The sequence below is a fragment of the Oncorhynchus keta genome, chromosome 25, assembly GCF_023373465.1.
Source record: "Oncorhynchus keta strain PuntledgeMale-10-30-2019 chromosome 25, Oket_V2, whole genome shotgun sequence".
NCBI lineage: Eukaryota > Metazoa > Chordata > Actinopteri > Salmoniformes > Salmonidae > Oncorhynchus > Oncorhynchus keta.
Genome location: NC_068445.1, coordinates 6,074,231 through 6,135,178, shown reverse-complemented (window position 1 = coordinate 6,135,178; position 60,948 = coordinate 6,074,231). Strand labels below are relative to the sequence as shown.

Genomic DNA, 60,948 nt, shown 5'->3' with positions numbered 1-60,948 from the left:
CGACGGGGGGGGGTGGTTTCCCCCAGGGAGCCATACAAGCTAGAACCGCCACTGCAACGAAGCAATACTGCATAGCTTTTTAGGAGTTTTTATTGGTTTTAGTCACACTGAATGAGAATTACCCTCCGCTAAATGTAAAAATGAACACACTTTTTTTTTTAAATAACCAACAACTCATCACACGATCTAACTGTGGTTATGCAGCTATATCTTGTTTCCACCTTATTAGAAAACCAAATGAACATATTAACCACATTTTCCCATCACTATTGAGTCTAGGCTCAACATCTGCGTCTTAACATGCAGATGGAAGCAAACTGACTGAAAACAGAGAAAAGGGGATCTTATTGTTTCTGCTTCTGAAGAGATTCAATAAAAGACCATTTTCACAAATACGAATAGATAATCTTATAGTAAAGAAATACAATGTTTTGGGGGTTTTAAGTAACCTTTATTTTTTTCTGTTATGGTGATAATTTCCTCATACAAAACAGCCCAATACTGTACAATACAGTATGTAGAATACTTTGCAGAGTAATGTTTGTTTGTAACATTTCTTTCATGAAGGCAGCAATTATTAAACCCTTCCCCATCTGAAAGGACATGATTAATGTGTTACGCAGGAAAATGTTACTCTTCATACAAACCTATCAATGTAAACAACAACATAGTATTAATGCAAAAAAAAACCCACAAAAAAACACACCAATTAATCATTTCACTCGGATCAATTTGTCTGCTTAATAAGCAATAATTTTAGTTCTTCAAAGAAAATATCAAATATATATTTTCTATTTCTCATGTAATGAACAAAATAATTTAATTATGATATGAAATGGACACATTTATTGGGGGGGATACACTTTATACACACAACAAGTTACGAAATATTATATTGGCTAATGAGACATAGGATACTTGGAAATCATGAGCCTACATATTTAATAATGTATTGGTAAATATAATATTTAGGTAAAATATTTCTGTATAAATCAAATTCAGATTTTGTACAAAATAATTTAAGCTATATGACAGATACTCAAGGGAAACCTTCATAAAACAGTCTACATTTGAATCGTCAGGATCTATCTTCAAGATTTGCTTTAATTATTTTTCAGACAACCTTAACCTAACCTTTATTCAAGGTTCTGCAGTGGGTAGCCCCCACAGTTATAAAAAAATGCAATATTAGGCTTAATATTTATTTTAAGCAATGAAACACAATTTACATGAAATGTTCTGCAAATTAATGTCATAATTGTCAATTTAAGTTATCGGAAGACATGAAAATCTATGGCTCACAATATTTAGCATCTGAAAAATAAAGTTTAAAAAATTAAGGCAATAGGCCAACAATTGAGATGTTAGACCTCAATAGGATGTCAAATCCATGTTATTCCCAGCCTACTACATCTTTATCCACACTGGGTGGTATCCTTTCTACAGGTGTTGTGTCTACTTCCCCATGTTCCTGTGGTGCAGCAGGAGAGAGAGCCCACAGCAGTACACCATGCTCTTCACTATCATCACTGTGTAAACCAGAGAGGCCAGGTTCAGACTGCACATGAAGGGGAAGGAACCTGGGGAAAAGAAAGGAGTATATTGGCAGAGATTTTAACCAGAGAATTTATTTGAATAAGTCTTGTTTTCAGTTAGTTTTTGTTTGCCGTCATCTTCTTCAAATCAGGCTTTATTTATACAGCACATTTCAGACATGGAATGCAACACAATGTGCTTCACAGGAAAAAAATGAATATAAATAATGAAAATAAAAACAAAGATTTACTACACAACAGACACAAGAGGATAAAAAACAAAGGAATAACAAAAACTGAACGAATAAAAAAGCACACAAGAAGCTAAAAAGGTGTGTTTAAAAATCTCTTTTAAATATGCCCACAGTTTCAGCTCCCCTCAAGATTCTCTCGCAGGCTATTCCAACTGCTGGGGGTAAAATAACTAAAGGCTGCCTCTGCATGCCTTATTGTCCTAGGCTTTGGGACAGTTAAATGGCCACTGCCTACAAAGGGACCTACTGGGTACATAACTTAAAAGCATGGCTGATGTATTGAGGTGCACAATCGAGGTTTGATTTCAAAACCAATAGAATACTCTTAAAATGAATTCTAAAACTCACAGCCAGCCAGTGCAGAGACCTTAAAACCGGTGTAATGTATGCTCTCTGTCTGGTCTTGGTCAGTACCCTTGCTGCAGCATTTTGTGTGTTTTGCAGTTGACCAATGGCTTTCTTGGGTAGACCAGACAGGAGAGCATTACAGTAGTCAATAAATAATCATTTTAAAAGTCTATCAGCAGGAGAAAAAAAACATCCGCATCTTGGCAATGTTCCTCACGTGGTAAAAAGCTATTTTGGTCACATTCCTAACATCGTACCCAAACCGGCTGCAAGCGTGCGCTATGGTGCGCCATCGTGCGCACCTTGATTTTGTCCTCCCACACCAAACGCGATCACGACACGCAGGTTAAAATATCAAAACAAACTCTGAACCATTTATATTAATTTGGGGACATTTATGGCAATTTAGCTAGCTAGCTTGCATTTGCTAGCTGATTTGTCCTATTTAGCTAGCTTGCTGTTGCTAGCAAATTTGTCCTGGGATATAAACGTTGAGTTGTTATTTTACGTGAAATGCACAAGGTCCTCTACTCCGACAATTAATCCACACATAAAACTGAAACATTTCTAGTCATCTCTCCACCTTCCAGCCTTTTTCTTCTTTGGACTTTATATGGTGATTGGCATCTCATAGTTACCACGACGACTGATGGAACTCAGTTCATCTTTCAATCACCCACATGGGTATATCCAATGAGGAGATGGCACGTGGGTATCTGCTTCTGTAAACCCATGAGGAGATGGGAGAGGTAGGACTTGCACCACGGTCAGCGTCACAAATAGATTGGATTTCTATATTAGCCCTTGGCAACGCAGACGCTCGTTGGCGCGAGTGAGCAGTGTGGGTGCAATAATTCAATAATGTATATTTAAATGTATTTCGCAACACTTGCGCACACTTGAGCGGTGTGGTCATTATGTGATGTGATTCTTAATTGATTTCAGAATCTGTTTTTTACTTGGTGTTTTATCTTTATTTGCCCGTGAATTAAAATGTGTGGCCAGATTCTCTCTCTGTGCTTTGGTTCTAACAATTACCTTGGTATTGTCTTATCTGGAGGAAGTTGTGAGCCATGCAATTATTTAAATCACTAATACAATCTAATAATTTATCTGTGAAGTTAAAATCATCTGGAGACACAGACATGTCAAGTTGTGTATCATCTGTGTAGTAGTGAAAATCAATCCTGGGGTTTCTGATAATCCTGCCAAAGTGTAACATATACTGCATAAGCTGAACAGTACTGGACCCAAATTTTAACCTTGTGGAATGCCACATGTGATATGTATTTTCTCTGAGTTATCTTCTTCGGGCTAGGGGACAGTATTCGGAAGTTTGGATTACAAACGTGCCCAAAGTAAACTGCCTGTTACTCAGGCCCAGAAGCTAGGATATGCATATAATTGGTAGCATTGGATAGACAACACTCTGATGTTTCTAAAAGTGTTCTATTGTCTATGGGTATAACAGAACTGATTTGTCAGGCGAAAACCCGAGGACAATCCATCCAGGATTTGTTTTTTGAGGTCATTGGACTTTCCAATGCTTTTCTATGGGAAAGTATAATTACTAGGACCCAGATTGCAGTTCCTATGGCTTCCACTAGATGTGAACAGTCTTTAGAATTTTTTTCATGCTTGTAATTTGAAAAATGAAGAAGTAGTCCTATTCTTTTGGCGCACGTGAATGCATGCGCGCTCCTCGTTTTTTTTCTCCGGTATTGAACACAGCTTTTTCCATCTTAAATTTGATTGATTATTTACATATTAGGGTACCGGAGGTTGTATTAGTAACGTTGTTTGAATTGTTTGGACGAGGGTTACATGTAACTTTTTACATTCCTTTGTAGGCATGTTGGAACAGGTGGATTTCTGAATCAAACACGCCAAATAAAGTTACATTTTTTTAGATATAAAGAAGGACTTTATCAAACAAAACGACCATTCATTGTGTTACTGGGACCCTTTGGATTTCAAAAAGACGAAGATCTTCAAAGGTAAGTGATTTATTTTATCGCTATTTCTGACTTCGGGACGCCTCTGCTTGGTTGGAAAATGTATGCAATGCTTTTGTACACGGGGCGCTGTCCTCAGATAATCGCATGGTGTGCTTTCCCTGTAAAGCCTTTTTTAAATCTGACAAAGCGTCTGGATTAATGAGAGGTTAAGCTTTTAACTTCATTGGGATAGGAGGCAACATTTTCACTTTAGGATGAATAGCGTGCCCAGAGTGAACTGCCTCCTACTCTGTCCCAGATGCTAATATATGCATATTATTATTAGTATTGGATAGAAAACACTCTGAAGTTTCTAAAACTGTTTGAATGATGTCTGTGAGTAAAACAGAACTCATATGGCAGGCGAAAACCTGAGAAAAATCCACCAGGAAGTGGGAAATCTGAGGTTTGTAGTTTTTCAAAGCTTGGCCTACTTCGTACGGCTTCCACCAGATGTCATCCGTCTTTAGAAACTCGTTTCAGGCTTCTGCTATAAAGGAGGGGCTCATGAGACCTGTTTGTGTCAGGGGTCTGGCAGAGTGTCTCAGGCTCGTGACACGTGCTCCCGACAGAGTTAGCTCTCGTTCCAGTACATTTCTTCAGACATAGAAATTCTCCGGTTGGAACATTATTGATGTTTTATGCTAAAAACATCCTAAAGATTGATTCCATACACCGTTTGACTTGTTTCTACAACCTGTAATGGAACTTTTCGAGATTTTGTCTGGATGAAGTGCTCGCGCCTCATGAAGATGGATTACTGGGTGAACACAAGAACAACAAGTGGCTATTTGGACATAAATGGACTTTCTGGAACTTTCTGGAACAAAACAGTCATTTATTGTCGAACTGGGATTCCTGGGAGTGCCTTCTGATGAAGATCGTCAAAGGTAAGTAAATATTTATGGGGTTATTTCTAACTTCTGATATTTCTCTGGCTGATTTGGGCTCTGAGCGCCGTTCTCAGATTATGCTTTTTCCGTACGTTTTTGGAAATCTGACACAGCGGTTGCATTAACCTCTTGCTCCTACCTGACACGCAGGCGTCCCATCTAGACATCTGGAAATGCAAATGCGCTACGCTAAATGCTAATAGCACTCGTTAAAACGCAAACGTTCATTAAAATACACATGCAGGGTATTACATTAAAGCTACACTCGTTGTGAATCCAGGCAACAAGTCAGATTTTTAAAATGTTTTTCGGCGAAAGCATGAGAAGCTATTATCTGACAGCATGTAACACCCCAAAAGACCCGCAGGGGACGTAAACAAAATAATTAGCATAGTCGGCGCTACACAAAACGCACAAATAAAACATAAAACATTCATTACCTTTGACCATCTTCTTTGTTGGTACTCCTAGATGTCCCATAAACATCACTATTGGGTCTTTTTTTCGATTAAATCGGTCGATATATAGCCTAGATATCGATCTATGAAGACTGTGTGATCAACAAAAAAAATAGCGTTTTATAACGTAACGTCATTTTTTTAAATTAAAAAAGTCGACGATAAACTTTCACAAAACACTTCGAAATACTTTTGTAATGCAACTTTAGGTATTAGTAAACGTTAATAAGCGATCAAATTGATCACGAGGCGATGTATATTCTATAGCTGTACGTCTGGAAATAATGTCCGGGTAAATCTCAACCAAAATATCCGGTCGGAGACCGGAAGAACTGCGCTGCCTTGTGTCTGTTTGACCAAGAAACAAATAGTAGGCAAATGACAAGACTGTTGACATCGTGTGGAAGCTGTAGGTATTGCAACCTCGGCCCCATTTAATGTGGTTCACGTTTAACAATTGGTTGAAGTGGCGCATGGATATATTTTCCCATTTTCAGTGATCAGATTTTCCTGCACTTTTCGATGAAACGCACGTTCTGTTATGGTCACAGCCGTGATTTAACCAGTTTTATAAACGTCTGAGTGTTTTCTATCCACACATACTAATCATATGCATATACTATATTCCTGGCATGAGTAGCAGGGCGCAGAAATGTTGCGCGATTTTTAACAGAATTTTCGAAAAAGTAGGGGGTAGGAGTAACAGGTTAAATAATTTATCTTTCATCTCTCTGTATTTTCATAATTTTCCGTCAATTGGCTGAATCTCGCCGGAGAAATCATCACAGAAAGGAAAACAGCACCCCTTTGTCTCAGGATGTGTAGCCCATGTAGCTGATGCTGTCGGGAACAAAAGACTATAACATGTTGTATGCACACATGACTGTAAGTCGCTTTGGATAAAAGCGTCTGCTAAATGGCATATATTATTATTATTATTATTATAAAACTAATGGGACTGTAGAGACTGTGTTGACAAACATCTGGGGTGTGAACTGCGTTTCTATTCAAGCGTTGATTGACATGGTAATGACCCTATAGCAGGGGTGTCAAAGTCAAATGGACGGAGGGCCAAATAAAAAATTTAGCTACAAGCCGAGGGCCGGACTGTTCGAATGTTCATTGAAAAAATTTTAAATGACGCATATAGTCTAGTGAACCTAATTGAACCTACTGAAAACCTAACAAATATATTCCAATATGATCAGATAAATAAAGCAATATTTTCTTATGGCTCTGTCAGTAATCTTTAATTTTCAACAGACACAAAAGACAAATTTCCTTTATATAAAAATCCCCATAACATGAACATTAAATGAAAGAAACCGGTATTCAAGGCACCATCAGTAGCCTATATTTTCTATTTTAGCAAAAGTGGGCTAAATTTACTTCAAAGAAAAAAACAATAATAGCAATTTTCTATCATCCACTCAACTGAAATATTTTAAAAATATAATTGGATTGAAATACAATAAAATAAAGTGCAAAAATCTATTAATCAAAAACAACACTTTGTTTAAGGAGAAGTAACATGCAGTGAAAACAAATATTAAACTTTAACTTTTAAACTTGAACTGAGTAAAAACTCTAAATATGTGATTGCACAGTAATGTTCACTTGTTTGAGGTTGAGGGTGATACTTGGTGGTGTCCCATCTTTTCCACAAGTTCATCAATGTTCGGGGTAAGGCTCTGAGCTGAGGAAATCCTCAGAATTGAGTGGAGGTGTTCAGCAGTAAGTCGACTTCTGTGTGATGTTTTGTTCAAGTTCATCAAAGAAAACAGTTGTTCACACAGGTATGTGCTGCCAAACATAGACAACGTTTGAGCAGCCTGGATGCGCAGCTGGGGCATTGTGTCGGGAGGAAACGGGCGAACTCCGCAGCACCCACTGCCGCATATTTTGCCCTCAGTGCATCATTGCATTGGAGGTCAATCAACTCCATTTGGAGGTTTGGTGGTGAGCTTTCCACGTCAACAGCAAATGGGTTACCGAGCAGTTCCAACCTGCTTTTTTGTGCTTCAAAGTCAGCAAATCGGCGTCGAAAGTCAGCGGCAAGCATACCTATTTTATCAGCCAACTGTGCGCTCGGGAACGCACTGGTAGAGAGCTTCTCTTTCATGGTCTGGCAGCTGGGAAAGTGGCTCAAATTTTCTTTCCGCATCTGCGTCTCCCACAGAGTCAGTTTGGTTTTAAATGCCTTCACTGTACTGTACATATCAGAGATGACACGATCCCGACCCTGCAGCTGCAAGTTCATTGCATTCAGATGACTCGTAATGTCACACAGAAAAGCCATTTCACACAGAAACATTTCGTCTCGGAGTTGTGTTGTGTCTTTCCCTTTGCTGTCCAAGAACAGACAAATCTCCTCACGAAGCTCGAAACATCTTTGAAGCACCTTTCCCTGGCTTAGCCATCGCACCTCTGTGTGATAAGGCAAATCACCATGCTCCGTTTCTAACTCCGTCAGAAATGCCTTGAACTGGCGGTGATTCAAACCTTTGGCTCTGATAAAGTTAACTGTGCGCGTGATGATGCTCATTACATGCTCCATTTTCAAGGCTTTACCGCACAACGCTTCCTGGTGTATGATACAATGATAAGCTGTCAGCTCACCTGTCGCGTTTTCCTCTTGCATCTTTTCCCGTATCTTCGCCACCAGTCCGCTCCTGTGTCCACACATCGCAGGTGCTCCGTCGGTTGTCAAACCCACGAGTTTTTCCCAAGGCAGCTCCATCTCATTTACACATCTTGACACCTCTTCATACAAATCATGCCCCGTAGTTGTGCCATGCATAGGACGTAAAGCCAAAAACTCCTCTGTCACGCTTAGGCTGGAGTCCACTCCGCGGATGAAAATTGACAACTGGGCAATGTCAGAAATGTCGGTGCTCTCATCCACAGCCAAGGAATATGCAATGAAATCTTTTCCCTTTTTCACAAGCTGCTCTTTTAGATTGATGGACAACTGGTCTACTCTCTCGGCAATGGTGTTTCTGCTCAGACTCACATTTAAAAAGAGTTGCCTTTTTCTGAGCAAACTTTGTCACAAACTTTAATCATGCAGTTTTTGATGAAATCCCCCTCCGTAAATGGCCGGGCTGATTTAGCGATCTCTTCTGCCAAAATAAAACTGGCCTTGACAGCAGCCTGGCCTTGTGATTTGGCTTTTTTGAACAGAGCCTGTCGAGATTTGAGGCCTCGTTTTAATTCCTCTGCCTTTTGTAGCCTTTGTTCCATGTCCATATTCTTGTTTTTGTCCGCGTGTTTCGTTTCATAATGTCGTCTCAGATTATACTCTTTCAGTACCGCCACACTTTCTCCACACAGAAGACACACAGGTTTTCCAGCTACCTCCGTGAACAAATACTCCGACTCCCACCTTGTTTGAAACCCCCGGTTCTCAGTGTCCACCTTCCGTTTTGCCATTTTTGATGGGTATCTGAAAGTTAATTTTACTGTGATGCTGACAACTGCTGTGCCAATAAATATTGAAATGAAGCAGCCTACTGCTCGGTGCGTCACCGTTGCATTGTGGGAAATGTAGTATTGGTGCGTGTAAAAGATCTGCGGGCTGCCGGCTTGCTGCGGTCTGCGGGCCGGTTCTAATAATAAATCAAGATCATCCCAGGGGCCGTAAAAAACCTTCTCGCGGGCCGGATGTGGCCCGCGGGCCTTGACTCTGACATATGTGCCCTATAGTATTGGAGAAAAGTTGAAAAAACGGACACCTATGACGCTGTACGTTACACCGTGACGTGTTATGGCGTAATGTACAGCACCCATAAAGCAAATAATTATGTCTTACAGCCTCTCTCCACCATGTGTAGCACTTCTCTCACACGCACACACACACACACACACACACACACACACACACACACACACACACACACACACACACACACACACACACACACACACACACACACACACACACACACACACACACACACACACACACACACACACACAGAAATCAGTACCATTGACAGACACATGATATTTAGCCATATTGATTGGAATAAATTGTTTTTGGTGTCATTAATTTTGTTTTCAGTGTTTTAAATTAAGCATATATAGCCTGTTTTGATATTTAAATGTTTAAGTTGAAATGGTGCTGAAGTAGCAGAGGCACTGCTCCTGTTGTCTTTGTGCTGACTTGCGGAAACTCCGTGGTTCTAAATCAGTAGGCTAGTTGTTTTGTAAATTGTCAAAAACATTAACTTGCTTGACCATGCTGCAGGTCATATAACTGTTTGTTACGTGCAATATTTGATTTGTGTACCTCACCATTGTGTTACTCTCCAATGTTGTGATGAAACAAATGTAGGCCTATGTGTCGTTGAATTTATTCCACCACTGTGTGACTGTTGTCTTTTTGTTGTCATGGCCTTATTGTAGGCTATACCATGGTAGCATATGGGTTATAGAGCAAACAACGCAAATATCACAACATAGGTTGTAATATGGCTTTTTTTATTGTATTGGCTTTTCCAAGCACTGCTACTGTAGGCTATACCTATAACCCCGATCTGAATCCATATTTCCGATTGCACTCTGTCAGCTATGCGCTATGTAGAGGTCATTCGTAGGCTACTGTAGGTATTAGGCTACATGGAGTAAGGGAAGGCCCTAAAAATTGTCAAAGACTCCAGCCACCCTAGTCATAGACTGTTCTCTCTGCTACCGCAAGGCAAGCGGTACCGGAGAGCCAAGTCTAGGTCCAAGAGGTTTCTAAACAGCTTCTACCCCCAAGCCAGAAGACTATTGAACATCTAATCAAATGGCTACCCAGACTATTTGCATTGCCCCCCTTCTCTCTTTAATGCTGGTGCTACTCTCTGTTATTATCTATGCATAAGTCACTTGAGTAAATCTACCTACATGTATATAGTACCTGAATTACCTCAACTAACAGGTGCATTGACTCTGTACTGGTACCGCCTCTATATAGCCTCACTATTGTTATTTTACTGCTGCTCTTTAATTATTTGTTACTTTAATTTCTTATTTTTCTTTAGGTATTTTCAGAAAAATGCATTGTTGATTAAGGGCTTGTAAGTAAGCATTTCAATGTAACGTCTACTACACCTGTTGTTTTTGGCGCATGTGACAAATACAATCTGATTTAATTTGATAATTGTATGACAGAAAATGTGATTTGTTTAAACTAGTGAAACTAACTAGGAAGGCTACACAACATTCCTATGCAATCACCAAGTGTGAGTCCAAATATTATGTGGGCCTATTTGATTTTTTACTTTGGAAAGGTAGTGCTTAAGCATCCGCACCTCTCCGTTTTGGAATGTTCCATTCAGGGACCTATTTGGCCGGATCCAGGACCTCTCATGGCATGAAAAATAATTGTCACTTTTTGCAAAGTAAAAGTTCTAATAAAAGCGATCAAAGTTTATTTGAGTAGCCTCTTCCATTTCCCCCCTCTCACAAAAAAAACAGTTAAAAAGGTAGATTTTCAGCCTTGCCCTGATATTCTAAGAGTTGTTTCGGGTTGGGTCGGCCTGGGCTTATGGTTTCGTAACATTGTAACCCATGCGTGGCCATTGGCTGTGTGAGTAGCACGCCTGTATCTCTTACAGAACTAGAATGAGATTAACTTCCTATGATCTCCCTCTATCTGCCTGATAGACATGAGCCTGCAACTCTCATCTCTTCAGCGTTGCACTTCATCATTTATTTATAGAATCATAGCTACGCGAAGGGTTCTGGAGGAGTTGCAGCACCCCTGATAAATTGCCATTTGCCAAAGTTATAGAATAACTGCTGTCTGTTCAGAAATAAATGAAATAATTCAGAATAGCTAACTACACCATGAAAATGGTGATAATTTAGCCACAGAGGATCAATAGCTCATTTTAAAAAATTGCCTAGCTGTGGATTGTGTGTAGACCATTAACAACGCATAGTTTACAGTCAGGAATGAACGGCAAATCTGTCAGTGAACAGCATCCAGACAAATCAGGCCTTTCGCAATATTTCAAATACAATCGTGGGAAAATGAGTTGGATTCCAAATGGCTCCTGCTGAAAAGAGAAGACTCTAATCTGTTAATGTTAATTTTTAAAGTTAATTTCATGCAATTCTACACATTTATCTATTGGCCTTTGATAAAATGTTACAGTTTTAAAGCAAGTCTTTGCAGTTATAAACCTTTGTTCCATGGGGCAGAGAGAAAATGTAACAATGTTATAACACATTTCATGTAGTCCAATTCTTCTCATTTTGCCATGTGCCAGAGATAGGCCTACATTTGAGGTGTTTTAAAGCAAATTCCCAGCAATTCCACACATTTTGCCATGAACATATCTGAGTGAGAGTAACTAACAGAACTTCTTGGGCATTATCACTTAACTGTAATCTATCAATCAGCAACTTTTATTGTTGTCAGGGAAACAGTACCGAACATTCCATGCTGGAGTAGAATTAATTCTACTGTCTGATAAGGTATAGACGCTTCTGATGCGGGACTTTCTACAATTTTCTGAAAGGTTATCAGTTGTCGCTATCAACCTGTCTTAAGTAAGAAAATGGTACAACTCTCAACAGTAAATTTGGACGCTGACTAAGGGGCCCTAAGCGAACGGTATTTCACATATGCCTGGAGCCGGTGTTGTGCCGAAAATCTCCCCCACCTGCCAGAATTCTCCCCCCCTTCGCATTCTTAATTGCTGGGACTTGCTTGCTAGTTGTGATTTCTGCTCTTCAATCCGTTGTCAGTTTAGCCTACATTTCACTGATCTTAGTAGCAGAAAGCATTGTTGTCTGCAGTTTTTGGTTTGGCTTTTTGTTTCAAGTGTATGTGGTGGTTCTAGCTTATGTGGCGCCCAAGGCGAACCCCCCTTCAGCACCCTCCCCCGGGTGCGGGTGTCGCCCATACCTAAATCCGCTACTGATTTGAATTGGTCTATAAAAAAAATATCTTTGCCAAAATTCGTCATCTCTCCCATGTCTTATTCGACTAGTATTTTTGAAAGTGTAAGGATAATAATTCAGCCATAGTTAATGTGAAATGTTTATTGGTTGCCAACCTTTTTGTCCCTCCTCTATGTTTAATATAACACATACATTAATTATACATTTTGGTTGCCTATCCTGATGTGAAGTTTGTTCTATAGAAAGTATTTGACTCTGATGTGTGCCACTTAAAGCATTTGACTCTAGCCACCAAATTAATTAAATTAGAAGGGGGGATTCTGGCAGGGGGAGACTTTCGGCACAACACTGGCCCTGAAAGGTAATATGCCATTGTAAATTCGCTCTGGCTATCTATTCCAATTTCAGAGCACTCTCGTCTGAGCGCAGAATAACTGATTTAAATATCGTCGGTGTCAGTAAACCTCAGTAAAAAAAAGAGTAATTCAATTGTTGCCTGCAGCACAGTTACAGTCATTAACGCTCTGGATAACATGAAAACAGCCTAACCAGCTCAGTTCGAGCAAGTAAAATGGTCAGAGTGAGGTGTTCTCTCATTTAAGTCTGGGAGTAACTAGCAAGCTAGCTAACTTTAGCCAGTTAGCTTGGGTGCTTGACTGCGGATGTGAGGTCAGAACACTCGGATCAACCCTACTCCTCCACCAGAGCCAACTGACAATCTGACAACTCTCTGAATTTAGAACTCCCAGAGGGCAGTCTGAGCGCTCTCTGGCATTCAAGTGAATTTACATTGTTGAATATGTCCTACATGATAGTCTCCTCATATAAATATATTAGGCTACGTGAATAAATATACATGAATAATGATTTCTGAAAAGCACATTACATACTAATGTAAAACTATTTAAATAGCTGGCTTTACCCCTTGGTATGTCAACATCTTGAATGCCCCCTTCATGCTCCACAGAACAGATGTATTTGTTCCTGTCCATCTTCTCTTTGTCAATGATGATCATACTGGTCGTCTGTCCTTCCTCCCTCTGCTCCAGCTGTTCCCCCTCTGCTTTGGGCACCTCCATTGTTCTGCTGTATTCATCCTCCATCTTCCATGAGATCTTGACCAAGTCTGGAAACATGTCTCTAGCCAGACATAGCAGGGTGGTCTTCCCATTCGGCTCAGGGTTGGACGCTGGGTAGACCGTCACTTTGGGTTTTTGTACATGCTTGTTGTCTGATTTTCAAGAAAAACAATAACATTTACAGTCTGCTTGAAAGGGACATTACACAAGTTTTTAGAAGTTTTGTTTTATATCCAGCTTTACTGTCTATATTCAAGTGAACAATTAATTACATAAATAAATAAACCACATGTACCAACTCATTATTTTTTTCATCAACTTTATAGAATATCTTATTTAAATATAATGTAAATATTATTTAAAACACAAGATTCTTAGCTCAGTATACAGTTCAACTTTCTTGCCCTATATCAAATTACTGTATCACACATTTACCTGATTGTGTATATCTCTAAAAGTAAGGACATGCAAATTGTGCATTAGGATTCATTGAAAATCTGAATGATCAATTGTACAGGGTACAGGCTAATTGAATAGTTCATATTTGTGGAGCTGTACTGCAGGACGTTTTATCAGTTATTTTGGAACCTGATTAGACATATAGATGAATTATTAATTACTGTTGCTTTCTTTATCTGCTGAAAAATCTGAAGAATGGATCTCTTACCTGTCACATAAAGTCTTGTGCCAGAGCCAAATGCAAATCCATACACAGTGAATATTCCCTTGGCAAAAAGTAGTCTGCATTGTGTCTTTGCAGGGCCCTGTCCGTAAATTAAAGCGTTTTGCATTAGATTTTTCCTGCAATCTAGAGCAATAATAATTATAATTATGCTTAATCCTATGTATAAAAACAATCTATGTAAAATAAAACTGATTTATCTGAGGGAACACATGCCCCTATGCCTCCTATGGTTCTGTAGCTCAGTTGGTAGAGCATGGCGCACATGCCCCTATGCCTCCTATGGTTCTGTAGCTCAGTTGGTAGAGCATGGCGCTTGTAACGCCAGGGTAGTGTGTTCGATTCCCGGGACCACCCATACGTAGAATGTATGCACACATGACTGTAAGTCGCTTTGGATAAAAGCGTCTGCGAAATGGCATATATTATTATATATTATATTACGTAGCCTCTGCAAATGTTAGCCAATTAACAGAATTTCATGTTTTTCTCCATAATATATTTTTACATGTATAATTTACAAGGTTATCAACAAAACAATCGTCCCTTAATTCCCTTTACAGCAGTAAAAGTACACACACACACACACACAAAATGAGTTGGAACATGATGCCTACAGCACTTAGTTAAAAAACATATTTGGTAAGAGTGGTACTCCCAATTTAAAGTTTGGAGCACATCATACAAATTAGGAATACCAGAAAATATGATAACATTGGTTGAGATATAATCTATAATGGGCCTATATGAATTATAGCTTCTTCTGAAGCGCATGCTGTGCCCTAGAAGCTTAAATGTAACCCTGTAAAGATATTTGTTTATTGTGAAAAGTTTGAGAGAAATACCGGGTATTGAAATTACAACGTTATTTGTGGAAAAATAGGTTTCTACATTATGTAAATCGACCATTTTCAAACCAGCTTAGGTCTCCAGCTGTGCAATGTCACATGCTACAGCAAATTAAAAAATATATACATGTATATTATTTTAAGTTAAGAATCAAAATATAAGAATGAAAATTAATGAAGTAAATTATAATTTACTCATGGTAGGAAACGAGAATCCTGACCTGCATTTCATTCCAATAAATTGGCCCTCTGTTACTCCTCCTTGCAGATCTGAGAAACAGCTCCCGATTTCTGCCATGTCTCATTCACCTATCTCTTCAGGTACCAGTAGAAGAAGTTAGCCCTACACTGGCTGACAACTACAAATTAAGGAGACACTCTTTCCCTCCTAGTCTTTCCTGTGTAGGTCTCTGATGAAGGTTGACTGACCGAAAGCTCAGTCATTATCAAAAATCAATTTACATACACACAGGGCACATCAGGAGAACGAAGTTTAGACACTGTTTACTCATTGGCAAGAAATCTTGCAAATGTATTTAGAATTCCTTTTAGGGTAGCATTTCACCTTGGATTTGAAGAAGACACCACTCTAACCTCTGATTATGTCACATCCTGTGGTGCAGAAACCTTCTCATGAATTGAAAGCTTCGTTAAAACCACAGAGTGTTTGTACAGGCTGTTTGGATCAGTTCTCACTGTGGAGTCCTGTGTCCCAGCAGGCAGAGTAGGTGGCAGAATGGGACGCTATAACTGACTGGATCTTCAGTTAACTGGAGTCAGACTCCCTCTCAAAACAGAAATCTGCTTTCTGAGGATGAGATGTATCTGAAGTGACGGAATTGTAATCAAAATAAAAGTATAGAATCCAGGTGAAGGGTTCACCCTCTCTCTTCTGGTACTAATAGACAAGTTTACCCCAACACACACCTGGTCTCTGATATCTGGTCCTGTTGCAGCAACTGTCCTGAAGCAGCCACTGTAAAACATAAATGATCACAAAAAGAAATTCAGCCAAGTTTCTACATTCAAATATTTGTATACAGGTTGGATGAATTACTTACCCAGAGAAAGAGAGAATATTATTATACCACAGTCCATGTTCAGTGAATATGTGCTTAAGAATTGGGAAAATCAAAAGCTACATGTGCTATATAACATTGCACAATATGAATATAAATAAGAAATTATCAATGAAAATCTAATTGATTTCACAGACCTTTACTGAAGTATGATTTGTATCATATAGTCAATTATGAAATCCAGCTGGGGTGTGTCGTCTCAAACATTTCCTCTGATTATGTCACTTCCGGTGGTGCTAAAACTTAAAAATGTTTTTTTAAATTACAGCTTGATTAATTGACAGCTCAACAATCAAGGTAAAAGTTTCTCCCTCCTTCTTCCAGTTCCCGTAGACATACATAGTACACTGATCATTGTCTTGGCAGCTGAAGGAGATAGCCTCACTGTCAAGACTTCTATGAATGGTGGGTGACAGCGGAAGCTCCATCGGCCTCGGCTGACCACCGTAGACGCACCGGCCCCCCCTTCAGCAGTGAGGTAATGGGCGCCCAAAACCCCGGATAAACCTCCGGTAGTAATTGGCAAACCCTAAAAACCGCTGCATCTCCTTTACCGTGGTCAGAGTCGGCCAATTACGCACGGCGTTAACCCGGTCACACTCCATCACCACCCGAGGTTTAAATGTGATAACGCAGGAAGGAAACGGCTTGTTTGGAGAACACACATTTCTCACGTATAGGTCATGCTCCAGCAGTCGCCCAAGGACCTTGCGCACCAGGGAGAAATGCGCGGCGTGTGTGGCAGAATAAATCAAGATGTCATCAATATAGACTACCACACCCTGCCCATGCAAGTCCCTGAGAATCTCATCTACAAAGGATTGGAAGACGGCTGGAGCATTCTTCAACCCATACGGCATGACAAGGTACTCATAGTGGCCTGATGTGGTACTAACCGCTGTTTTCCACTCGTCTCCTCCCCGAATACGCAACAGATTATACGCGCTCCTGAGGTCCAGTTTTGTGAAGAAACGCGCTCCGTGGAATGATTCCACCGTTGTAGTGATGAGAGGTAGCAGATAACTAAATCCCACTGTGATCGAATTGAGACCTCGATAATCAATGCACGGACGCAGTCCTCCCTCCTTTTTCCTCACAAAAAATAAACTTGAGGGGACGGGTGACATGGAGGGCTGAATGTACCCCTGTCTCAGAGCTTCCGTGACATATGTCTCCATAGCCAACGTCTCCTCCTGTGACAATGGGTACACGTGACTCCGGGGAAGTGCAGCGTTCTCCTGGAGGTTTATCACGCAATCCCACCGTCGATGGGGTGGTAATTTGGTCGCCTTTTTCTTACAAAAAGCGATAGCCAAATCGGCATATTCTGGGGGAATGCGCAAGGTGGAAACCTGGTCTCGACTCTCCACCTTAGTAGCACCGATGGAAACTCCTATACACCTACCTGAACACTCGTCTGACCACCCCTGAAGAGCCCCCTGTCTCCAGGAAATGAGGGGAGTGTGACTAGATAGCCAGGGAACCCCCAACACCACTGGAAACCCAGGTGAATCAATAAGGTAGAAACTAATCTGTTCCCTATGATCCCCCTGCGTTACCATGTCCAGCGGAATCGTGGCCTCCCTGACCAGCCCTGATCCTAACGGTCGGCTATCTAAGGAGTGCACGGGGAAAGGTGGGTCTATCTGCACCAACGGAATACCCAACTTACGGGCGAGTCCGCGATCCATAAAACTCCCAGCTGCGCCTGAATCGACTAGCGCCTTATGCTGGAGAAAGGGGAAAAACACAGGGGGAAAAAAATAAACAAAAACATGTGACCAACAGGGAGCTCTGGGTGAGTTTTGTGCCTACTCACCTGGGGTGGCAGAGAAGTGTCCCGCCTGCCAGCTCGACTCCCAGAGGGACTCCTCCAGCACCGGTCCGAAGTGTGTCCTCTCCGGCCACAGTAGGCGCAGGAGGAGCCTCCTCCTCTGGTCCCCCTAGATGCAGCTCCATCGGAGTTGGAGCGGGAGAGCTGGAAGGTGGAATTGACAGGACCCCTTCTGAACGCCCGCGGGCAGCTAGCAGGTTGTCCAGTCGAATCGACATGTCTATAAATTCATCAAGGGAGAGTGTGGTGTCCCGACAAGCTAGCTCCCGGCGGACGTCCTCCCGGAGGCTGCATCGGTAATGTTCCATCAGGGCCCTGTCATTCCACCCTGCACCAGCAGCCAGGGTCCGGAACTCCAAGGCGAAGTCCTGCGCACTCCTCGTCTCCTGTCTGAGGTTGAACAGTTGCTCGCCCTGGACTGGGCCAACGCTTTCTGGAACAGGCCGGACTCTGCTCGGGACCACTACCCACTTTTTCATAAATTCTTAGAATGTTTGGGAATTACGCATACTAAGGCATTTGTGACAATTCTATAGCAATATTGAGTTGCAAAGTGGCTGTGCGTTTGGAAAATGAATAAACACTGCAGAAAATAAAACCTAATAAACGACGCAACAGCGCAAAAGCCACAAAATACACCTGAATGGATTTCTGCAAATATGTAAACACCACGTGAGTCCTCTTATATTTGGGATCCCTTACTGTCCTATTGATCAAATAACCAAGAAAAGGTAGGCTCCCTCTCCCTCAGTTATAAACATCAATAACAACAAGATCAACAACTAAAGCTAGCCAGAGCAAGATGAGCTAAAATCTAATGAAGGAAAATTAGATAAACCCTCAAACGTTTTCAGCTAGTTGGCTGTCAAAATCGCACTCATAAATGATGGGGAATTGTAGCCTACTCATCCTTCTGCATCTTGCCTGCCAATATATGCTTGTCCCAACCAAGCACCAAAGCTAACTGGCTAAAGTTGGCTAGTTTGCTAGCTAGCTAACGTTAGCTACTTCCAGCCACAAATGAGAGAAGAATTTACTCTGACCATTTTACTCACCGTAGTAATGCTGGTTAGGCCGTTTACATGTTACCTAGAGCGTTCATGACGAACTATTACTTTGTTTGTCTACGTTTACTGACAGCAATCATATTCAGGGGGTGTTGAGTGTTAACCAGTTATGCATTAGGGGGCGCTATTAAAATTTTGGATGAAAAACGTTCCCGTTATAAACAAGATATTTTGTCATGAAAAGATGCTCGACTATGCATATAATTGACAGCTTTGGAAAGAAATCACTCTGACGTTTCCAAAACTGCAAAGATATTGTCTGTGAGTGCCACAGAACGGATGTTACAGGCGAAACCCAGATACAAATCCAATCAGGAAGTGCCGCATTTTTTGAAAAAGCCTCATGCCAATGACTCCTTATATGGCTGTGAATGAGCTACGAATGAGCTTACATTTTCCACGCATTCCCCAAGGTGTCTACAGCATTGTGACATCTTTTTAGGCATTTCCATTGAAGAATGGCCGTAAGGGACCATATATAGCATGTTGTGTCTCCCGCAGAAAATCTTGCGTAAAATACTGAGGTAGCCATTTTTCCAATCGCTTCTTATGAGAAAACAATTGCCTCGACGGATATATTATCGAATATATATGTTAAAAACACCTTGAGGATGGATCCTAAACAACGTTTGCCGTGTTTCTGTCGATATTATGGAGCAAATTTTGAAAAAAGTTTGGCGTTACAGTTGCAGCATTTTCCGGTCGATTTCTCAGCCAAGCATGATGAAATGGGAGCTATTTCGCCTACAAAAATAATATTTTTGGAAAAAAGGAACATTTGCTATCTAACTGGGAGTCTCCTGAGTGAAAGCATCCAAAGTTATTCAAAGGTAAATTATTTAATTTGGTTGCTTTTCTTATTTTCGTGAAAATGTTGCCTGCTGCCAGCAGAGCCAAGCATAGCATTATGCCATGATAAACTTACATTACAGCGTTGGCTGTAATGCATATTTTGAACATCTGCGATGACAGTGTTGTTAACAAAAGGCTAAGCTTGTGTTTGAATATATTTTATTTCATTTCATTTGTGATTTTCATGAATAGGAAAAGTTTCTAGGGGTACTTATGTCTGCTGCGTTATGCAAATGCTTTGAGGCTATGATTACGATCCCGGATCCGGGATTGGTCGTCGCAGAAGGTTAAAGATATTGTCTGATTGCTGATTTCACCAATAAGCCAAGGAACAAGGAACATACCCCAACAAGTATTTAATGCAGCTGGTGGCCACACCAAATTCTAACTGTTACTTTTGATTTCGATCCCCACTTTGTTCAGGGATACATTATTCCATTTCTGTTAGTCACATGTTGTCACGTTTGTTGTAAGGAGGAGACCAAGGTGCAGCGTGGTATGCGTACATTCTAATTTATTAAAGAATGAACACTGAACCAACGAACAAAATAACAAAACGAAACTTGAACCTATCCTCTGATAGGGAACCAATTCAGGCCACCATAGAAATTCATATACCTAGACTTACAAAACCCATAGATATACAAAAACCCTAGACAAGACAAAACTAGCATACCCACCATCGTCACACCCTGACCTAACCAAAATAACAAAGAAAACGGTGATAACTAAGGTCAGGGCGTGACAGCAACCCCCCCCCCCCAAAGGTGTGGACTCCCGACCGCAAACCTGAACTTATAGGGAAGGGTCCGGGTGGGCATCTACCCTCGGTGGCGGCTCTGGTTCTGGATGCCGCCCCCCTTTTTACACTGATCTTTGTAGATCCAGACCGTGGATCATCGCCGGAGGCCCCGGCTGGGGACCGTCGCCGGAGGCTCCGGACTGTCGCTGGAAGCCCTGGACTGGGGTTCGTCGATGGAGTCTCCGGACTGTGGCCCGTTGCTGGAGGCTCCCGGATGTGGCCCGTCGCTGGAGGTTCCGGACTGTTGCCCGTAATTGGAGTTTCCGGACTGTGGCCCGTTGTTGGAGGTTCCGGACTGTGGCCCGTCGTTGGAGGTTCTGGACTGTGGCCCGTCGTTGGAGGTTCCGGACTGTGGCCCGTCGTTAGAGGTTCCGGACTGTGGCCACGTTGTTGGAGGTTCCGGTCTATGGCCCGTCGTTGGAGGTTCCAGACTGTGAAACGTCGCCGGACGCTCTGGACTGTGTACTGTCACCGGACGTTCTGGACTGGGTACTGTTGCTGGACGCTCTGGACTGCCGAGTCGCACTGATACCTGGTGCGTGGTGCCGGTACTGGTGGTACCGGGCTGGAGACATGCACCTCATGGCGAGTGCGGGGAGGAGGAATAGGACGTACTGGACTCTGGAGGCCTGGTGCGTGGTGCCGGCACTGGTGGCCTCAGGGCGAGTCAGGGGAGCCGGCACAGGACATACTGGACTCTGGAGGCGCACTGGAAGCCTGGTGCATGGTGCCGGCACTGGTGGTACCGGGCTGGGGACACGCACCTCAGGGAGCGTTCGGGGAGGAGGCACAGGACTTACTGGGCCGTGGAGGCGCACTGGGGATCTGGAACATAGAGCTGACTCAATGCGTCCTGGCTGGATGCCCATTCTACACCGGCAAATGCGAGGAGCTGGAATAGAGCTCACCGGACTATGAATGCAAACTGGAGACACAGTATGCAGAGCCGGCGCAGGATATCCTGGTCCAAGGAGGAGGTGTATTGGAGACCAGGAGCGCTGAGCCGGCACCATCCGTCCTGGCTGGCTGCGAACTGGAAACACTGTGAGCATCTCTGCATAACACGGTGCCTGACCAGTCACACGCTCCCCACAGTAAGCACGAGGAGTTGGCTCAGGTCTCCAACCGGACTCAGTCAATCTCCTCGTGTGCCCCCTCCCCGGAAATTATTGGGGCTGCCTCTCGGGCTTCCGTGCTATCCGTGTCCCCTCGTATCGTCAACGTTCCTCCTGAGCTGTTTACACCTGCTTCCATGGCATTCTTGTCCCCTCGGTACTTCTCCTCGTAGTATCGCCGTTCCGCTATCTCCTCCTTAGGACAGCGATACTCCCCCGGCTGCGTCCAGGGACCTTCTCCATCCAGTATCTCTTTCCATGTCCATGAAGTCTGCTCCTCCTGGCCACGCTGCTTGGTCCTTTTATGGTGGATTCTTCTGTCACGTTTGTTGTAAGGAGGAGACCAAGGTGCAGCGTGGTATGCGTACATTCTAATTAATTAAAGAATGAACACTGAACAAACGTACAAAATAACAATAATAAACGTGAAGCTAATACGAATAGTGCAGACAGGCACCTAAACATAGAATAAGAACCCACAAATACCCAAGGGAAAATGGCTACCTAAATATGGTCCCCAATCAGAGACAACGATAAACAGCTGTCTCTGATTGGGAACCAATTCAGGCCACCATAGACATACATATAACAATACTTACAAAACCCATAGATATACAAAAACCCTAGACAAGGCTAAACTAGCATACCCACCCTCGTCACACCCTGACCTAACCTAAATAATAAAGAAAACGGTTACAACTAAGGTCAGGGCGTGACACATTTCTGTGGAACAGTATATGTCTAAGTTGTTGAATCTTGTTATGTTCATACAAATATTTACACATGCTGAAAATAAACACAGTTGACAGTGAGAGGACGTTTCTTTTTTGCTGAGTTTATATGCAGTATATATATTTTTAAGGATAGATCAGCTTTAATAGTGCAGATAGATTGTGGCTTCCATCAATGTAATTGTCTGCCTAGTTTCCAATCCACCATATACATTTTTGTATATAGAGATCCTTTTATTTCTTAGAGATCTTAGAGATCCTTTTATTTCTCTGTTTGGTTAGGTCAGGGTGTGATTAGGGTGGGCATTCTAGTTCTAGTTTTTTTCTATGTTGGCCTGGTATGGTTCCCAATCAGAGGCAGCTGTCTATAGTTGTCTCTGATTGGGAATCATATTTAGGCAGCCTGTTCCCACCTGTTGTTTGTGGGAACTTGTGTTTATGCATTGTTGCGTGTGTAGTTGGAATACAGAGGCGCTTCACTCAGCCTTTCTGAACGGACTCAGCAAAGTTCTCAAGGATGAACTAGCTTCCTGGGACAACTCTGACACTCTGGATGAAATTACCGTTCTGGCCATCCGGTTAAGGGGTTCCGAGTTGTTTCCACTGTTTTGGGTTCCGCTGTGGGAGTCAATTCTTTGTTTGTTCCACTGCCTTATGCTGCATCTGCTTGTCCTGTACCCCTTCAGAGTTCTCAATTCGGCTCTGGTTCTCCTTCAGAGGAGCAGATGAAATTGGGACGCACAAGACTTTCCACTCTAGAGAAAAGGCACAGGATTAACGAGCAACGTTGTCTTTACAATGTACATGAAATGCTTCAGTCTGGTTTTAGAGCCCATCATAGCACTGATACTGCACTCGTGAAAGTGGTAAATTACCTTTTAATGTCGTCAGACCAAGGCTCTGCATCTGTCCTCGTGCTCCTAGGTTTGTCCTCTGACAAATCAACTGTACATTTTCACTACATATTTTACCTCTTGGTGATATCATTAGGAAACAATGTTAAAGTTAACTGCTATGCAGATGATACACAGCTGGACATTTCAATGAAACATGGTTAAGCCCTAGAATTGCCCTCCCTGGAAGCCTGTGTTTCAGGCAAGGAGGGCATTAATCAGATAGGCAACAAAGAGACAAAAGATAACCCTGAAGGAGCTGCAAAGCTCCACAGCGGAGATTGGAGTATCTGTCCATAGGACCACTTTAAGCCGTACACTCCACAAAGTTGGGCTTTACGGAAGAGTGGACAGAAAAAAAGCCATTTCTTAAAGAAAGAAATAAGCAAACATGTTTGGTGTTCAAATGGCATGTGGGAGACTCCCCAAACATATTGAAGAGGGTACTCTGTTTAGATGAGACAAAAATTGTGATTTTTGGCCATCAAGGAAAACGCTATGTGTGGTGCAAACCCAACACATCTCATCCCCCCCTTGCAGGGCGCCAAATAATAAATCAACAGAAATCTCATAAATCAAATTTCTCAAACATACAAGTATTAGGCACCATTTTAAAGATACAATTCTCATTAATCCAGCCACAGTATCCGATTTAAAAAATGCTTTACAGCGTAAGCTCCACAAACAATTATGTTAGGTCACCACCAAGCCACAGAAAAACCCAGCCATTTTTCCAGCCAAAGAGAGTCACAAAAATCACAAATAGAAATAAAATGAATCACTAACCTTTGATGATCTTCATCAGATGACACTCATAGGACTTCATGTTACACAATACATGTATGTTTTGTTCGATAAAGTGCATATTTATATAAAAAAATCCAATTTTACATTGGCGTGTTACTTTCACTAGTTCACATGCAGTGATTGTGCAAAGAGCCACATGAATTCACAGAAATACAAGTGTTATGCATGGAACTTTAGATACACTTCTCCTTAATGCAACCGTCCATCATTTATATCCAAATAGCTTCTTTTGTTACGCCTTTTGATAAACAAATCCAAACCCGCGTTCAGGTCCAGTCGGACGAAAAGTTCAAAAAGTTATATTACAGGTCGAAGAAACTTGTCAAACTAAGTTTAGATTCAATCTTTAGGATATTTTTTATCATAAATGTTCCAACAGGAGAAATCCATTGTCTGTAAGAGATACCTCTCATGTGAACGCGCGTGACTGAGAACGAGGCTGCTGCCAGACCCCTTAGTCAAACAGCTCTCATTCGCTCCCACTTCACAGTGGAAGCCTGAAGCAACGTTCTAAAGACAGTTGACATCGAGTGGAAGCCTTAGGAAGTGCAACATAACCCATTATACTCACAGACATCATTCAAACTGTTTTAGAAACTTCAGAGTGTTTTCTATCCAATACTAATAATAATATGCATATAATAGCATCTGGGACTGAGTAGGAGGCAGTTTACTCTGGGCACGCTATTCATCCAAAAGTGAAAATGCTGCCCCCTATCCCAAATAAGTTAAGTACCTGAAACACAATCAATATTGCTTATCCATGGGTAATGTCAGCCAGGACCAAACTATGACTGGGCGTTCGATTCTGTTTCCACCGTGCCTAAGGAAACCCCTTAGCCGTCCTATATTCACAGTATAGCCAGATAGCACACAAACCTCTGGCCAACCTCTCCACATGATGTATGAGGGACACATCAGGAAGATGCAGTTTAGACAGTATTTGCTAATTGGCAAGGCATCTCTCTGATATATTTAGGATTCCTTTTAGAATAGCATTTAACTTTGGATTTGAAGAAGACACTCCACTCTAACCTCTGATTATTTCACTTTCTGTGGTGCATTTTATCTTCATGAATTCACAGCTTGATTAAAACCACAGAGTTTTTGAACAGGCTGTGTGGATCAGTTCTCACTGTGGGTTGACGAGTCCCAGCAGGCACAGAAGTAGGTGGCAGAATGGGACACTGTAACTGACTGGATCTTCAGATTACAGTTCTTACTTTGTCTCATGGCTGAGAATTCACCTTTTTGAGGATGGTTGTAATCTGAATAGACAGTGCAGGAACCACTTTGTATGCGGAGGATCAGAATGAAAGGTTCTCCCTCCTTCTTCTGGTACCAGTAGACATAATTGCAATTCTGATCAATGTTTTGGCAGCTGAAGATGACAGGCTGTCCCTGTTTCCTAATCAATGTCATCTTATTGTCCAATTTCTGTCCTGCCACTGACACTGCAATGACAAAATGGCAACAACAACACACTTAGACAAAAATACATTAGCAGAAGTTAAAAGAAATTACGTGTCCACAATATTTGCATCAATCATAGATTTAAATTCAGACAGAGACACTACTTTCCTCCAGCCATTTCGAGTTGCTCAATGACCAGGGTGCACTGTACAATTTAAAAAAAACATGTATGTGATGGACAAACACTTACTTAAATAAAGTGAGTAAAGAATGACAACAGAGCCTAGAGACATTTCTATGATGATTCTGATGTGTCTTCTATTGAACCTGAAAATAATTGTGTTTGGTTGGAGCAGAGACGAAGATGTGAGGTGAAACACTGTCACTCAGGCATTGTGGTTTCTAACTGCTCCTCAAATCTGATGCCACTTCCTGTTGTTGTTGACAAGGGCTATGTTCCATTGATATTATCAACTCCCTCCCAAAGTGTGCACTTGTTCACTTCCTTTTACTGATTTGAAAGAAATATGGTGGACAGGCCACTAGACCTTGCTTCCACCTATCCAATGATTGTGGGAAGTAGTGAAAATAGATATTGGAACATACCAATTCACTCTATAAATTCAACTATTGTAGTATTTTTTTTACCAGATTTATGAATACTACTCAGCTAAGTGACACATTCCAGGTCCTCCAAACAAAATGTTTGACTTTTGATGTAGACCTCTATGTACAAATCCCAGATTGCTCCCTTAACCCATCAGTCTAAGCCCTGTCTAAGTCCGGGAATGGGGCGGGGTGGTGTTCTACTAAGCTATAAGTAATTATTCTAAGTATCATACCAAGTATCATTTAGCTATTTGATTTTGAATTTTAAAACCCCTTGAAGTATAAAAAAAAGTTAAATTATTTGATGAAAAATCATTTTGGGCCTTACTGCTATTACAAACGCATTGAATTACATTTTCACTACATGGAACAAAACATAGTCCCCCCAAAATATCAAAATTATTTTTTTTCTGAAGTGTCTCTCCTATATCTGAGAGATTTATGAAAGATCAGTAAAAAAATGTGTTTCATTTTATTTTATGTTGGAAGATCGGCTGTAGCGACTTTAGACGTTTGGTCTGACAAACACCGCTCTAGCTCTGTCACCTTTCACGGGAGATGTGGAAGTGCGACATCGGCTGATGCGGTGGATTGAGCCAAAAAAAACAGATATCTCTAGCTTAAACTGAAAAATATTGATGGGGATTTTTGTTTATGCTAATTTGATTTCCACCAGGGTGCGGATTTCGACTCTAGGGGTTTAAAGAGACACTTCAGGATTTTCGCAATGAAACCCTTTATCTACTTCCTCAGAGTGAGACGAACTCATAGATACATTTTTTATCTTTGCGTGCAGGTTGAAGGAAGTTGATAAATAGCGTTACCACAATTGCTAACTAGCGTTTGTGCAATGACTGGAAGTCTATGGTAACTGCTAGCGTGCTAGTAGATATCGTAGACTTCCAGTCATTGCGCTAACGCTTGTAAACATTGGCTCGTGAAACTAACTCTAACTTCCTTTATATTGGATGCAGAGACATACAAATGGTATCCATGAGTTAATCTCACGCTAAAGTAGATAAAGTGCTTGATTGACAGAATCCCAAAGTATCCCTTTAACTTCTTAAGGTATAGGGGGCAGCATTTTCACTTTTGAATAAATAGCCTGCCCAATTTCAACTTCCTGCTACTCATGCCAAGAATATAAGATATGCATATTATAAGATATGCATATTATTAGTAGATTTGGATAGAAAACACTCTGTTTCTAAAACTGTTTGAATCATGTCTGTGAGTATAACAGAACTTATGTAGTAGGCAAAACAGTTCAGAAAAAAAATGTAGGTCTTTGTCTGTTCAGTGAGTTCTCATTTGGGAAACGATATTTCTTAGGCACGTGTTTCAGTTCCGACCGCTTCCATTGGATGTCACCAGTCTTTGGAATTTTGTTGAGGATATTCCTTTGTGCAATGAAGAAGTATGACCATCTAGGAAATGGGTAACACTGTTGAGAGTTGCGCAAGACTTGAAAAGTAGCGTTAGTTTCCTCTCGTCCTCTATTGAAAACAGATAGACCCGTCTTCAATTTGATCGATTATTAACATTTAAAAATACCTAAAGTTGTATTTTCAAAAGTAGTTTGAAATGTTTTGGCAAGTTTACAGGCAACTTTTGAGATATTTTGTAGTGACGTTGCGTAATTTGGAAGCTGTTATTTTCTGGATCAAACACGCCAAGTAAACAGACATTTTGGATATATGTGGACGGAATTAATCTAACAAAAGGACCAATTGTGATGTTTATGGGACATATTGGAATGCCAACAAAAGAAGCTCGTCAAAGGTAAGGCATGTTTTATATTTTATTTCTGCGTTTTGTGTAGCGCCTGCAGGGTTGAAATATGCTACTCTCTTTGTTTACTGTTGTGCTATCATCAGAAAAGCCTTTTTAAAATCTGACATGTTGGCTGGATTCACAACGAGTGTAGCTTTAATTTAGTATCTTACATGTGTGATTTAATGAAAGTTTGATTTTTATATCATTTTATTTGAAGTTGCCGCAAGCGTCCCCTATAAGAAGCTAATATATATATATATATATATATATTTTACCTTTATTTAACCAGGCAAGTCAGTTAAGAACAAATTATTTTTTTCAATAACGGCCTAGGAACAGTGTGTTCAGGGGCAGAACGACATATTTGTACCTTGTCGGCTCGGGGGTTTGAATTTGCAACCTTCCGGTTACTAGTCCAACGCTCTAACCACTAGGCTAACCTGCCACCCCAATAAGAAATAGAGTTCCAAACCTCTGCCAATAACAGTAAATTTTCTATTTTCCCTTCCCCTCTCAGACCAGTCCCAGACAGTCCTAATTCTTGCCTGTGAAATTTCCCTTTTCTAAAACTAAATGTCGAAGCTGTTGGGGGGGAGAGTACCTGGTTACCTACAGACAAGTTCAGTGACACTTGTGGTGGTCATAGAGCAAAACGGTGGGGTCATATTAGTTTGTAGCCCAAATGGTTACATACAGTGGTTCCTCCTTTAAAAGTTGCATCATATTGCACCACACCCTGCGTGCTGCTGCAGCATTCTGTGGCACGTAATTTATTTCTCAGCCATTTCTTCTGTTACTGCAAGTTATTGCTAGTTTGACCACCAGAGGGCATCTCTGAGAAGCATTTGATAGTATTCTGTATTTAAAACTTTTTTTGTAATAACATAGTATATGGGATTCATTTTAAGAAATTTGGCATAATTCATTTGATTAATATTATGGTGTTTTCATTCAGAGAAAAACAAAATCCTAAGCGTTTCCATTAGGAAGGAATGTAAAATATGGCGCTGTACAACAGGATTGGCTACAGGATTGGAGGATTCTACATTGTTTCCCTTCATTAGACAACTTTGTTCCAATATTTCTGTAAATCAGTGATAATTATTCCCATAGTAATTTGACTGTAAATGTGCATTTGACACCGGCCATATTCAACGGGTGTTTAGTGCTCGTAAAGTAATTATTCTGTGCTCTCGTACACTCAGACGAGAGTGCTCTGAAGTCTGTGTAGATAGTAAGCTGGACACATTACATTTTTAACACCTTTTTATCTGATAAAAAACTAGTTAATTTTCATCCGCCGTGGAGCCCAGTTTCGTAATATGACCATATTTCCCTTCAGCTTGCCGTTTTGAAGTATTCGTGATAAAACGGGCCTTGTTTTAGTGCATTTTTCATCCAGCCAGCTCCTATTAGTTCTATTGAGCACCTTGGCACCAACTCACCTTCCGAACGTTCTATTCCCAACTTATTGTTCAACGTCACAATGCCTGCTTTGCTATTGTTGACAATGAGGCATGCTCACGTTGTTTTATAGTTAAAATGTAAACAACAAAAATTAGTGGAACTGCGGTCATCCCATTGTTTCAAAAGGGGGAAATATAGGCATGTCTGTCTATTTCGCCAAATATCTCGCAATGTGTATATTTTCATTTTTTTCAAGTCAGATGTAATTTTAATCATGAGAATCTCCTCTTTGTAATTATGTAAGCCTGGGCAGCGAGCTCATTTGTCATTGATCGCTAGATCATAAATAATCTGAAGTTTTTATTTTTTCCCTACTTTTTCATTACGCAGACATAAGCACAGTTGACACCATCGAGTTGCAGATGTTTACTTTCTACACAAGTTGTTTTTTTCCCGTTTCATCTGATGAACAGATTGTACTGGTAAAATAAAAAGGGATAGAATTGTTATGGAATTCTAAACATCACTCTAGTCAAAACAGGCTCTGTGAACGTTCGATTCCATTAATTTGCTATGGGCTCATGCTCGTGTTCCAGTTTAGCCAACGTTCTTAAGCAGTTTTCCGCCTTGGGTGAATTTTGACTCGTTCTATTGTCCAGCCTATAGATATACAGAGACAATTTACGAAAGCACCCGAGTGTCCATTAATGTTAAGTCGACCCTCTACTTTTTCGAACATTCTGTTAAAAATCGCGCAACATTTCAGCGCCCTGCTACTCAGGCCAGGAATATAGTATATGCATATGATTAGTATGTGTGGATAGAAAACACTCAGACGTTTATAAAACTGGTTAAATTACGGCTGTGACTATAACAGAACGTGCGTTTCATCGAAAAGTGCAGGAATATCTGATCACTGAAAATGGAAAAAAATATCCATCCGCGACTTCAAGGAATTGTTCAAAGTGAATCGAATTAAATGAGGCCGAGGTTGCAGTGCCTACAGCTTCCACACGTTGTCTAGAGTCTTGTCATTTGATTCGCAATTGATTCTTGGTCTAACCGAATCAAGGGAATCGATTCCCTCCGGTCTCCAACCGGATGTTTTGGTCGAGCTCTCTCCAAGACATTTTTTCGAAACAGACACCTATAGAATTGACATCGCCTCCTGATGAATTTTATCGCTTATTAACGTGTACTAATACCTAAAGTTGCATTACAAAAGTATTTCGAAGTGTTTTGTGAAACTTTATCGTCGACTTTTTTCATTTTAAAAAATGACGTTACGTTATGAAACAATATTTTTTTTCCGTTTATCACACGGTCTTCATAGATCGATATCTAGGCTATATATGGACCGATTTAATCGAAAAAAAGACCCAATAGTGATTATGGGACATCTAGGAGTGCCAACAAAGAAGATGGTCAAAGGTAATGACTGTTTTATATTTTATTTGTGCGGTTTGTGTAGCGACGACTATGCTAATTATTTTGTTTACGTCCCCTGCGGGTCTTTTGGGGTGTTACATGCTATCAGATAATAGCTTCTCATGCTTTCGCCGAAAAGCATTTTAAAAATCTGACTTGTTGCCTGGATTCACAACGAGTGTAGCTTTAATTCAATACCCTGCATGTGTATTTTAATGAACGTTTCGACGCGGTCCTTCCTAGCTCCATCGGGATAGGAGCAGGAGGGTCAGGAGGTAGAACTGACAGGACCCTTTCAGAACATCCGCGAGCAGCTAGCAGATGGTCCAACCGGATCGACAGGTCTATCAGTCCTTCCAGGCTAAGTGTAGTGTCCCGACAAGCCAGCTCCCTGCGGACGTCCTCTCTCAGGCTACACCTGTAATGGTCTATCAGGGCCCTGTCGTTCCACCCTGCTCCAGCGGCCAAGGTCCGGAACTCCAGCGCAAAGTCCTGCGTGCTCCTCGTCCCCTGTCTGAGATGGAACAACCTCTCACCCGCCGCTCGACCCTCTGGAGGGTGATCGAACACGGCCCTGAAACAGCGGGTGAACTCCGGGTAATTGCCCTTCGCTGAGTCGGGCCCGTTCCAGACCGCATTGGCCCACTCAAGGGCTCTACCCGTAAGGCATGTGATGAGGACACACACGCTCTCCTCGTCCGAGGGAGCCGGCCGAAAGGTGGCCAGGTAGAGTTCTACTTGAAGCAGGAATCCCTGGCACCCCGTCGCTGCTCCATCGTACTCCCCCGGAGGCGTAATGCGCAGAGCGCTGGAACCGGATCCAGATGGGGGAGATGGTAGAGTTACTGGTGGGAGGGTCGGTGGGGTAGTAGGGAGACCATTCTTCTCCCAACGATCCATCCTCTCCATCATTTGATCCATTGCTGATCCTAGGCGATGGAGGATAGACGTGTGATGAAGGACTCTCTCCTCCATCGTGGGAAGAGGAGTGGTCGCTGCTCCTGCTGACTCCATATCGTGGTGCGGGCTTCTGTTACGATTAACCTGTTGATCCTACCCCCTACTTTTTCAAACATTCTGTTAAGAATCGCGCAACATTTCAGCACCCTGCTACTCATGCCAGAAATATAGTATATGCATATGATTAGTATGTGTGGATAGAAAACACTGACGTTTCTAAAACTGGTTAAATCACGGATGTGACTATAACAGAACGTGCGTTTCATCGAAAAGCGCAGGAAAATCTGATCACTGAAAACATATCAATGCGCCACTTGTATGTATTGTTGAATGGGAACCACATTACCTGGAGCCGAGATTGCAATTCCTACAGCTTCCACACGATGTCAACAGTCCTGTCATTTGCCTACGATTTGTTTCTTGGTCAAACGAACAAGAGACAGCCCATTTCTTCCGGTCTCCGACTGGATATTTTGGTTGAGATTTATCCGGACATTATTTCAAGACGGAGAGCTATAGAATATACATCGCCTCGTGATCAATTTGATTGATTATTAACGTTTACTAATACCTAAAGTTGCATTACAAAAGTATTTCGAAGTGTTTTGTGAAAGTTTATATTCAACTTTTTTAATTAAAAAAATGACGTTGCGTTATAAAACGTTGTTTTTTTCCTTGATCACACAGTCTTCATAGATCGATATCTAGGCTATATATGGACCGATTTAATCGAAAAAAAGACCCAATAGTGATGTTTATGGGACATCTAGGAGTGCCAACAAAGAAGATCGTCAAAGGTAAGGAATGTTTTATATTTTATTTCTGCATTTTGTGTAGCGCCGACTATGCTAATTATTTAGTTTACGTCCCCTGCGGGTCTTTAGGGGTGTTGCATGCATGCTATCAGATAATAGCTTCTCAGGGTTTCGCCAAAAAGCATTTAAAAAATCTGACTTGTTGCCTGGATTCACAACGAGTATAGCTTTAATTCAGTACCCTGCATGTGTGTTTTAATGAACGTTTGAGTTTTAACGAGTGCTATTAGCATTTAGCGTAGTGCATTTGCATTTCCAGATGTCTAGATGGGACGCCTGCGTGTCGGGTCGACCTAAGAGGTTAGTGAGTAAAGAGGTGTGGAGTCAGGCGCAGAGAGCAAAAGGATGTGGGAAAACACGCTTTAATGTCCAGGAAAAATAACATGAACAAAAGTAGTAAAACAAATGAACAGAAATATTAACGGACAGCACGAAACCCGAAAATGCAAAACACAATACACTAACACAAAACAGACGAACAAGCCCGCACGAAACAGAAGCGGGCTGAACAAACTTATATAACCCCACCCTAACAACCAAACAAGAAACAGGTGATACCAATCAGACAAAACCAAAGGAACACAGAACAACGGATCGGTGATGGCTAGTAGACCGTCGACGACGACCGCCACCCGAACAAGAAGGGGAGTCACCTTTGGTAATATTCGTGACAATATATGAATTGCAAATCAATCATGTTTCTAATTTATTGCATTGCTACAATGTGTAATCATTGATATCCCAGACTGAAAAATAATGTCTCAGAGATTCATACCTGAACCGTACCTTTAGTTTCCAAGGAAGAGTGCATGATCAGTGAATATATTCAATGTACAGACTACAATGTGGGAATAACTACTGTAGATTTGTATGTAGGACTTGCATCCTTGGCACAATAAAGTTATTATATTCTACTCTATCCATAGGCTTCATTAATGCCATTCACACTTGAAGTTGATACAACAACTATGATAGCTGAGGTTAATAGATTGGAATGAATATTATTTCAGAGCCTAACGTTTTAGGGTACATACACAGATCGGCTACATACTGTAGCTAGCTACACATTCATAGGCACACAGTTATTTCCATCCTCCACTACACAATAAGCAAGTAAAAAGTTAGCTAGCTTACCTTACTTCTGCTGCGTTGCAAGACAAGTTTACACAATTGTACATTCAATTTGCAGTAAATGCTTTAGCTAGCTAGATTCTTTACATCCACTGTTTCACAAGACGACAACCTGGTTTGCTGGTTCTCAAAAACATTAAGCAACATTAAACATCCCTAAAACATTAAACAACACAAATTACAAATTCATTCTCCTAGCACTAGCTAGCTGGCTAATGTTAGCTAGTCAGATATCTTGCTATATATCGATTTTCGTAAATTAACTTTATGACAAAGAAATATGCACAAACGTTTGTCTCTACATTAACTAACATATTGCTCTCAATTGTACATGTTTTGCTTGACTCGTTACAACTCACATTTGGTTCCACCGGAATGTTTTGTCAGCCATCTTTGTTGAAGAATGCCACCAGGCAAGGGTGGTTTGCGTCAAAATTCGGCATTGGAACCACTCAATATGATAGGGACCCGAATGCATAATGAGTGCTCTAAATCCCCCTTGTGGTGGTCTGGAGCAATGAAGCCGTAATGCTGGGTACCTCTTAGTCCCGCGGTGTAAGCTCGTAACTTTTAAAGGAGGAACCACTAAGTTGGCACATCGACGGTACCGAATTCAGGGGAGTCCCGTGAGGCTTGTGGGGGTTGTAGAGCAAAACGGAGAACACTATCATGCGACATACACACAGCCTATATTGTTGTCACCATATTAGCCAATGTCCTAGTCAACATAACTACTAGAAATAACACATTAGTAAACCCACTACTATCATGCAGTACAGTCAGCAAGCAGTTACATAGGCGGGCCACGGTGGCAATAAATTAATAAAAACAAAAGCTTACTTTGACATGGAAGAGTTCCAGTGTTGGATAGCAATAGCCAGCTTGCTAACAGAAACATCTCTCTCTGAGCCAGCTATTTTGGTAGGCTAATCTATACTAAACAAAAATATAAACACAACACGTAAAGTTATGGTCCAATGTTTAATGAGCTGTATTAAAAGATCCCAGAAATTTTACATACGTACAAAAGCTTACATCTCTCATTTTGTCAACAAATTTGTTTACATCCCTGTTAGTGAGCATTTCTCTTCTGCCAAGATAATACATCCACCTGACAGATGTATCATATCAAAAAGAGATCTTGTCTGGGGGCAAATGCTCACCTTCGATGGCCACTGGCATGCTGGAGAAGTGTGCTCTTCACGGATGAATCACGATTTCAACTGTACCGGGCAGATGGTAGACTGTGTGTTTGGCGTCGTTTGGATGAGAGTTTTCTGATGTCAACGTTGTGAACAGGGTGCCCCATCGTGGCGTGAATTCAGGGTGTAAATTCTATGTTTTCTATTTCTTTGTTTTTGGCCGAGTGTGGTTCCCAATCAGAGGTAGCTGTCTGATTGGGAATCATACTTAGGCAGCCTGTTTTCCACCTGAGTTTGTGGGATCTTGTTTTCTGTTTAGTGTCTGTGCCTGACAGAACTGTGAGCTTTCATTTTCACGTTTGTTATTTTGTTTAAGTGTTTTTTCGAATATTAAAATTATGAACACTTTCCACGCTGCGCCTTGGTCTACTCATTCTACCACCAACGAGAGCCAACACTGGCAAAAATGTAATTACACTTTGTTGCAGATGTTTACTGACACCGGACATATTCAAGGGGTGCATCAGTTATTATGCTCTCTAGCACACTAAGACGAGAGTCTTTTGTTAAGAAATGTAGCTAGATAGCTAGATAGATGAACAATGAATCCCAACACATGACGTAACGTTAGTTTGTGAGCCAGTCAGCTAACATTAGCTAGTTAGCTGACAGTACACTTTAACTTGAAATTAAAATTACTTGTCAAAATTACAGTGGAGTCTTTTGTTAAAACCTGTTTGGGATAGGGGGCAGTATTTTCACATTCCGATGAAAAGCATGCCCAGAGTAAACAGCCTTCTACTCAGGCCCAGAAGCTAATATATGCATATTATTAAAAAGCTAGAATATGCATGTAATTAGTGGATTTGGATAGAAAACACTCTGAAGTTTCTAAAACTGTTTGAATGATTTCTGTGAGTATAACAGAACTCACATGGCAGGCAAAAACCTGAGAAATATCCAACCAGGAAGTGGGAAATCTGAGGTTTGTAGGTTTTCAAGTCTTTGCCTATTCAATATACAGTGTAAATGGAGTCATATTGCACTTCCTAAGTCTTTCACTAGATGTCAACAGTCTTTAGAACCTTGTTTCAGGCTTCTACTATGAAAGGGGAGCGAATAAGAGCTGTTTGACCAAGGGGTCTGGCAGAATGCTATGAGCTAAGTCACGCGCACGGCCCGTGAGAGAGAGCTGCGTTCCTTTTTAAATCAAATCACATTTATTTATATAGCCCTTCGTACATCAGCTGATATCTCAAAGTGCTGTACAGAAACCCAGCCTAAAACCCCAAACAGCAAGCAATGCAGGTGTAGAAGCACAGTGGCTAGGAAAAACTCCCTAGAAAGGCCAAAACCTAGGAAGAAACCTAGAGAGGAACCAGGCTATGTGGGGTGGCCAGTCCTCTTCTGGCTGTGCCGGGTGGAGATTATAACAGAACAGGGACAAGATGTTCAAATGTTCATAAATGACCAGCATGGTCCAATAATAATAAGGCAGAACAGTTGAAACTGGAGCAGCAGCACGGCCAGGTGGACTGGGGACAGCAAGGAGTCATCATGTCCGGTAGTCCTGAGGCATGGTCCTAGGGCTCAGGCCCTCCGAGAGAGAGAAAGAAAGAATGAGAGAATTAGAGAGAGCACACTTAAATGCACACAGGACACCGAATAGGACAGGAGAAGTACTCCAGAAATAACACACTGACCCTAGCCCGCCGACACATAAACTACTGCAGCATAAATACTGGAGGCTGAGACAGGAGGGGTCAGGAGACACTGTGGCCCCATCCGAGAACACCCCCGGACAGGGCCAAACAGGAAGGATATAACCCCACCCACTTTGCCAAAGCACAGCCCCCACACCACTAGAGGGATATCTTCAACCACCAACTTACCATCCTGAGACAAGGCCGAGTATAGCCCACAAAGATCTCCGCCACGGCACAACCAGTGACTCAACCCATTCAGGCGATGCACCCCTCCCAGGGACGGTATGAAAGATCCCTAGTAAGCCAGTGACTCAGCCCCTGTAATAGGGTTAGAGGCAGAGAATCCCAGTGGAAAGAGGGGAACCGGCCAGGCAAAGACAGCAAGGGCGGTTCGTTGCTCCAGAGCCTTTCCGTTCACCTTCCCACCCCTGGGAGTCTTCAGTAAAGACTTAAAGGTTGAGACCAAGTTTGCGTCTCTTACATGGGTAGGCAGACAGTTGGAGCTCTATAGGAGAAAGCCCTGCCTCCAGCAGTTTGCTTAGAAATTCTAGGGACAATTAGGAGGCCTGCGTCTTGTGACCGTAGCGTACGTGTAGGTATGTACGGCAGGACCAAATCAGAGAGATAGGTAGGAGCAAGCCCATGTAATGCTTTGTTAGCAGTAAAACCTTGAAATCAGCCCTTGCCTTGACAGGATGCCAGTGTAGGGAGGCTAGCACTGGAGTAATATGATCAAATGTTTTGGTTCTAGTCAGGATTCTAGCAGCCGTATTTAGCACTAACTGAACTTTATTTAGTGCTTCATCCGGGTAGCGGGAAAGTAGAGCATTGCAGTAGTCTAACCGAGAAGTGACAAAAGCATGGATGAATTTTTCTGCATAATTTTTGGACAGAATGTGTCTGATTTTTGCAATGTTACGTAGATGGAAAAAAGCTGTCCTTGAAATGGTCTTGATATGTTCTTCAAAAGAGAGATCAGGGTCCAGAGTAATGCTGAGGTCCTTCACAGTTTTATTTGAGACGACTGTACAACCATTAAGATTAATTGTCAGATTCAACAGAAGATCCCTTTGTTTCTTGGGACCTAGAACAAGCATCTCTGTTTTGTCCGAGTTTAAAAGTAGAAAGATTGCAGCCATCCCCTTCCTTATGTCTGAAACACATGCTTCTAGCGAGGGCAATTTTGGGGCTTCACCATGTTTCATTGAAATGTACAGCTGTGTGTAATCCTCATAGCAGTGAAAGTTAACATTATGTTTTTGAATGACATCCTCAAGAGGTAAAATATATAGTGAAAACAATAGTGGTCCTAAAACGGAACCTTGACGAACACCGAAATTTACAGTTGATTTGTCAGAGGACAAACCATTCACAGAGACAAACTGATATCTTTCTGACAGATAAGATTTAAACCAGGCCAGAACTTGTCCGTGTAGACCAATTTGGGTTTCCAATCTCTCCAAAAGAATGTGGTGATCGATGGAATCAAAAGCAGCACTAAGGTCTAGGAGCATGAGGACAGACATCCACCAATTATGCAAGTTCTTCTACTTAAAAAGATGAGAGAGGCCTGTAATTTTCATCATAGGTGCACTTCAACTATGACAGAGAAAATTATTATTTTTTTCTCCAGAAAATTACATTGTAGGATTTTTTATGAATTTATTTGCAAATTATGGTGGAAAATAAGTATTTGATCACCTACAAACAAGCAAGATTTCTGGCTCTCACAGACCTGTAACTCCTCCACTCGTTACCTGTATTAATGGCACCTGTTTGAACTTGTTATCAGTATAAAAGACACCTGTCCACAACCTCAAACAGTCACACTCCAAACTCCACTATGGCCAAGACCAAAGAGCTGTCAAAAGACACCAGAAGCAAAATTGTAGACCTCAACCAGGCTGGGAAGACTGAATCTGCAATAGGTAAGCAGCTTGGTTTGAAGAAATCAACTGTGGGAGCAATTATTAGGAAATGGAAGACATACAAGACCACTGATAATCTCCCTCGATCTGGGGCTCCACGCAATATCTCACCCCGTGGGGTCAATATGATCACAAGAACAGTGAGCAAAAATCCCAGAACCACACGGGGGGACCTAGTGAATGACCTGCAGAGAGCTGGGACCAAAGTAACAAAGCCTACCATCAGTAACACACTACAATACCAGCAGCAGTGTGTGAAAACTTGCAGAAAAAGTTTGACCTCTGTCATTGCCAACAAAGGGTATATAACAAAGTATTGATATAAACTTTTGTTATTGACCAAATACTTATTTTCCACAATTTGCAAATAAATTCATAAAAAATCCTACAATGTGATTTTCTGGATTTTTTTTCTAATTTTGTCTGTCACAGTTGAACTGTACCTATGATAAATTACAGGCCTCTCTCATATTTTTAAGTGGGAGAACTTGCACAATTGGTGGCTGACTAAATACATTTTTCCCCCACTGTAAATATGAACTTTATCGAACAAAACAAACATGCATTGTGTATCATGAAGTCCTATGAGTACCATCTGATGAATATCAAAGGTTAGTGATTAATTTTCTCGATTTCTGCTTTTTGTGACTTTTTGTGACTCTTTGGCTGGAAAATGGCTGTATGGTTTTTTTGTGACTAGGTGCTGACCTAACATAATCGTATGGTGTGCTTTCGCTGTAAAGCCTTTGTGAGATCGGAGACAATGGCTAGATTAACAAGAAGTTAAGTTTTAATTGGATGTATTGCACTTGTGAATGTATGAAAGTTAAATATTTCCCCAAAATATTTTTGAATTTCGCACACTGCCATTTCCGCTAGCGGAACCCCTAGCCTTAAGAAGTTAAGACATATAGCTGGCTAAACAATGAACCATAATGTCACGATCGTCCTTATGAGCGGACCAAGGCACAGCGTGAGTTGAGTTCCACTAAATTTTAATTCACAGTGGAAAAAAAAACAACAAAAAAAACATCCAACGAATGTGAAGTACAGCACACACATAGGCACTAACTGAAACAATGTCCCACAAAGCAGGGGGGAAACAGGGACACCTTAAGTATGATCCCCAATTATAGACAACGAACATCAGCTGCCTCTAATTGGGAACCATACCAAGAGCACCAACATAGAAATGAAACGACTAGAACACCCCCTGGTCATGCCCTGACCTACAAAACCATAGAGAACCAGGGGCTCTCTATGGTCAGGGCGGAACAGTACCCCCTCCCCACCAAAGGTGTGGACTCCGGCCGGAAAACCTGAAACCAAATGGGGGGGGGGGACTAGTGATGGTGGCGGTTCCGGTACCGGTCGCCGTTCCCGCCCAGACCCTCGGATCCAGCCATGCCTGGACTGGGCACCGGTGTGAAGGAAGGCTCCGTCCTTGGAGCGGTACTGGATGCCATGCCTGGACTGGGCACCGGCGCAGAGGAGGGCTCCTGCCATGGAGCGGGACTGGACACGGTGCCTGGACTGGGCTCCGGTGCAGAGGAAGGCTCCTACCATGGAGCGGGACTGGACACCGTGCCTGGATTGGGCACTGGCGCAGCTTGCACCAGACTGATTGCACCCTCCTCAGTTCGAGTGCGTGGAGCCGGCACAGGTGGCACCGGACTGTTGACACGCACTTCAGGGCGAGTGCGGGGAGCTGGCACAGGACGTGCCGGACTGGGGAGGCGAACTGGAGGCCTGGTGCGTGAAGCTAGCACAGAGTTCACCAGACTGCTGACGGACTCCTCAGGTCGAATGTTAAGTAGAACACACTTGACCAACATCTCTATCCTCTCGCTCTCCCCCAACATCTCCATCGCCTCCCTGACTATCTCTGGCCCTTCCCTCCGCTGCTCCAGTAAACAAGCAACGAAACGTAAAGTAACGTAGTCCTACATACACAAACAATATCCCACAAAACAGGTGGGAAACAGGGACACCTTAAAACTTCTTATGGTATAGGGGACGCTTGCGTCCCACTTGGCCAAAAGCCAGAGAAAATGCAACGCAGCAAATAAAATAACAATTATATAAAAATAAAACTTTCATTAAATCACACATGTAAAATACTAAATTAAAGCTACACTCGTTGTGAATCCAGCCAACATGTCAGATTTTAAAAAGGCTTTTCGGCGAAAGCATAAGAAGCTATTATCTGATGATAGCACAACAGTAAACAAAGAGGGTAGCATATTTCAACCCTGCAGGCGCTACACAAAACGCAGAAATAAAATATAAAACATGCCTTACCTTTGGCGAGCTTCTTTTGGTGGCACTCCAATATGTCCCATAAACATCACAATTGGTCCTTTTGTTCGATTAATTCTGTCCATATATGTTACGGATACAGGTATCTTGTGTGTGTGTATGTATCCTGTGTTCTTTTCTCTCCTTCTCCCCTCACAGGTGAAAATCATCACTCTCCAATCAGTCAACAATCAACCATCAATCAGAAGACACACCTCCTTCTATTTCCTACCCTATCACAGTTCCTTCCCCATGGTTTAAAAACCCCATCATTTGCTTGCTCTGGAGGCTCAATCTCTCTGTAAATGTCATGTCTGTAGGTCTCTGTGTTTCACTCTCTCTTCATGTCTTAACCTCTCTTTTGTTTGAGCACCTCCATAGCACTTTGTCATCGCCTGTGAGTATTGTTTTTGGTTATGTTGTTTGTTTGTTGCTGGTGGGAAAGGGGGAAACCAAGACAAGTCGCCCATGGGCATACACTACCCGTAGGTGAACTTTGTTAATACATGAGTTAGAACTGGGCGGACCACCCACTGTATTTTTGGTTAGTTAGCTGTTGTTAAAGTAGGCTAGTCTAGCTTAGGGGTGTTTTTGTATATTTATTGTTTCTTTCCTTGGGTCCAGCTCAGCCCCTTTTCCTGCTCCCCCATTACCGTGTGTTTATAAATAAACCTGGAGTTTGACGGTAGATTTCTGTTGTCGTGGTTATTTCGTTCACACTTTTACTTTGTCACAATAATCATTTGCATGAGTTATGTTACGGGTCTCATTACCATCCCCCCCTAGACTGTCGTACCAAAAGGGATTCGTAACAATATATATCCAAAATGTCCATTTATTTGGCGCATTTGATCCAGAAAAACACTGGTTCCAACTTCCGCAATGTGACTACAAAATGTCTCAAAAGTTACCTGTAAACATTGTGCAAACATTTCAAACTACTTTTGTAATGCAACTCTAGGTATTTTTTAACATAAATAATTGATTAAATTGAAGACCAGATATACTATGTTCAATACCGGAGGAAAACAAAGTGGAGCGTGCTTTCAGGTCACGCGCCTCTAACAAAGAGTACACTTTCCTCGAGCCTCATTCTGAACAGTGTTACTTATTCATTTCTCAAAGGAAAAAACCTCAACCAATTTATAAAGACTGTTGACGTCCAGTGGAAGCGATAGGAACTGCAGGAAAGTCGATTAGAAATCTGGATTCCTATTGAAAAGAGAATGACCTAAAAAAAAAATTATCTGAACGGTTTGTCCTCGGGGTTTCGCCTGCCAAATAAGTTCTGTTATACTCAGACATGATTCAAACAGTTTTAGAAACTTCAGAGTGTTTTATCCAAATCTAATACTAATATGCATATCTTAGCTTCTTGTTCTGAGTCACAGGCCGTTTACTTTGGACAGGCTTTTCATCTGGACGTGAAAATACTGCCCCCTGTCCCAAAAGTTAATCCAGCCACAGTGTCTGATTTAAAAAATGCTTTACAGCGAAAGCTCCACAAATGATTATGTTAGGTTACCACCAAGTCCCAGAAAAACCCAGCCATTTATCCAGCCAAAGAGAGGAATCACAAAAAGCACAAATAGAGATGAAACTGAATCACTAACCTTTGATGATCTTCATCAGATGATACTCAAAGGACTTCATGTTACACAATACATGTATGTTTTGTTCGATAAAGTGCATATTTATATCCAAACATCTCATTTTACATTGTCGTGTTATGTTCAGTAGTTCCAAAACATGCAGTAATTTTGCTGAGAGCCTCATCAATTTACAGAAATACCCATTAGAAATTTATTTATTTTTTTATAAATCTTTTTCTCCCCAATTTTGTGGTATCCAATTGTTGTAGTAGCTACTATCTTGTCTCATCGCTACAACTCCCGTACGGGCTCGGAAGAGACGAAGGTTGAAAGTCATGCGTCCTCCGATACACAACCCAACCAGCCGTACTGCTTCTTAACACAGCGCGCATCCAACCCTGAAGCACCGTGCACTTGGCAACCTTGGTTAGCGCGCACTGCGCCCGGCCCACCACAGGAGTCGCTGGTGCGTGATGAGACAAGGACATCCCTACCGACCAAGCATTGTGACGTATTTGTAGCCATATCATTGGAAGATTGACCATAAGAGACTACATTTACCAGGTGCTCGTTTGGTGTCCTCCGTTGCAATTATTGCGTAATCTCCAGCTGCGTGTATTTTTCCATTTGCGTCAGAGGAGAAACCCAACTGCCACGAATGACTTATCATCGAATAGATATGTGAAAAACACCTTGAGGATTGATTCTAAACAACGTTTGCCATGTTTCTGTCGATATTATGGAGTTAATTTGGAAAAAAGTTTGGCGTTGTAATGACTGAATTTTCTGGGTTTTTTCTTAGCCAAACGTGATGAACAAAACAGAGCAATTTCTCCTACACAAATAATATTTTTGGAAAACGGAACATGTGCTATCTAACTGATAGTCTCCTCATTGAAAACATCCGAAGTTCTTCAAAGGTAAATGATTTTATTTGAATGCTTTTCTTGTTTTTGTGAAAATGTTGCCTGCTGAATGCTAGGCTTAATGCTATGCTAGCTATCAATAGTCTTACACAAATGCTTGTGTAGCTATGGTTGAAAAGCATATTTTGAAAATCTGAGATGACAGTGTTGTTAACAAAAGGTTAAGCTTGTGAGCCAATATATTTATTTAATTTAATTTGCGATTTTCATGAATAGTTAACGTTGCGTTATGGTAATGAGCTTGAGGCTATGATTACGCTCCCGGATACGGGATTGCTCGACGCAAGAAGTTAACCACTGCGCCACCCGGGAGACCCCATTATAAATGTTGATGAAAATACAAGTGTTATGCATGGAACTTTAGATACACTTCTCCTTATGCAACCGCTGTGTCAGATTTTTTAAAAACGTTATGGAAAAAGCATACCCATGCAATAATCTGAGTATGGAGCTCAGAGCCCAAACCAGCAAAAATAAATATCCGCCATGTTGCGCAGTCAACATTAGTCAGAAATAGCATTATCAATATTCACTTACCTTTGATGATCTTCATCAGAATGCACTCCAAGGAATCCCAGTTCCACAATAAATGTTGATTTGTTCGATAAAGTTCATAATTTATGTCCAATTACCTCCTTTTGTTAGGGAGTTTGGTAAACAAATCGAAACGCGTGCACCTTCCAGGGGAAAGGTCAGAAGAAAATTCCAGAAAGTTAGATTACTGGTCGTAGAAACTTATCAAACGTTGTATAGAATTATTCTTAATGTGTTAATCATAAATGTTAAATAATATTCCAACCTGAGAATTCCATGGAACGAGAGCAAACTCTCTCGTGACTGCGCATCAGGAGCGTCTGACACTCTGCCAGACCACTGACTCAAAGAGCCCTTTTTCCCCCATCCTTTATAGTAGAAGCCTCAAACACGTTTCTAAAGATGGTTGACATCTAATGGAAGCCTTAAGCCTAATGGAATTTGACCCCATAGACACTGTGTATTCGATAGGCCAAGCTTTGAAAAACTAAAAACCTCAGATTTCCCACTTCCTGGTTGGATTTTTCTCAGGTTTTCGCCTGTCATATGAGTTATGTTATACTCACAGACATCATTGAAACAGTTTTAGAAACTTTAGTGTTTTCTATCCACATTTACTGATAATATACATATTTTAGCATCTGGCACTGAGTAGGAGGCAGTTTACTCTGGGCATACTTTTCATCCAAAAGTGAAAATGCTGCCCCCTATCCCAAAGGAGATAACTAGCCAAGCAAATGTGTCTGAGATACGAAGAATGTCATACACATAACGTTAGCTAGCAACCCAGCCAGCTAACAATACACTTGAAATTAAATTAATTTCTGTCAAAATTAGAAACGTGTAATATCTGAAAATATTAGCAGTATACATCATTGTTGGACGGATCTCCTGTCTGATGCCATGCACGGTTGCCTTAGTTTGACGATGTAATTCTGAGTGCTATTTTCTCCATCTCCTTAGCTATCATACATAAATTCCACTGATTTCAAAACTCGGTCCTCCAGAAAGTGGAGAGCATGCACATAAAGTTACCTAGCGAGCCAGCCAGCTAATGTTGGCTAGCTAACTGTACACTTTAAGTTGACATTAAGTTTATGCAGTTTTACTAAGCGATACATTTTTTCTTTAAAGCCGCGTTTGACATGACTACCTAAACATATCAGCTCCAATAGACAGACGAGTGCTATATGGTAGACCAATCCAAACTCATCTCTCGGCATGTCCAGCCCACTCATTATCTCAGCCAATCATGGCTAGTGGGAAGGTTGCCCCTTTTTCTGTGGCTACACCAACTAGGATCGTAATTTAACAATTTTATTTGCATTTACAGATGGCATACAAGTGTCCCATAGGCCTCTACATTATGGACACGGTATGTGTAAGAAAACAATTATCAAAACAGTTTTTTTCTTACACATTCATCACAATATTTTATTTTATTTTACCTTTAACTAGGCAAGTCAGTTAAGAACAAATTCTTATTTTCAATGACGGCCTAGGAACAGTGGGTTAACTGCCTGTTCAGGGGTAGAACGACAGATTTGTACCTTGTCAGCTCGGGGGCTTCTGGTTACTAGTCCAACTTTCTAACCACTAGGCTACCCTGCCGCCCCAATAACCAAGGTATGAAATCTGTAGAAGGCATGTTTTGTTAATTATCTATATAATTACAATTTTGGGGATTCACAGCCCTCACCCTCCCTATCCCCTACACCCCTGATGAACATAACAGCAAACCTGTTAGATGACCATGCACCATGCACTGAAACATCAGAACTAAAATATTGTGTTAATGTTATACACATTATTATTAATAATAATACTAATAATAGGGGAGGGGAGGGTATTTAAAAAATAAACCACAAAAGGTTCTTCAAAGGGTTCTTTAAGGATCCATTAAAATGGGTTCTTTGAAGAACCCTTATAATAAAGGGTTATTCAAATAACTTATAGGGGTTCCCCCACAGTTTCAATTTGAAGATCCCCTAAAGGATACTCCAGGAACCTTTTCTTTTTCGAGTGTAGTAGGGGGGTTGGACATGAAACACTTGGCTTCTAGAAGGAGCAATAAAGTATAGTCTTCACTGATGCTAATCCACAAATCAACTTGTAGTGTACATTTGTTTCCAGTATGTGTCATTTCTGTATTGCTGTGTTTTTTATGGTGCTGTTGTTTTTTCTTTGTATAGGTATTTCCAAAGAGTAGCAATGGTGTACATCTTCAAATGATGGTTTATTAGAGTATGAGCTTCAGAGGTGACTATCTGCAATGTCTGACTGGTCCCAGGGATATAATATGCACATTAAGCCTCTGCCGCCCTCTGGTGTTTTTTAAATTTAATTTAAGCTTTATTTAACTAGGAAAGTGAGTTAAGAACAACTTCTTATTTACAATTACAGACTAGAGGAGAACAGTGGTTAACTGCCTTGTTCAGGGGCAGAACGACAGATTGTTACCTTGTCAGCTCAGGGATTCGATCCAGCAACCTTTTGGTTACTGGCCCAACGCTCTAACCACCTGGCACCACAAATGGTGTAAGCAATATGCATACATGCATGCATACATGCAGTAATGCAATTGTCCAAGTACTTCCAAAGTACATGAGAAGTGAACACATTTAGTTAACAGAGCCCTTATCACTGTGTAAATGTATGTACATTGTAAGTACTCGTTGTTACAATGTTACATTGTTGCATACATCAGTATGCTGTATCACATCTGGCCATGATTGGGAGTCCCTTAGGGCGGCACGCAATTGGCCCAGCGCTGTCAGTTTTTGGCCGGGGTAGACCGTCATTGTAAATAAAACATTTGTTCGTAACTGACTTGCCTAGTTTAATAAAGGTAAAAAAATCCCCTAACCCTAACCAGCCCTTAGTACAGTGTAAAAGTGTAATAATGGGTCATTACAATAATTGTTACACAGTAATAAGGGCACTGCAATGTAAAGTCTAACCCAGTTCATGCATAACAGAAGAGAAGAGAACAATGATTAATAAGATTTACAAAATCACCGGCAATAAATTAGTAATTGCAGCAAATCGTAGTCCACATCTAGTTCCTCCTTGTTTTTAAGCAGATGTATTAGTTAGTATTTTAGCGGCATCAATGCTTACTGAGCCATTCAGGGCTAGTGTATTTGTTTTGTTCATCATAATGTATTAGACATTGCATTTTAAGGGGCCAATCTTGGATTGATACATACATGTTTGGTCTTGTATATTAACGATATAGCCATTGATTCTTGAAGATTATAAATGATTAATGCCTCATGAGCTAAGTTCAACTGTCTTACTGCATCAAACTGTTGTGTTTACTTGGACTCGCTACGCCAGTTATAATTTACTTCACATTTTCCAATGCCTCCATGCACCAATTCAACCCAATGAACCCATGACGTCAATTCACCAATGATGTATCATTTTAAATCATCAGTCATCAATCAAGTATGTCTTTTTCAACACAACACTAACACATGTTCTTCAATTAAATACATTAAATGGCCATTTCTTCCTCCTCTGCTACATAAAATGTTTTATGAAAACACCATTCAAGGTGGCAATGTTCCTATTCACGGTCCATTAAGAGGACTCAAGCCTGTATATTTATGTTTATATATTTCAGAAAGGAAACACCACCACATATACATTCAAGCATTTATTAGAAAATATTACAATGCATAGTCTTAGCGTTAGGCTCTGCTCCTTCAGGTAGCTCACTGCCGGAGCGAAGCATCATAAAGATGATAAAAAATAATTACAGGCAGTGTTTATACCTCACACATACGGTTATGGACACCTATACCATGTCATATACAGAGTTTAAATGTATTCGATGTTGAGTCTGCATCCAAAAATTACGCTTATATATACACATCACAAAAAACTGAAATCTAACAAAACCATTTGACATAGAAACAATAGATTCTCTGCACACAAAAAAGTGTATTAATTATCAAACTAGGTGACCATGAGGTCACTAGGTCATTTGACTGCAGGAAAGTGCTACGTACTGTATGTGTATAGCAGAATGTGCCATTTATGAACTCTCAATAGGCCAGCAAACGTCCTTCGATCATAACATGATTGTCTACTAGGCCTATGTGTGAACACAAACTATGTGTAGCATGAGCTAACGCAGCTATATGATCATTTCTCATGACGCATCGATTGGTACCCTCGATGAGGCAAGATGAGCAGTCATCTTGGTACATGGGATATACAGTTGAAGTCGGAAGTTTAGCCAAATACATTAGCCAAATACATTTAAATTCCTGACATTTAATCTGAGTAAAAAGGTCAGTTAGGATCACCAATTTATATTAAGAATGTGAAATGTCAGAATAATAGTAGAGAGAATGATTTATTTCAGCTTTTATTTCTTTCATCACATTCCCAGTGTGTCATACGTTTGCATATACTCAATTTGTATTTGGTAACATTGACTTTAAATTGTTTAACTTGGGTCAATGTCACGCCCTGACCATAGTTTGCTTTGTATGTTTACATGTTTTGTTTGGTCAGGGTGTGATCTGAGTGGGCATTCTATGTTGGATGTCTAGTTTGTCTGTTTCTGTGTTTGGCCTGATATGGTTCTCAATCAGAGGCAGGTGTTAGTCGTTGTCTCTGATTGGGAACCATATTTAGGTAGCCTGGGTTTCACTCTTGGTTTGTTTCTGTCACCACAGGGTACTGGTTCGGGTTTTCGGTCATGTTCATATTTATTGTTTTGTATTTCTTAGTGTTCAGTTTGTTTTATAATAAACGATATGGACACTTACCACGTTGCGTTTTGGTCCGATCCCTGTTACACCTCCTCTTCAGACGAAGAGGAGGAAATCTGCTGTTACAGTCAAACGTTTTGGGTAGCCTTCCACAAGCTTCCCACAATAAGTTGGTTGAATTTTGGCCCATTCCTCCTGGCAGAGCTGGTGTAACTGAGTCAGGTTTGTAGGCCTCCTTGCTCACACACGCTTTTTCAGTTCTACCCACAAATGTTCTATAGGATTGAGGTCACGACTTTGTGATGGCCATTCCAATACGTTGACTTTGTTGTCCTTAAGCCATTTTTGCCACAACTTTGGAAGTATGCTTTGAGTCACTGTCCATTTGGAAGACCCATTTGCGACCAAGCTTTAACTTCCTGTCTGATGTCTTGAGATGTTGCTTCAACATATCCACAGAATTTTCCACTCCTCATGATGCCATCTATTTTGTGTGAAGTGTACCAGTCCCTCCTGCAGCAAAACAAACCGACAACATGATTCTTCCAACCCTGCGCTTCACGGTTGGGGTCATTGATATGGGGTCACAGTGTCTCCTGACCCCTCCTGTCTTAGCCTCCAGTATTTATGCTGCAGTAGTTTGTGTCAGGGGGCTAGGATCAGTTTGTTATCTGGAGTACTTCTCCTGTCTTATCTGGTGTTCTGTGTGAATTTAAGTATGCTCTCTCTCTCTTTCTCTCTCGCGGAGGACCTGATGCGTAGGACCATGCCCCAGGACTACCTGGCATGATGACTCCTTGCCGTCCCCAGTCCACCTGGCCGTGCTGCTGCTCCAGGTTCAACTGTTCTGCCTTCGGCTCTGGAATCCTGACCTGTTCACCGGCCGTGCTACCTGTCCCAGACCTATTATTTGACCATGCTGGTCGTTTATGAACATTTGAACATCTTGGCCATGTTCTGTTATAATCTACATCCGGCACAGCCAGAAGAGGACTGGCCAACGTGCTTCAAGACCTGCATTGCTTGCTGTTTGGGGTTTTAAGCTGGGTTTCTGTACAGCACTTTGAGATATCAGCTGATGTACGAAGGGATATATAAATACATTTGATTTTGATTTGTTCTTTGGGTTGCAAGCCTCCCCCTTTTTCCTCCAAACATAACGATGTTCATTATGGCCAAACAGTTCTGTTTTTCATCAGACCAGAGGACATTTCTCCAAAAAGTGCGATCTTTGTCCCCATGTGCAGTTGCAAACCGTAGTCTGGCTTTTTTATGGCGGTTTTGGAGCTGTGGCTTCTTACCTGCTGAGCGGCCTTTCAGGTTATGTCGATATAGGACTCGTTTTACTGTGGATATAGATACTTTTGTACCTGTTTCCTCCATCTTCACAAGCTCCTTTGATGTTGATCTGGTATTGATTTGTGCTGTTCGCATCATTGTACGTTCTAGGAGACAATGTGTCTCCTTCCTGAGGTCTTGGATGATTTCTTTTGATTTTCCCATGATGTCAAGCAAAGAGGCACTGAGTTTGAAGGTAGGCCTTGAAATACATCCACAGGTACACCTCATATTGACTGAAATTATGTTAATTATCCTATCAGAAGCTACTAATGCCATGACATAATTTTCTGGAATTTCCCAAGCTGTTTAAAGGCACAGTCAACTTAGTATATGTAAACTTCTGACCCACTGGAATTGTGATACAGTGAATTATAAGTGACATAATCTGTTCGTAAACAATTGTTGGAAATATTACTTGTCATGCACAAAGTAGATGTCTCAACCGTCTGGCCAAAACTAACAATACATTTGTGGAGTGGTTGAAATGATTTCAACCTAAGTGTATGTACATTTCTGACTTCAACTGTAGTTGGGCAATGCATTTTAAGGATAAAGATCAGTAGCGTATAGTTGTTAGATGTGTGCGTGCTTTTCTCCTTTGAGAAAACAGCTAATTCAAAGGGGGTCTGTCAGATTTTAAAACACTTCCAAGCTACTTTCTGCGAGTGAACTCTTGTGCATCTTCTGTCAAAGAAGGTAATCAAGTAGGGGAGCAGACTCCTTCGTTCAACAATTTGACCACTCAACCACTTAGTTTCTGGGTCATGGAGGACAAGGGACTTTTGCCCAATTGAGAATCTCTCATTGAAATATCCATTAATCAATACCCATGTGCTATTTGTATGTGAGGCTTATAGACTTATGTTACATGCATACCTCTAGAGGGAGACATTGGTTTTGTAAAGTGGCATTGACAAAACTAGAACAGGAGGAGCATAGAGAATTGGGGGGATAACGCAATAAATTTATTTTGGCAGCACATTTTTATTACGGGATATCCTGCATTTCCAAAAGCTAAAAGGACTAATAACGCTATTCCTCAAATCAGATTTTCCCCAAGGCTAATACTAACCGATTGAATGTGACATTATTTATACAAAAGTCTTTCAATAGTTTTTTGGTCGAAGTTACACTTGCTTGGTTAGTTCAATAAGCAGGTTTGGCAGTGCTGGTCGTCTGGTTTAAATATAGAGGTAAGGTTTGACATGGTCAAGGGTTGAAATGATCAATTATATCCAGGGGAGTACTTGTCTGTTTCCCAAGGAAAAGGTTATTAGTGTTATTTTTTATTTAGTTATTTGCACACAAGTATAATACATTTTATGAAGGTTTAAAAAGGATAACAAAAGTTACATTTGGAGGAGAGGTAAGAAACCTCGAAGGGTTTGAGATGAATTCCCCCTTTCATGTTAATAAAGCAAAACCATAAAAGAAAAAAACAATCAGCTATTTAAGAGAGACAAACAAATAATTGGAGATTTACACACAGAGGAAGGGAACCAATGCACAATGCTTAATTAAAATAAAAGGCTCAGTCAGAGACAAGTTGTTGGGATGAGGCATTAGTGAAATGTCCAATAGATTTTTTTTATTTAGAATTTGAAGGTTGAAGCTGTTGCAGTGCTTGAGATGTTCCTGGAGCACTGGTGATATTAGCATGTAAATCTTGGTGGGGCAATGCCACTACACACCACTAAATATGACATGAATTGCACTATAAATGGTGACAAACGGTGGCCACATTCTGTTAGGCCCTAACAGCAGAGCTTTCTTTTCAGCACCATGCAGTGAATCCTGACATGCTTAAACAAATGTGATGTCTACTGACATTTGAGATGTACAAACTATGGCATAAGGGGTTGACAAGCGGATAAGAGGCAATCCGTAATTTCATCAGTCAACAGTGAAGAGGCAACTCCGAGATGCTGGCCTTCTAGGCAGAGCTCCTCTATCCAGCGTCTGTTATTTTGCCCATCTTAATTGTTATTTTTATTGGCCAGTCTGAGATATGGCTTTTTATTTGCAACTCTGCCTAGAAGGCCAGCATCCCAGAGTCGCCTCTTCACTGTTGACATTGAGGCTGGTATTTTGCGGATACTATTTAATGAAGCTGCCAGTTGAGGACTTGTGAGGCGTCTGTTTCTCAAACTCAACACTCTAATGTACTTGTCCTCTTGCTCAATTGTGCACCGGGGCCTCCCACTCCTCTTTCTATTCTGGTTAGAGCCAGTTTGCGGTGTTCTGTGAAGGGAGTAGTACACAACGTTGTATGAGATCTTCACTTTCTTGGCAATTTCTTGCATGGAATAGCCTTAATTTCTCTGAACAAGAATAGACTGACGAGTTTCAGAAGTAAGTTATTTGTTTCTGGCCATTTTGAGCCTGTCATCGAACTCACAAATGCTGGTGCTCCAGATACTCAACTAGTCTAAAGAAGGCCATATTTATTGCTTCTTTAATCAGAACAACTGTTTTCAACTGTGCTAACATAATTGCAAAAGGGTTTCCTAATGATCAATTAGCCTTTTAAAATGATAAACTTGGATTAGCTAACGTGCCATTGGAGCACAGGAGTGATGGTTGCTGATAATGGGCCTCTGTACGCCTATGTAGAAATTCCATAAAAAATCATCTGTTTCCAGTTACAATAGTCATTTACAACATTAACAATGTCTACACTGTATTTCTGATCAATTTGATGTTATTTTAATAGACAAATTATTATCTTTCAAAAACAAGAAGATTTCTAAGTGGCCCCAAACTTTTGAATGGCAGTTTATATATATTTATTTATTTTTGCTAAAAATGTGGGGCTCAACACGGGTCACCACTGCCACACACTAAGTCCACTGAATAGCAGGCTAGTGATTGCTTGCAGTTAGCCAATAATTTCTTCCAAACCACTGCGATTTCCAACTGGTTGTGTAACGTCTGTGTCCATTGGCCGATGAGCACTGATACGTTTTATCTATAATTTATCTTCATATGACAAGGATTGAAAAGGATTTACCTGTAGATTGTCGATGTGAATTTCGATGTAGACTGCTTGTCTAGCTTGCTAGCTAGGATTTTGAAACCTACAGTAGATATAACGTGATTTGACCATTTTATCTGTGGCCAATGACCTTGAGCCTTCTTGGATGGGTACTTCTAATGTAACTCTATGGCAGCACCCAAGGGGCTTGAATTTTCGAGTTCTCCCCATAGATTTTGCGGTGACGTTGGGTCCCCATGAGTGACAGAACACTGAGCCAATCACAGCTCAACTAGAAGTCATTACCAACCCTTATGCTCCGTATTTTCCGATGGCTTTCCCACCACCACTGAAAGCACTGAGCTAGGCTGAAACGCCTGCATTTTGGAACTGCCTTACTAAAGAAAGCAAAAAAGAGAACACGTTTTTATGCAGCTTTATTTACTCTTTTGTTTTTCTACATTATTGGTGACACGTATTAATGCCAAAATAATATGCAAAATAGGCAACATTTAAATATATACAGTATTAGTCAAACGTTTGGACACACTTACCCATTCAGTGTAGAATAATAGTTAAGACATCAAAACTATGAAATAACACATGGAAAATGTATTAACCAAAAAAGTGTGGAGGACGTTGTCTGGAATGCATTTCAAGTAACAGGTGTGTCTTGTTGAAAGTGAATTAGTTTGAGTCAATCAGTTGTGTTGTGACAAGGTAGGGTTGGTATACAGATGATAGCCCTATTTGATAAAAGACCAAGTCTTCTTTGAAGAATCTCAAATATAATATATATTTTGATTTGTTTAAAACTTTCTTGGTTACTACATCATCATTTTGATGTCTTCACAATTACTCTATGAGAAAAATTGGAAAATTAAATAAAAACCCTGGAATGAGTAGGTAGGTGTGTGTATAATCTTTTGACTAGTACTGTATATATATTATTATTATTTTTAGCTAAACTGGGCTCTGCCCCACCTGCCCCGAATTTTCTCTGGCAAAAATAGTGCGCCGGGATTTTACTACTCCTGTATTCACGGCTGGTCCTGGCCATTCTAAGACAAAAACATTGCTGCCCCTGCAAAACTAGAATAGTCATAGTTAGAAAAATGAAGTTGGAAAAGACCTCTAAACTACTTATTTTGAAGATGTTGAAATTAGGTTAAATTTAGTTTCTGAATAAAAGGGGAAAATACATTTATTTGTACGGATATAAACTTGAAACCACTGATGATGACAATTTAGCCCATGGGGTGGAACTCCTGGACAGCAGTTGCGAGTGGCTTGATTATCCATTCTATATTGTCCATTTTACATTGACCTCCTGTTTAGAGGATATGTTGTTTGTTAACATGTCAGGACATGTTTTATTGGATTGTGCACCATTTAGGTTAGGCTAAATAATCGGAGAAACCAGTAAAAACCAGAGAAACCAGTTTTTCCTAGCCACCGTGCTTCTACACCTGCATTGCTTGCTGTTTGGGGTTTTAGGCTGGGTTTCTGTACAGCACTTTGAGATATCAGCTGATCTACGAAGGGCTATATAAATACATTTGATTTGATTTGAAAAGTGTATGTCTCATTACATTGTCGAACATTTTATCTTCAGCCTGTAGGCTACAGAAAAGGACACATACACGTTCTACCATAGGCTTATAGTATATCTCCTATCTCATTTATGTTTGATTATTTTTTTTGACAGAATGTTGGTGGAGCGTGGTAACGATGCGTCTCTCCATCAACAAACTGGAGAGGCGCAATGGGAATGGAAAAGCGAAATAGTTTGCTCCCCTGCTGTTGAAGAAAGTTGGTACTCTGATCATAGGGCGGCATCAGCGCTCACCTAAAAAGTCCATATGCCGCTGGTTGAGAGAAATTGTCATTGTTTTTTGAGCAAAATTACTTGAGGTTGTGTGTGTTGTTGGAGGTGTGTCTTGCTTAGTTCAGCTCAGAAAATGCCACCCTCTTCAATATGCGGCTGCCTGCTTAATGAGCGCGCCAGCCTGTAATAGTGGATGGATATAACTCTCTGCAGCACGCTAAAAATGAAAATCACAAAATAATTGCACTGGGCCTTTTATGAGGAATGTTTGTTTTTTTCTCCACCCTTGGACATAACATTTGCAGCACCCCCACCCCCAAATATTTTTAAAAGGTGATCAGGCTGTTAAGAAATGCTGATTGGGTTACAGACCATGGAAAAGCATCTCTGCAGAACAATGTTGTTAATGGCCTTGTTTCTACATTGACATTAAAATCTTGTCTGAAACGCCAGGCTGCTGACTCTCAGGCGTTATGTTTTTCTGTGGTTTTGAACATAACTTCTTAACCCCTAAAGTCCATGGTCTCGCCCCGTAAAAATCGAATTAGCATAATACACAAATTATGCACATGTGTGTGCTTGTGTAGAGCGGTGGAGTACCTTGGGGAACTAAGAAATGGGGGAGGGGAGCAATAAGGGGCGGTATCTGTCTTCAGCCATTCTCACACCTATCTGGCACACCTAATTAGTCATTAAAAGTCATTGTGAAGTATGAAATGATCAAACAAAGGAAAAGGGAGAAAGTGAGAGAAGAAACAACGTGCATATGTATGGAGTGTGTGTGTGTGTGTGTGCCCACGTGCATGTGTGCGTGTGATCTGCTGCACCAGAAACCGAGACAAGGCCCACAAACTAGTTGCAGCCAGATCAGATTACTGCTATGTCGTTGGCCTTTGTGCTGATAATCCTGCAATGCGTGTCATTTCCCCACCACCAGCTTTCACACACTTGTCAGCTGTGGCCAGCAGCCGACTGATAGGGCCTGTCAATTAGTAAATAATGCTAGGAGGGCTGGATGTCACAGAGAGCCGGGGATTCACCTCCGTACCCTGGGCTAGTATTTTTCCGTTCGCGAGGAGGCTCTGAGGGGGGAATACAGCTGGGAGGACTAAGGAAACTTGACAAAGACTGGCACATTAGTCAGGGGCTCCCTATTGTTCCTCATACATCGAAGAGTCATCGTAGCCCAACCCTGTCTGAAGAGACCGGAAGATTGACTGCGGATGAGGGAGGAGACAAAACGCAAACTAATTTGAAAATGACCAAAAACGTCCTGTCAACATGACCTGTCAGCATTTTTTAAATATATTGAAATGCATTAAAATCTGTGCAAACTGCTGCAATGCATAACCTCTGAGGTTATGTTTAGGGTTATAGAACTACAGAGCATACTATAATGAGAGCAAATGTTTTTAGTCGTCCTCTCAAACAACATTCCTGACTTTGACATCTATTCCAGGTAAACATTTTCAGTCCTATTTAGTTGACCAAAGTCAGATGGGTTTCTTAGGATCTGCCTTTTGTTTTTCAATATTTGCATAAAATGACATACCCAAATCTAACTGCCTGTAGCTCAGAACCTGAAGCAAGGATATGCATATTCTTGATACCATTTGAAAGGAAACACTTTGAAGTTTGTGGAAATGTTAAATGTTTGTGGAAATGTTAAATGAATGTAGAAGAACACATTAGATCTGGTAAAAGATAATACAAAGAAAAAACATTATTTTTTATTATCTTTGAAATGCAAGAGAGTCCATAGTGTATTATTCCAGATTAGGATAGAAAACACAGTTTCCAAAACTGTCAAAATATTGTCTGTGAGTATAACAGAACTAATATTGCAGGTGAAAACCTGAGGAAAATCAAACCCGGAAGTGTTGTTTTTCCTGAAAGCTCTCTTTTCCATTGCCTGCCTTCGCTCCATTTAAAGGGATATCAACCATATTCCTTTTCCTATGGCTTCCCCATGGTGTGAACAGTCTTTAGACATAGTTTCAGGCTTTTATTTTGAAAAATGAGCGAGAAAGATCACATCGCGTCATTGTATGGCTGGGTGCCAGCAGCGTGATTTCATGAAAATGAAATATTTTTATTAATTTCATTTGAATTTGGCACTCTGCAGTTCAGCGGATGTTGACAAATGATCGCGGTAAGAAATTAATGACCAAGTCTTTTTTGATTTCCCTCCGGATATCATACATGGTATGGATGGATATTGACTCATTAGATATGCTGAGATAGGCCTATGTGGACATCTTATTATCTCTATATGATGACAAATACTGACAGTAGGGCTACATATTATATGTTCTCAGCACATACAATACATATGCTCTTGACTGAAGTCCATATCAGGATGTTTATATACTTTTTGATATGCTAAATAAGAACAATTTCCAATGCGTATTTTATTTTTTTGTCTGTTCTATTCACTTCCTGCCATCAGAGTTTACATACTCATCTTCTACCTACATCACTTATCATCTCAGTATGTCAGACATCACCGTCCTCAACAAAGATACCTTCACCATCAAACACAGTGAACTGATCGGTTTGGCAGAACTACACCAGTCTACCTGTTTTCCAGCAATAATCTACCATCAGCTGCTGGGAGGCTGCTGGGAGGAGCTATACAATAAGCCCATTCTCCTATAGCTCCCCTCACCAGCCTCCACTGACCCTCAGCCCTTACGAACCACTCACCTACTTCCTACAGCCCAGACAGTCTCAACATGCCTTTGCATGCGATCCACTATTCATCACTGAATCAGGTACCATTGCGCTAATGGTTCCATTCCCATCTGAGACAAAAAACTATCCCTATGCTGCTGACCAATTCTCCAGACACTCCTTCAGTATAGGAGCTGCATCAATGGCATCTCGACACGGTATCCCAGACACCGTACAACTGCTTGGAGACTGGTCCTCTCAAGCCTATCATTCCTACATCCGCTCTGACATCAACGGCCCACAACATGCTAATCTCTCAGAACCTGCATTAATTCAAGCACAGTCTCATTTCACGGACACCATCTACCTCACAAACATAATCCTACCCAAACAGCCAAAAGAGTCATTTCTTACCAGCTGAGCCAGGTTCCTCTCAAGGTTTTCTTCCTTCAAAGGAGTTTATTCGCTGCCACAGTCACTTTTGCTTGCTCTCCTGTTCATCTTTCACTGATCAGAAACATTTTGCATGCAATGTATCCTACATCAGGTGTATTACTTTGCTTCTGACTCACATCGTATGATAATATGAGTGAGATGTCACACCGCAATTCGCTGCTCGCCACAGCGCAAGGAAGAGGCATGATTGAGAATGACTAATGTGGCAACTTATAACGAGGAAAGGAGCTCACCTCACTCGACCTGTCTGTCTCAACAGATGTTGTGTGATTGGTTCTTCTAGGTGTCGGTGATCCGCTAAGTGAATCCCAATGTGATACATCTCATTATATTATCATAGAACCCCCAGTTATCCATATAAAAGCATGCAGGCCAGTGCCACAGTCTCTGAGGTCAATGTTAGCAAGCAAACTGTTTTGAGGTCCTGGGGTGTGTCCGAGTTGATATCGCAGACCCTTAGGGCGGCTGTGGTGAGGACCCTTGAGTCCTTTGGCAGCAATATCCCTGCCAGACACATTTCACAAGAGACTTTGACGGGGGGATGCCTTTGGCAGTGTCTCTGAGAGGGATAAACATCAGAACCCAGTGCCTGATGCCATTGTGGACCATGGGACACCAGTCATGATAATGTGCGATGTGTTCTCACACGGTCTTAGGCTGGGCCTTTGGTGACAAATGTTTTTTTTTTACATGTCATGACTATACAGGGGTGAAATAAGACTCACCGTAAGACATCTCACTATTTCACATATTTGTTAGATGTTGTTGACCACATTATTAGGGCCAAAATGTGTCCCCATGCATTTATTTTATAATTTTTTTTTTTTTTTTTCAGAAATTCTGTTCTATAGGTTTCACCTGAGGTTTTGAATGGATTTCCTGTTTTTGTCTCCACCACTGTTCAGTGATAGTAGCCATGGTGAGGTGATGTATTGTAGTTTAGACACACAGACAGGCCAACCAGGACTTTGACAGCAGCTTTGGGCTTGGTGGGAGGGGATGATAGAGCGCAAACATAATACCCTGATTAGACAGGGAAGCAGCAGAAACACAGGGAGCCAACCTTCACATCGACCAAGACCGATAGCACCCACACCCACACCCACACAGAGACAACCTGACAACCTGTCCCCCCCCAAGACAACCTGCCCCCCTCAGAGTTTGCTTTGAGGAAGGCAAGGTGGAGTATCGGCGCAGATATATAAAGGTCATTTATAGCACTGCAAGGATTAGAATCTCCTGGGGCAAGTCAGCAAGATTTAGAACGTTTTCCGTTTGTAAGCGCTTGAGCAATTCCATGCCAGTGTAGGCCGAAAAAAATATTTTTATCTCATTGTTTTGGAAATTCTCACGTAGAAACTCATTTGTTTGACAGGCTTTTTACATTTGTGTCGTACAACATTTTTGAGAAAATCATGAGAGTTTTAGGCCCTTTTTAGACCTATACTTTATTCCTTTAAGACCCTATTATCCATGAACCATACATGATATCGACGTCTCGGTGTCATTACACTCCTTATAGTGTGCTCTCAAATATATCTAGATTCTGAAATAAAATGTTAATTAATTTATTACAACATAAATATGAATAGCTCAAAAGTGCTCTTTTGGATTTAGCTTATTCTTTTAGACACATTGTTTGGAACAATATTCTCTTCAAACACATCACATTTCCAGAGTGGGTTCTCTGGTCATTTTAACGATATGACCATTTTTTTTTTACATGCACAGCAATGTTATAGGTCATTAACCAATCACAGCCCTTCTTTAGGATTGCACATTCAACAAATCACCAGCAGAGGGAGGTCACTTTGAATCCATTTCCCATTCACTGTGTTGTTGGTGCTCATAACATTGAGGAGAGTTCATTGTTCCAAACATTGTCTTAAAATGAACAAAATCAATCATTTTGAAATATGAATATTTGTTATGTTGAATACATTTAATTTGTCAATGTGTATTTCAGAGACGAGACATGCTCCGTATGTTAGGGCACACTAGAAAGAGTATAAAGACACCAAGATGTTGTCTGCATCATGCACGGTTCATGGATTATACGGTCTTATGTGAGGCATGGATAGGTCATGATTTTCTCAAAAATGGTTTGATACAAATGTAAAAAGCATGTCAAACATCCTTCCTCCCAATTAAGTTTTTAAATGAGATTTGTCTAAAATATTTCCGGCCTACGCTGGCATGGAATCACCTGCTATAGGACATAGAGGTGTGATTATCAGTGCTACAGAGCTTTTTATGAGCGTGGTAGAGCTGGCGAAAGGCAATTGAGCCAAGGATGTGGAATCCTTGGCTAAATTGTGGGCCACAGCACACAGTTCAAAACACACAATACACAATGGATATGTAACGTCAGTCAGTGCTCATGCGCAAATAAAAATTTCCAGCGAATCGAAATGCACCTAACATACTGTATTTAAAAAATAAATGTTTGCCTGAATTTAACTTTGTCCTAGGTTTTTGGTTAAAATACAGTGTGGTTCCCAAATAGACAAAATGACTGATTCTTGTCTTCATAAAACAAGCTTGCAGAGGAGTTTTGAACAAGTTTGCTAACCAACTAATAAAAAGTACCTGCCACGACTTGGGCCGATTAATTCAAAGGCTAAAAATGGAACAATACCAGCAGGAACCCCCCTGCGCTTTCACGGATAAAATATCCCTGCCATTCAGTTAGCACCAAGCCGCACAGTAGGATAACATTATAAAAATGTCATGGTCACCCTCATTAGCAGGGAGAGCAGCTCCTTTGATTGGTTTATGCATGAGGTCTGCAATGGTTTCCATATGGACCAAGCTTCATTTTTTTAATGAACAGCATCGCATTACCCCGGGCCGAGGTGATCCCAACTTCTCTAAAACCTCAAAGTATTTTTCTAGTGTGCTCTACATGTCCAGGATTTCCTTCCATTTGAAGGGATGCATGGGCGCTGCAGTGTTTTCGCTGTAATTCTTTCAGTGCGGCTTGCCTGCCCAGCCCTCTCAGTGTAGCGGTGAAGGGAGGATGCCAACCACGATGGGGCCCGGGGCCCAGGGCCCATGGCCCATGCCCCCCCCTCCCCTCTCCACACCGCGTTGCAGTTTCCATTACCCCAGTG

General features: G+C 41.2%; 1 protein-coding gene across 1 annotated transcript; it reads right to left on the bottom strand.

Annotated features, from left to right (window-relative positions):
* Positions 1-440: 440 nt before the first annotated feature.
* LOC118358035 (immunoglobulin lambda-like polypeptide 1) lies at positions 441-15,404 on the bottom strand. The gene is made up of 4 exons (XM_052478541.1): positions 15,213-15,404; positions 14,129-14,225; positions 13,305-13,613; positions 441-1,580 (listed from the first exon to the last, which is right to left on the bottom strand). Exons 1-4 carry the CDS (start codon positions 15,294-15,296, stop codon positions 1,456-1,458), a joined length of 615 nt encoding a protein of 204 aa, XP_052334501.1. The 5' UTR covers positions 15,297-15,404; the 3' UTR covers positions 441-1,455.
* Positions 15,405-60,948: the final 45,544 nt, after the last annotated feature.

What these genes read in the sequence shown, in the direction of transcription:
- LOC118358035 (XM_052478541.1), bottom strand. Translation starts at nt 15,296, where the DNA reads ATGAGACATGGCAGAAATCGGGAGCTGTTTCTCAGATCTGCAAGGAGG. An exon ending in CACAAGACTTTATGTGACAG is followed by an intron (nt 13,614 to 14,128) that starts GTAAGAGATCCA and finishes CTTGAAAATCAG; the next exon opens with ACAACAAGCATGTACAAAAA. An exon ending in AGATGTTGACATACCAAGGG is followed by an intron (nt 1,581 to 13,304) that starts GTAAAGCCAGCT and finishes TCTTTTCCCCAG; the next exon opens with GTTCCTTCCCCTTCATGTGC.